Consider the following 72,089-nt stretch of genomic DNA (forward strand, 5'->3'; position numbering starts at 1 on the left):
ATTAAAAAATACCACTCGGATAATTTGCCATTCACTCGTTCACTGTTCTGGATCCTTTCATAACTACATCCCAACCCTGATAAGAGCGTCGGTCGTCGGGTTGATCGCTCAAACTGACGTTTGTTTTCCCCAAAAAAGTTTCTGAAAAGGTGAGCTCTGTCAAGGGCCTGTCACATTCAGACCGAGAGATTCCAAAACCTTTTGTTGTGAGATTTCCTCCAGGACTTTCCTAATGGGGAAAAGGCTTCCCTGGGCTCTCTCCCTCTCATAACTAAGCAATGGAGGCAACTTCGAGTCTCTCTATGTACGGAGTTTTATGGAAAGTATTTTGAATCTCTTTATAAAAATGGAGAAATGGGGATACTTTTCGATGCTTGGGATTTTTCCACATAAAATGTTCTGTACCTGCTTCAACCCCTTAGGAGGGTAGTGCAGCCAGTGGACTTCATGCGGCGCACTGTAGGCATTACTTACAGTTCTTTACAGAGTCCTTTCGGCCCGTAGCTGCAACCCTTTTCATTCCCTTTACTGTAACTTCATTCGTATTCTCTTTTCCGTCTTACCTTCCACCCTCTAACAATTGTTTCATAGTGCAACTGATTACTGTTAATTTCTGTTTCAGAGCTGAGTGACCTTATGGGTCTCAGCACTTGGTGCTAGTCTAAATTCTATATTCCTGTCTCTCTTAAACTTCAGCTAGTGCAGGGTATATAGTGTAAAATCTCCGGATGGTGCCCCAGAGTGAGCTGAGGGCTTTGTGATTTAGGTTTGGTGTGAAAAGGGAACAGAATCGAAGAGAAGTTCAGCCACTGGACGGAAAGCAGATTATTGGAGGTTTAAAGGCAAGCCAGCAGTGAGTCAATAGAAAGGCGAGAGAGGAAAGAAGTAAAGCATCACACAAAAGAAGGGCAAAGTTGGAGAGAATTCAGGAAAGTAAGATTTCTTGTGAGAAATGAAATTGCAAAGTTGTTTTTATACACACACATACATTATATATATATATATATATATATATATATATATATATAATATATATATATATATATATATATATATATATATATATATATATACATATATATATATATATATATATATATATATATATATATACTATATATATATATATATATATATATATATATACATACATACTGTATATATATATATATTTATATATATATATATATATATATATATATATATATATATATATATATATATATATATATATATATATATATATATATATATATATATATATATATATATATATATATATATATATATATTCATGATGTTGCCTTGCAATACGTATATCCTCTATAATTTGGCCTCTTTACTTTTTCATGTGTTATGTTTAATGATAATGATCATTAGTGTCACATTTAGTTTTGGCATCAGATCTCAAAGAACTTAATGATTACTTGATAGTAATTTAGAATTGTTAATACAATTTTAATAAATAGCGTAATTTAGAACGAATATCTTTCTTGGTAAAAGCGTAGTATGTGAACACGTGTGTGTGTCCACCAGGGCTTGTTTCATTTCAGTTGTCATCAGTTGAGATAAGAGGGAACGCTTTGTTTTGGGTTAGCGATGACAGGTTTGCAAAACAAAGGCCGATTCGTCCCATACGGGCTCAAGACGAGTGATTTCATGTTGTTACATGCGTTGTTCGAGTCACGTATGCCGCGGAAGAAGAATACATGTCTGATCAGTACGTCATGTTTTGTAGATTGCATTCAAAGCGTTTTGTTGGATGACGTAACTTTCCTTCTAGAAGCTTCTCCATTGTATCTCGCACCCAAAACGCTTTAATGACGTCACCTCCCTGCTTCTAGAACTTTTGTATCTCGTACCCAAAATGCTTTAATGACATCATGTAATTGTTTCACGTATTACTGGAATCCTAAAATTTGTTTCATTCTGATTTCTGAGACCAGTCGATTTGGTTCCATCTCTCTCTCTCTCTCTCTCTCTCTCTCTCTCTCTCTCATTCCTAATTAGGAAAGTGCTACTTGTAATTTTTGTGGTCACTTTTAACATTAACTTTTGAGATCTGAATTTGCAAAGTTATTTAGTTAATGCAGCACCTGGTAAAAAAGTGTGTATTGTATGTATAGCTGCAACAGAAGTGATTTACAGAAGATTTCACAAGTTGTGTAAGGTAACGTGAAATTTTGCTTATTGATACCATGGTATGATAAGTTAGAAGTTGTGGTATGATAAGTTAGGAAATTTTGAACAAGTGAAATCATTATTGATAAATCTTATGTGTATTTTTGTGTGTTTTTCTATTTACAATTTCTTTATATTTTCACATTTTTTATGTTTGTGATGTAACATTTATTTACATAGCATTGTAAATATTTCTTGGTAATTTAACATTGCATCACTTAATTTAACATTGCATACTTAATTTAACATGCATGCCAGTTTCATTTATTGAAGTTTTCTTTTTAAATCTTGAGTAATTCTTGATAGTTTAAATTTTTGTGATTAATTTAAATTCTTGATAAAATTTTTGTGAATTAGATTTGTTTCATAATTTAATTCAAAAGTTCGTGAAGTTTTGCGTATTTTCAACTAATAGTAAATTTTCAGATTGTGAATTCTAATTAATTGTAATTCTAATTATAAACTTTAGTTAAAAATAAATTTTGAGCTCGGCATTTTAGAAAGCAGTGTTTCATTTATTGACCATCAGTGAATAGGATTGATTGTGTGTGCATAAGGCAAAGTGATAAACATGTTTTGTTCTTTTAGTTTTGCTAAAGTGAATTAAGACCATGAAACAGTTAGAGTTTTTTGATGGAGTGATGCCCTTTTGCTCTAGAAGATTTCTAGTTGAATTTTTGACACCTCACACATAAGTTTTTTCTTAAGGGATCACTGTTACCTTTAGAGTACTCAGTCGTAATAATTAATGTTATGAGAGTTCAGGTATCTGGCTGAAGTGAGGTATATTTTTGAATCTTGAGATTAGTTGTATAGTAACCAGGTACTTGATACGCATCGTGACATTATATTGTTTGGTGCCCAAGACCCGTGGAACAAAAAAATATCACTCTAGTTTATGGTTTATACTGGTGGTGGTAGGGATATATTTTTGATAGGAGTGACCACATAGTTATTTTTGCTTTATATTGTGAATTATTTAGTTGAGTAACTTAGAGAATATGGCTCTGTTCAATGTTCAGAGGTTTTATATCCTTCTATCCAGAGTTATCTGAATCCAACCTAACTAAGGCACAGTGGATTGCTTTAGCTGTAGCATGTGGGGGTAATGTGTCTAGTGGTATGATTAAGGCACAAATCAAATATATTGCAATCCAAGCATTGATGGACTCTGGTAAAGTAGATGAAGAGTTAGGAGAGGTGCAATTGAATGCAAGCTGAGCAAATTTACAGATAAACATGAGCAAAAGAAGAAAAGTGATGCAGAAGCAGAGCTTAGACGTATAAAGCAGAAAATTTGATTAAGCTGAAGATACAGGCAGAAGAAAGAGAACATAGAGAGAAAAGAAAGAAAGGAAAGAGAAGAAGAAAAAGCAGCCCAGAAGAAGAAAGAGAAAGAGCAAGAGAGGAAGAGAAAGAGCAAAGAAACAAGAAGTATGAAAGAGAGATGAAATTGATAGAAGCCCGCTCCAAGTTACCTGTAACACCGTCTAACCCTACTCAAGGTAATTCAGACCCTGTATTTGATGTAGTAAGAGTGCAGAAATTAATTCCAAAATTTACAGAAGAAGCCCCAGATGAGTTTTTTGATCACTTTGAAAAAGTGGCTTCAGGTATGGGATGGCCAGAAGATAAATGGTCGGTCTTGTTACAGAGTGTTCTCATTGGTAAAGGAAGAAGTGCCTATTTAGCCTTATCAGCTGATCAGTGTAAAGAGTACAAGGTACGACAACACAATGTGCTACAAATTTGAATGACCCTGAATATTATAATGAAAGTTCAGATCTTTGAGAAGGGATGACAGATAACTTTCTTGGATTGTACTTACAAATGAGAAGATGTTTTAGACATTGGTTGGAGGCTGCTAAAGTTAAATCTATGGACGAACTTGAGGAGTTAGTAGTCCTTGAACAATATCTTAGAGGAATTCCTGAACACATAAGAGCCTATTTAAGAGAGAGAGAGGTTAAGAAACTTGACAAACCTGCTACATTGAGCGAAGATTTTAATATAATTTCTAGCAAAAGAAATTATAATATCAAGAAATCCAGAACCAACAACGCACAGGTTTCAGATCTCAAGCTCAAATTTCAGGAACATTACAACTGAAATCCTTCTAGTGGCTATGCCAATACAAAGTCATTTAACATCCCTCAGCAACTGAATTTAATCCTCATCATCGATCTGTTCTCAAGACAGATACAGAAGACTAATGTTATCTGCTACAAGTGTGGAAGAGTAGGACACTACAGTCGAGATTGTTATCATACACAACAGCAGACCAAAGCAGTTGGTCAAGTGGTTAAAGGTAACCAGGTGAAGCAAACTACGAAGAGCAGTGTGGGGAAGGCTGAGACTAAACAAGCATAGTGTTTAGCAACCAGTGGAAATGTAACTTCAAGCAGTGAGTGACTGAGCAGCTTGGAGGCTTTTAAGCCATATATCTATGAAGGTACGCTGACAACTCAAGGAGGAAGTGTGCAGGTACCAGTCAAGGTATTACGTGATACTGGGAGTAACCATAGTGTGGTAGTTCGTGGTGCTCACCCACATCTGGAGAAGAATCTCACCGGAGATTCAGTTATTTTGAAGGGTATAGGAGGAGGAAGAGTATCCTATATGCACATGCATTTGTCCTGTGGTGGTGACAGAAATGTTGATTTTGCTGTAAAGGACTCACTAGCTGTTGAAGGTGTACATGTTTACTGGGTAATGAAGTTGGTGGTGCCATTTGTTCCCTTGTCCTGTAATGACAGACAAACCTTAGTTAAGGAGTTGTCCTACAGTAGATTTAGAAAAGAAAACCCACCTGTTTCCAAGTTGTGTAACTACCAGAACATGAAGAGAACTATGTCTGCAAATTGAAGATACTGAGGATTTACCTGCACCAGAAGAATTAAGTGAGAAGGATCTTTAAGCTTAGAAGAACTGTTCAGAAAGTAAAGTTTCCCTAATTGGTACTAATGAAGATTTCCCAAGAAGAGGATCCTGTTGTTATTGAAGAGACTCCGAGAGTAGTCAAAGTGTTCCTGAAGATAGTAGTGAAACTACAGAGGCAGAATTGTAGATATGGAGAGTTCAGCCCTTGAAGTTGGTCAAGTGACTAGAGAAAAAGCTAATGAAACTGCAGAAGAGAGGGATCCACAACGTTGGCTGATCTGTTCTTCAGAGTTGTTGATCAAGAAGAGATTCTAACAAACCTCAACTGTTATTATCTAAGGAAGGATTACTAATGAGGAAGCATCGACCTGTAGATATACCAGGAAATGCTGAATGGGGTGGAATATCATCAAATTTTGATTCCATATCCATTGAGAAACAAGTTGTAGCAGTAGAGCATGAGTGCTGGACATATGGGAATCAGGAAGACTGTTGAGAAGATTATGAAATATTTTTTTCTGGCCTGGACTTCACAAGGATGTTGCAGATTTTACAGAGTGTGTCACACATGCCAGATAACCAGAAAACTGGAATGGAAACCATTCAGAAGCTTTTCATCCCATAGAAGTTGGGGAGAACCCTAGCAAGGTAAATTATAGATCTTGATAGGAGCCACTTCCGAAAACAAAGAAGAGATATCTATTAACATTAATGTGTCCAGTGACTACAGGTATCCTGAGGCAATTCCTGTAAAGTATAAGTGCAAGGTAATTGCTGAGAAGTTGGTGGAGTTTTTCTCCAAGTTTGGAATACCAGAAATTATTGCAAAGTAGAGGAACGAACTTTACTTCAAATTATTCCAGGATGCTTGATGAACTTGTTAGGAGTAAAACAACAGTTATCAACTGCTTATCATCCAGGGAACTCAAGAGCCTTGGAAGGTTCCATCGAACATTGAAAGTATGTTAACTAGTATTGTAATGAATCAGGAAGAGAATGGGATGCTGGTTTACCTTTAATGTTATTTGAAGTTAGGAATGCTTTATCAAGAAAGCATGGGATGTTCACCAAATGAAATGATTTTGGTCGAGACGATGAGAGTCCGTGAAGATTCTTGCAGAAATTGGGAAGAAAATCAAGAGGAAATCAAGGAGAATATATGAAGAACTTGAGAAAAGATTAAGAGAAATTAGAAAATTCTCTTTAGAAAATTTGAAAAATAAGTCAAGAGAAAATGAAAGAAAATATGATGCTAAGACTAAGCTAAGAAATTTTAATATTGGACCTTAAGTTCTAGTGTTCTTACCAGTGAAAAGATTTCCCATACCAATAAGTTTCAAGGTCCTTATAGGATAATAGAGAAGTTAAGTGATCGAACTTATGTGATTGAAACACCAGGAAGAAGAAAACGATAGAGGAAAGATACATGTGAATCTTTTGAAACCTTACTTCTCAGGAGAGACTAAAGCTGAAACAGTGTCAATAACACAGACAACTAAATCTGGGGACGATGTGATGGCTACAATTGGGAGCTGAAAACAAGATGAACAATTCTTCAATATTAGAAAAATTTGGAAGATAAACTAAAACTTCTGAGTGTTGAGCAAAGTAGTAAATTGAGTGAAGTGATTCTAAGTTTCCCTGAATTTTTTGCAGATGTACCTAGGCACACTGATCTGACAAAACGTGAGATAAAGATCAGAGAAGATGGAAAACCTTTTAAAATGAGCTTATCATATCACCTTTTCATCGAGATGTTTTGAAGAAGAAGTTGAATATTTGTTGCAGCATGGATTAGCAGAACCCAGTTCAAGTCATTATAGTTCTCCTTGTGTGTTAGTGAAGAAACCAGATGGCTCATTTAGGATATTGCTGATTATGGGAAACTGAATTCCATCAGTGTGGCGTTACCCTTTGCCTCTTATTAATCAATTACTTGATAATATTGGGCAAACCAAATTTGTTTCAAGATATAGACTTTTGAGAAAGGATATTATCAAATTCCTTAGATGAGAATCTTTAGAAGTTGCTATCGGTTTTCATTGCTCCTTTTGGACTTTATCAATGCACTGTTTTGCGTTTGGTCTGATGAATGCACCTGCAACATTCCAGCTTGAGTGATGGATCAACTACTAGGATCAATAGAAGGAGTAGGTGTATACCTTGATGACATTGTGATTTATTCTAATACATGGGAAGAACATCTGAAGATATTAAGGAAAGTGTTCAAGAAACTTCGGGAAGCAGGACTAACAATCAACTTACAAAAGAGTGTGTTTGGAAGAACAGCTGTACAGTATCTAGGATTTGAAGTTGGAAAGACCTTCTCGCTCTATTGATGCTAATGTAGAAAGGTATCCATTGAGCTACCCCTCCTGCTACCGAGAAACAGCTACAAAGATTTTGGGCATGGCTGGATTTATCGCGATTCTGTCCAAATTTCTCAGCCTGTAGTAGCTCCCTTAACTGACTTAACCAGTCCTAAAGAAAGTTTGATTGGACTCCAGAATGTCAAGAATCATTTGAGAAGGTTAAAGCCATATTAACTTCAAGACCAGTGCTTCAAGCTCCAGACTTCAATAAAAGTTCGTGATACAAGTTGATGCATCCGACTGTGGAATTGGGCTGTTCTACTTCAGAAGATGACAACAAAATCTTCCATCATTATGCTTTCATGTCTTCAAAGTTGAAAAAGCACCAGAAAACTTATCAACAATCAGAAAAGAAACATTAGCATTAATCACGAGTATTGAAAAAGTTTTGATTGTATGTGAACCGACCTAGGAATGAAAGAAATTTTGATGTTGTCAGATCACGACCCAATCTCATTCATCAATAAGATGAAGAAATAATAATATGGAACTGTGGTGATCTTTATGCCTACAACCATATAATGTAAGAGTTAAGCATATTTTCGGAAAGATAATGTCATAGCAGATTATTATTTATCCGTTGTGAATCGTTGATTCAAACCGGGATAAGTAATCTTCTGAGAGGAGAATTTCATGATGTTGCCTTATGTCTGATATATCCTCTATAATTTTGACATATTTTACTTTTTCATGTGTTATGTTTAATGATAATGATCGTGAAGTGTCATATTTAGTTTTGGCATCGAATCTCAAAAGAACTTAATGATTACTTGATAAGCGTAATTTAGAATTGTTAATACGATTTTGTAAATAGCGTAATTTAGAACGAATATCTTTCTTGGTAAGCGTAGTATGTGAACGTGTGTGTGTCCACCGGGGGCTTGTTTCATTTCAGTTGTCATCTGGTTGAGATAAGAGGAACGCTTTGTTTTGGGTTAGCGATGACAGGTTTGCGAAACAAAGGCAGTTCGTCCCCATGCGGGCTCAAGGCGAGTGATTTCATGTTGTTACATCGTTGTTAGTCACGTGGCCGCCGCGGAAGAAAAGAATACATGTCCTGATCAAGTACGTCATGTTTTGTAATATTGCATTCAAAACGTTTTGCTGGGATGGCGTAATGCAACTTTCCTTCTAGAAGCTTCTCCATTGTATCCTCGCACCCAAAGCGCTTTAATGGCGTCTCCCTGCTTCTAGAACTTTTGTATCGCACCCAAAATGCTTTAATGACATCATAATATAATTGTTCACGTATTACTGGAATTCTAAAATTTGTTTTGATTCTGATTTCTGAGACAGTCGATTTAGTTCCATCTCTCTCTCTCTCTCTCTCTCTCTCTCATTCCTAATTAGGATACATATATATATTGTCACGAAGTGATCACACCTGGTTATTACACAAATAATAAGACCAAAAATTTACTGAATACTCCATAGGTACAGTGATCCAATTAAAACTTATTTGTCACTTGAGAAAATCAATGTATCTTTATCAAGTTATGGTGAGGTAACAATTAATAGGTTATAAACAGACTAGTGGAAAATGGGTATCACTTCAACAAACACTATAACAGTTTCCCTAGTTCTATTTCACATAGATAAGTCTCAGGTGAACAAACAGATATATCACTTACCTTGTACACACCATTAATTTCTAATTACTAGTGGTCAAAATGAAACGTTGTGCTTTTAAAACTTTTAAACAGACAAATTTATTTCTAAGTTCAAAAGTTATATGCAGAGGTCACAATCTCAAAAAGATTTACCGTTATCTGACAACATGTAAGATTTAAGTATTTCTAATCAAGTTTAATTCACAAAACTTTAATTTATTTAGAAAAGCAATTTGGTTAAGTAAGATCTATACCATTAACTTTCAATTAACTTTAAACAAATACCTGATTAATTCAAACTTTACACAAGTGTTCACTCAAAATATATGTCTGGGAATCTCTATATATATATATTTGAAATCCCACAATAAGTATGCAATTCAACAAATGCTAAGTAATCACCAGTACAAAACTTGTAAAACACTAATTATAAAATTAGACATGGTGTAATGAAATATGCAAAAATGGAAATATACCAACAGCAATTTCACTAAGACAAAAATATGTTTAAAGATTATATCAAATTTCAAGCATTACCTTCACTTCTTAAAAATACAAACTCACGTTCAAGACTTTCTCAAAGACAACACTGCCAAGTCATAGAATGATACACACAATAATATATAATTAGTAAGCAAGACACATTAACTCACTATAAGAGATGCTATCCACCCTTATCAAAATAATAATTCTTTCCATCACAATAATAGCACAAAACATATCAAGTAAGAACCTTAATCTCTTCTTCAACAGAAAATAGTACAATACATTTTCACAATGCTTACACAATATATAAAAACTTAGATCACTCTTACAAAATGAATACAATTTGGGGTGAGTTTAACAAAACTTTTACAAATATGAGAGCAACCAGTATAACAACCTTATATATAAGGAATGGTATGACAGACAGAGAGAGAGACAGAAGCTTATATCCCAGGAACCCTTTTTCCTGACTCTATTTGTCTGGAAGTAGTACTGTTCTCTTTTATCTTCAAGCCCTCCCAGAATATATATGATTTATAAAGTGTACATACATTATACATACAGTATACATGTACAGTATACATACAAGGAATTCCTAAGGCCCAGAAAGAATATGCCAGAGTTTTATCAATGATTGACATTTTTTGTTCATCAAACCAACTGAGCAAATAAAAGGGAGGTATTTTGGACCCAATTTTTTGGTCAGCTGTCAGCATGTCAACTTTACTCTCTCACTTACCATTTCTCTTTCTGATTATGAAACATAACAGGTATAGCCACAGATGATAACCAGGATAGGCACACAGAACAAATGCGTATAGGCAATTTGCTAGATAGCCAGTCAATCATCAGATAAGACAAGAGGCCTCACCTTCAACACGACTTTTTCACCCCAAACAACTGTAAATACAGGATATACTAAGTTTTTCGATAAGAATCTTACCTCCTCTCTCTGCGCAATAAGCCAAGAATTCAAGTCCATAACACTAATATATCACCATTATATTAAACAAATGGGAAAACATATCAAAACATTTTAAGATTACATGATGCACAACTTATGTAAGAAAAGACATTTTAAAATTATCACACAACAAATGACGAATCTGCAAGCAAAACATCAAAATTTAGACAGAGATAGAATGATATTTATTAGAATGGTTTAATATATTATAACATCTTATATTATACTATATAATTGTATATATATGTATACATATGTATATATATATAAATATATATATATATATATATATATATTATATATATATATATATATATATATATATATATATTATATATATATATATATATATATATATATATATATATATATATATATATATATATACATATACATATACATATACATATACATATACATATACAAAATCAGTTTGAGAGCAAAACAAAAAGAAGGGAGGCCAAAGAGAAAAGAGGTGTTGGTTCAGCAAGGGGAAGTAAAACGTAAAAGATTAACGCAAACATACATTTAATGTAAAAATAATTCTGTCTGAGGAAGTATAGTCATTGAAATTTTCATATCAGTTTTAAAGTAATCAACTGTTTGTAGAAACTTTGCTCATTAAAACAATATTTCATTTCTGTGACTGTTATACATAATCGTTTTATTGTTAGATAATTGTATCGAAAATTGATTAAACACTTATAAAGGGGTATTTTTGTATTGTTCGCCGCTTTAATGTTACAGAATCTCCATGTTTCTTCAAGCCACTGAAATTGGTCTTTGCTGATAACAAGACCAGGTCCATGTGCTAAATACCGAATCAGTAAGGTTTTGAGAGCATCTCACAAACCAAATATAAAGTTGTAGTAATTAAATTTCTGGCAAACAAATGTATGTATCATATTATAAAGGTTAAGGATTATCTCTATGAATCAAGTATAAATAATGTACTTATCGCATTGTTGATATTAAGCAAGATGACCAAAATTATAATTTAGTACTAATTTATTGCTGATTTGAAACAGATTTTGTAATTTGTGGTTGCAAGTGCAGTTCTAGTAGCAAACAAAGCCTTCAGTTAAAGTTCTTCTCTTTAGTGCTGTAGGCCTTTATAAAAATGCTTCATTTTGTCCTTTAACCTAAAATCACTGTAGCCAAAGTGTAATAACACTGATTGAGTGGAGCATAAATGCTGGGTTCACACATTTGCAACTCAAGGACACGATGTTGCAATGGCTGGTTTTACATCATCGCCATCATTCAGCCATGCCTAGGGGCCGCCAGAAAAAAAAAAATTGTCAGCTGATTACAACACCATAGCGTAAATACACCATTAACCATAGCGACAACATGTGCAGTTCAAGATGAACCCATGTATATCCATAATCACATGCAGTTGCTGCAGGATGCATGAAAGAAGTAAACATGTCAAATTATGGCGATTTAATTGCTGCTGAAGTTACATCACATAGCATACATGCTACAACATCGAAATTGTGTTGTGCGTAAGTATGATCCCACCATATAAATTACAGGTGAATCAATCACCGATCATTCTCATTCCAGTTGCAGACAGAGCAAGATCTACCTGTTCCAACCACATTACTAACTCCCGTGTTTGGCTGCCGCCTTTTATGCTTGGTGATGCGTAAAAGGCAGTGTTGCCATCACGCAACCCACGCAGCACACCGAGTGCATGGCACATAACCATGGCGATTCATGGCGTCTTTATTAACAGCGCCATTAATGCCCTTCAACTCTTCGACGCTGCGCTTTTTTGGATATGCTTGTAACTACAAAGCCGAAATGTATCCAAACGAAAGAAATTGAAGAGCCAGTGAACGCCGGTCGCGGAAGTAAACCCGAGTTCCATATTCACAGGGAGGGCCTGCCGACCTGGAAGGCATGAGAAGGATAAAAAGTCTATCACCTCGCATACATATACCTGTCGTTTTCAGATATATTTTAGAGCTGAAATAGACCCATCCTCACCATCGTAGCTGGGCAATCGTTTTTATTGTTTTTTAGGCTGAAATATATGTGTAGAATCTACTGGTCACTTGTACCAGACACACATGTAATTCAATAGCCAATGCCCTCTTAACTAACTCGAATTCTTCTATGCTTTTTTTTTGTATGGGAGTATATTTCAGAGAGATTTGATACATATTTCCCTCCATGAAATAATTCTTCCTTTGAATTACTTCTCTTAAATTTTGCAGATATTTGTTATATAGAGGTTTTTACAAATAATTTCTAATAATACAGTTAGTTTTGTAAACTTTTCTTTTTAATATCGGTAATGTTTTATTTATTTTACTGAACTTCTATTGGGTTACCTAATCCAAAAGGAAGAATCTGAGAAGTAGAGGCATTGTGGCTATTAGAATTACATATGTGTCTGGTAAAAGTGACCAGTAGATTCTACATATAGTATTTCAGCCTAAAAAGCAATAAAACGATTGCCCACTGGCTGCGAGATGGTGAGGATGGGTCTATTGAGCCCCAATAAATATATCTGAAACGACAGGTATATGTATGTACGAGAGGTGATAGACTTTTATCCTCAGCCAGGTCGGCAAGGTGACCTCCTGTGAATATGGAATCTGGTTCGCTTTCCGCGACCGGCGTTACTGGCCTTTCAATTTTTTCATGTTGATACATTCACGTAGAAGTTACAAGTATATCCAAAAAGCGCGAAGAATCTGAGAAGGTTAAGAGGGCATTGTGGCTATTAGAATTACATATGTGTCTGAAAAGACCAGTAGATTCTACATATATATTTCAGCCTAAAAAAGCAATAAAAACGATTGCCCACTTGGCTGCGATGGTGAGGATGGGTCTATTCCAGCTCTAATAAATATATCTGAAAACGACAGGTATATGTATGTACGAGAGGTGATAGACTTTATCCTTCTCGTAGCCAGGTCGGCAAGGTGACCTCCTGTGAATATGGAATTCGGATTCGCTTCCCGCGACCGGCGTTCACTGGCTCTTCAATTTTCTTTCGTTTGGATACATTGGCTTTGTAGTTACAAGCATATCCAAAAAGCGCGAGGAATTCGAGAAGTTAAGAGGGCATTGTGGCTATTAGAATTACATATGTGTCTGGTAAAAGTGACCAGTAGATTCTACACACACACACACACACACACATATACACATATATATATATATATATATATATATATATATATATATATATATATATATATATATATATATATATATATATATATATATCATAAGAGAACATAATTGGTCAATTTTTATATTGGGGCTGAGTAACAACAATTATTTTTCAAACAGTTTCTGTGTTTCAAGTGTCCAGGCCCAATGCTAGAAACATTTTGACATTACATGAACATTTTTAATCTTTTGACGATATAGTGTTTGGCACATACTCAACCATAAGAGCCAGAGATATCAAAAAAGAATATTGATGATTTGGTCGTTTTATGGCTACTTGCATTTTTGGTAATTCTGAACTTCTTCTAAAGCACCATTCTCACGGGATATGAAAATGTATTCAGTCTTGGGTTTTCTGTGTATTTGCTAAAAATTAAATGGTATTAGTCCGTACGATCCAGTAATTCTACATCTGCCATTTTTACTGATTTGTAATCTACTTTTTTCTCTTTCAGATACAGTGTTACCAGTCTCACGATGCAGTAGTTGGAGGAGCTAATCGCCGTTTACAAAAATTATACTCATGAAATGCTTGGTAATTTGACACAGAATGAGACCCATAGAGGCCCAGAATTAAAGCTAGATGGGGGGCTATCTGCTATTTTTCAGTGGATATAATCAAAATTTCAGAGGCCATGAATATTTATGCTGAAATATTTGTTTAAACGCAGCACTTCGTCGTCTATTACTTTACATGCTCTACAAAACAAACGTATTGGGCTTACACTATGACCATTTTACAGTACTTGTTGCTTCATCGCTATTAGTGCTCACAAGTATTTTATTATTTTTCCTAGTTATTCTTTTTATTATTTTGTTTGAAATTATGAATATATTTATTTTGAAAGTTCAAATTATAGGTGGGCTACCATTAAGTCAAACGCACACTTTTAAGCCTCGCTAGCGCTATTATGGCCATGCAGAGCAGACTGGCCCAAAAAATCGTAATAAAAGGAGGTCTCCAAGGGCTGTATGTTATTAGTTTTTCTAAATGTTTCGGCATAGGTCGGTTTATGTGTCCAACGGACGTCTGATGTTTTATTTTTAAGAATGGGAGAGACTTTACGGCCACAATAGAATTTTTGAATACGGAGCATGCTTGATGTGAGAAAAGGGTATACGGCGGTCTTTTGGCAGAATGTAGAAAATTTACAGAGACGGAACGAGACTGTCGAAATTTAAAGATTTAAAATAGCAAAAATGAATATAAGTCAAATTCAAGAATGAGAACCCAGGAGCACAAATGTAATAATAAAAGCATTTGTAAAAAAATACTCAAGTGTCTCGGGGTCAATAATAAAAATGTTATGGTACTGAATAAATCAGATAAATGAAAGAAACGAATAAGATATGAATAATACATGTATAGCCACTAACATTGTCTGTCTATCAGATTCATCGATTATATATGATTTATATAGATATATATAAAGAGTATATATATATATATATATATTATATATATATATTATATATATATATAATACATATATATATATATATATATATATAAGATAAAAAGGCCTATAAAAAGCTATGCACGTTGCAGCTACATATTTCTGAAAAACCAAAATTTCTGTATCCTGAACACTGATGAAATGTGACACTTGGTAAGTGACAAAGAGTTTATATGGCGTATGCAGATGTGGTAATAAGATGTTGGTGGATGTAGAAATCTGTTGAACTGGATGACAAGGGGTCAGTCAGTTCCTTGTGTTTTGGTCCTCGTTAGCTCCCGCCTGTGTCGAGTCTGCTGGGCGTATCCACTGGAACGCCTACTTGAGAATAGATCTTGAGATTGACTTGGTGAAATCCGATTTCCAGTTTCCTCCTGACAGGTTCACATTGTTAGTTTGACTGATTCTAGCGGATTCCAGAATGGGTGAGAATGTGGCTATAAATGTATCTAAAAGACAAGGAACATTTGTAAGAAGGAAGTATAATATGAAATGTATGAACTGTGGGCTGGCGGATGAAGAGTATGTAACATTTAGGGTGGGGTCATTCTACACGGTATGAAGGTTTAGGGAAGATAGGTAAAGGAAAGCAAACAATTAGTAGTCGAAGAGCATGACATGGTTTTCAGAATAAGAGATATATTGAGAATAACGCTGTTCTAGGTCGGTTCTATTAGCAGCCTATCTTGAGCTTGTTGAATTCAAAATATAAAAGAGGCAGAGCTGATGCAGGACTGAAAGGTTAGTGTTAGTTTGAAAAGTATATGAAAGTGATTGTTGAATATATAAAAGCAATTAAAACAAACGGTGGATAGATACCAGGAGTTGATGGGATTACAAGCAAGATTATAAAGTAATACAGTGTCACTTTGTGGCTTGTTAGGGATTGTGAGGTGTCTAGTGAGGGAAAAAGGCTTTAAAGGAATGGTGAGAGGAATTACTACTAGTATGGTAGGCTTTTAAAAGGAAAGCAACAGAAGATAGGTGGATTAATAGGGAAAGAGTAGGAGGCTTTAGATGAAGATCATATTATTTTTTGTTATTTATTTTTAGATGAAATTTTACTCATTTTTAATTTTATTTAGGGCCCATTAATTTTTATTTATTTTATTATTTATTTAATTTATTTTTTATTTTTATTTACTTATTTTTTATTTATTTTTATTTTATTTATTTATCTTTATTTATTTTCTTAAATTATTGAGATTTTCATTTTATTTATTTTTTTATTTATTTTTATTTTTTTTTATTTTTATTTATTTATAATATTTATTTAGTTTTTATTTATTTTTATTGAAAAATTATTTATTCATTTATTTTATTTTTTATATTTTATTTTTATTTATCTATTTTTACTTTTTATTTTTTATTTTTATTTATTTATTTATTTTTTTTAATTTATTTTTATTTTTATTTGTTTTATTTATTTTATTTTAAGAGTAAATTCATTTATTTTATGAAATTTATTCTTATTTATTTATTATTATTATTTATTTATTTTTTATTTTTATTTATTTTTTTATTCTATGTTATTTTTTTATTTATATTTTTTTATTTTTTTATTTTCATTAATTTTGTTAATTATTTTATTTTAGATATCTATTTATTTGTTGTTTATTTATTTGGATTTATTTTTTATTTATCTATAGTTTTTAAAGGTTTATTTTATTTTATTTATTTATTTGAAATTTATTAAATTTTTTTTTGTTATTTATTAATTTTTATTAATTCATTTTTTTTATTTATATAATTTTAATTTAATTATTTTTTATTTTTTATACAAATTTGTTTTTGTTATTTTTATTTATTTTATTTATTTATTTTTATTTTTTGATTTTCATTTTGAAATTTTTTTATTTATTTATTAATTTTATTTATTTATTTTTATTTATCTATTTTTATTTATTTTATTTAATTTGAAATTTTTATTTATTTAGGGCCTTTATTCATATTTTTATTTGTTTTGTTTATTTATTTATTTTTATTTATTTATTTTTTTATTTATTTTTTATTTGTTTTTTTATTTTTATTTATTTATTGTTCAAGTCATTTTTAGCAATTTAGGTTTATTATAATTTAGCAGTTTGTTTTGAAGATGTTTTAATTTTCTGTTATTTATATATCTCCTTGCCCTACTAATTTATTAAATTTTCTTTTTTATTAATTTTTTTTTATTTCTTATAATATTTTTATTTGTTTATATTTTTGTGTCTTTTGTTTATTTTTTAATTTTTTATTTATTTATTTTTTCATTTTTTTATTTTTTTAGTTCGATATATATTTATATATATTAAGTTTTATTTATTTATCAATTTTATTTTAATATTTATTTTTATTTATTTTTTCCATAGTGTTTTGCGTTGTTATTTATCCCATTTAATTATTGATTTATTTTATTTATTTATTTTTATATTACCTATGTGATATTTATGGTTTTAATTATCGCCATTTTTATATTTTATTTTTTAATATGTTTGTTTTTATTTATCATACCACACTATAATTTCTAATATATTTGCATTTATTTTATATTTTATTTATTTTTTTAATTATTTTTATCAATTATTGGGAAATACTTATCATTTTATATTTTAATCTCTAAATGAATTATTTTTTTACTTACAGCTCATTTTGTATAAAATCTGATTTTTTGATTCCTTTTATTTTTAAAAAAACAAGGAAAAAGAAGGGGAATTTTTCTTATTTGAGGTTTTATTTTAGGTATTTTAAGTGCACACATTAGGTAAGTTTAAAATTACATGTATTTACATGTTTTGAACTATCAGAAGAAGAAATGGACTAATCATTTTAGGCAAGGCCATATTGAGAGGTTATTTATAACTTTAAAACTTGAAGGTGTATCTGTTTTTGTTAATTGATTCATTGATTTACAATTTTTAGTCAAGAGAGATTTTTATGGCTAATTTAAAATTTTTGTAAAATGGATTTAGAATCACAAATTAAAAGCTAGTATGATCTATAAAATATTTAGGACATTTATATTATAGATTTTTAAAGCCTTGTTAACATTTTTTATTTAATTATTTAAATACAGGCACTTATGTAACACTATTTTTCAATTATTTTTGATATGGAAATTCTTTTTATTAGAAATGGATTTACAATTTTTATTTACAAGATTTGGAAACAGTGTGATTTTATTGGAAGATTTTTTCATGAGTTTTTCACTTTTTTGTCATTCAGAAAATTAGAATGCAAGGGTAATTTCGGATTTTTATTTTTAAGGGTTTCATTGTCTTTAATTTTTAAGGGTTTATGCAAGATAGGACCCATTACAAAGGGCATGGTTTCTTAAAGGGGAGGCATTCATCCAAGGGGAGATTTGTCTTTATGTTTTCAATGTAAAAATTGCTTTTTCCTGGTTACATTTTATTTAGTTAGGGGTCAGAGATTTAGGTAGATGGGGTTTATTTTCATTTCATGACAATCATGCGTTACTCAGGGGCATTTTCATTTTTTCCATCCGTAGTTTATCTTTTATTCTTGTTTCTAGCCATTTTTAATTATTTACAAGTTATTTATCTGTATTAAACAGATGCTTGGGAGATATAACAACTCCCCGTTCATAGTTGATGTCTATACTTTCAATTAACAATGTATATCAAACCAAATTCAGCAGACCTTGTATCTTCTAGATAGAATAATTTTTCATGTATATTTAGTAACCTATATCTCAACAAAGACCATTTATGAGATATTTGAAAATTTTTTGTTAAAAATTCAATATTTATTAATTACAGAGTAAAAAAAAATAAAAGTTTTAACCACAGATTACTGTTACTTTAAACAGGTCCATTTATTAATTGTTATAATTTGTTATCAAATATTAAAATACATTAACTTTAATTCTCTTTGTTTACACTCAAAAGAAATATGATTGAAATTATTTTTGTATTGTGAGGTAATGAATCATGTTACTGTTATTTGGAATTTTACAAATATATTTTCTTTTATCTGTAAATTTTATTTACAAGTTTGTATGGAGTGTTTTCTTTAATGTAAGTCTCCAAAATAATCTTTATTTATTTTTATTAGTTGTTTTATTCAAATTTATGCATTTAGTTTGCCTTAAGAGGCATTACAATGAAGTAATGTGATTTTATTTAGGTGTTATGTTCTTATTTCTTTCTTTGGCACCAGACGTGGCACTGTTATTCAATTTCCGCATTGATCTTTAAAGCTAGTGCAATTAAGGATGAGACAAATTTGTAAAACCACATTTATCTTTTCAAGTCCCATTACTTTACTGGGACTTAAAATTGCATGGGAATAACAAAGAAGGCAAATTATATTGTTAAAGAAAATGATGTTTAATATATTGAAATTGCTTTTTAGCTTTTGAAAATGGCTTAGGGTTTATTGTTTTCAATGGCTTCGATTTTGTAGGACTTACAAAATTGGGATGTCTGTCAATTGTGAGGCATAAAAAAATAATATGATTAATTGAACAAAATAATGAAAGGAAAAAATGTTAAAGGAAAAAGAATTAATTACAGTGTATTTATTTTATTTAGGGAGGGAATGTTGACACCCTCTTCTGGATTTATTTTTCTTTAGGTCCTTATAGGACAAAAAAATAGATTTTACTTCAAATTTGCATTTTTGCCAGGAGGGCTCACCTTTTTCTCTTTATTTATGAGCATTACTCTATTATATTGATTTCTGTTTTATTTATTTAGGTTGATGGTTTGCCTTGGTAGGGGAATTATGGTTATTTTTATCATTTTTATTGAGTGCCACTTAAAGATGTCGTATTTGGCAGGTTAGTTCGGGAATTCATTTCAGGCTCTATCTCAAGGTATGATAAGTTCTTTGAGTTCATCAGCCATTTGAGGCATTTTAAATCCTTATCATGGTCGTGTCTATTGGGGTTTTTAAAGAGGGAAGATTTTGACAGTGGGCGTGATTAGGCCTCGCAGGTCACAAGAATCCATCTCTTACCGGTGGTGGTAGCAGAGGCAGGCCGGGAGAAAGATTTATTGATTTGGGATCTCTTGGATGGAGATTTTTATTTAAATTTTGCTTTACTTAAGGCAGGGTCAGGCATTTATATTTAATTTAATTTGCTTTTCGTTCTGGACGATTCATTAATTTGTTTTTATTAGTTTTTGCAAGTGGCACTTTTCAGATTGTGATTTCAAGTTTAGAACCCGGGAAGGAAATTTATTTCTTGGCAATTTGGGGTGGGGTTATTGCATTTAAATGTTTTCTAGAATCAATTTTTGGACAGGCCACTAAACACATCGTATTCAGTGGCATGGTAGTGGAATGAATGCAAACTATTTGAGGCTTACTTGTGCCTATTTGAATATTTTGGGGTTTGGATCTGGATTTTCTGTAACTTAGATGGGATTTAAGTTCTGTCCCAGGAGGATATCACTGTAACCTCCAGGAATATACTTATTTAATACTTAATGTTTGCAGATTTTTCCGTATGAGGTCTTGTGACTCTCAACTGAACAGTAGGGAGTATCAATTTAAATTGATTGATTTGATATTTTCAATTGTGACGAATTTTTGGTCAATTTAACAGCTCATAGGGAACTTGTCTTTTTTTTATGAGGAAATACCCATAGCACCAGAATCATCAAATGCCTTGTAACCTGGCGTGGGGGGTAACTACTCGAGGAGGTGCCACATACATGGGACCCCTCACCTACTTTTTCCAAGGATTTGATTTGTAACTTCATTTTGATGGCAGGAGTTTTGATTTATTATTAGGGCATTTTGTTAATGGGAGAGTGGTACCGTTAAACTTTGTTTATGTGGAATAGCTCTGGCTGAATCTCTTTGTGGCACTGCCCCTTTAGGAGGGTGCAGGCTTGTTAGTTGGTGGATTCCAGAGAGGGTTTGAAAGGTTCATTTTTATTTTTATTTTTGGGGATTATTTCGGCACTGCTCAGTGGAATGCCTGGTTTTCTTGCCCAGAACCCACTACAATGGGTTTCTTTAGGGTATTTTATTCTTCTTGTGGAGGTTGCTACCGGAGGTGAAAGAAGCAGGGGCATATTTTTTGTCCCAATGAGCTTGCATTGGTGTGATGAGTGTCCTTTTATTGCCCCCTCACCAGCCTCTGCCAGAGTATTAGGCACTTTGTCACATTTATGAGTGGCTAGGGCAGAAGGGGCATTAATATAAAAGTTTTCAATCTTGATTTATTTTCAGGATTTCCTCAGTGGTGGATTGGCTTTAGGACCTAGCCATTTAGAGAGGTTTTTCTGACTGATAAAAATTAATCAGACCAGGTTTGTCCTATTTCCTTTCTGGCATTTCTCCAGCGTCGTCTCCGGCGTTTGGGGTGATCTCAAACGCCTTTGTGATATGCTCTGGACAATTTTACCCATTTCCTTGATCTCAGGTCAGGGAGGGCAACCAGAACTGGCACCTTTCCTTCAAGGTTTTTTATCAGGAGTAGGGAGACTTAGGGCAGGATATAGTGTATTTATTTATTTATTTTCATATTTATGAGTCCCCAAATTTCGGCTTTATTTCGGTCCTTTGGGCATGTAAAGGTATGAGCCTGAGTGAGGTGGATGGGTCAGGGGGCTGGAGCAGAGCGTAGGTGTGCCAATTTAGGGCCATCTGGAGCATGGCCCTTATTTTTTTCCTCCCTTTCAAGCCTAATTTTCGTTATTGGTCTATTCTATCTTGCTCTTCTTTCTTCTTTTTTTATTTAAAGAATCCTTCTTCTTTTTTTTGTTCTTCCTTCTCTCCTTTTCTGTTGTTCTTCCTTTCTCCCATTTATTTTTGTTCTTTTCTTTGTGATTTAATCTACCCTGTCTTTCTTAATTCTTCTCCTTTCTCTGTTTTATTCTTAATTCCCTTCTTTCTTTCTTTCAATCCTGCCATTTTTTTCTCTTTCCGCCTTGGCATCATCTACTTTCTTGGACCCAGTCCTCAGGGCTTGTCCTGACAGTTCATGTCCTTTCCAGCGGACATATAGAATTTTAGTCCTCCCTTTAGAAAACCAATATGTCTGAAAAGATTCATTTTTCAAGGTGTCTTAAAAGACCTTTTAGTTTGTCTGTGATGAACTGGTTTCAATATGTCTGAATAAGACTTAGTTTTTCTTGGTGAATTTAATTTTAATATGTCTGAAAAAGACATAAATTGTATTTATTTCACGCACAGACTCGGCTGGCTATACCGTGAATGTTGGGTTTTATTTCTAAAAGGATTCAGGATTTTTTGTCTGAGGGAAGGACTTGTTATTCTTGTCTTGTAGGACATTTTTTAGGGTTTAAAGACTTTTGTCTATATTGAATCTTAAGACCTGGTTCAGGGAGTGTTTGGCTTCCATATGTCTAGAATTTTCCTTTATTTATTTTTTTGCCCGTAGGATGGGTTTGTTTCAGGGAGCTGATTTTTTCATTTTGTCTCAGGACACGGCTTCAATTCATGCACGGATTTTGGGATTCAGGTAAATCTTGAGGTTTTGGTTCTAGGGAGCATTTGAATACAATCTAGAATTTATTTTCTTTTGATAAGAAAAAAAAAGGTTTTAGGGGAGTCCTAAATGCACTGTCACTAAAACTGAATTCAGTGAACGTTGTGGCATTTTATTTTGTAGAATAACAACCCCAACAATAAAAATAGAAAAATAAGAGGATGCATTTTAAAACTAAAAAAAATATAATTTTTGGAGAGACATATTGGGATACTGGCAGAGATTTGGGGTTATTTTTACTTACTGATGCAAATTTGGTTTAGAAACCAGCCGCTTTTAAGTACATTCTATTTATTTTTATATTTTTTAAGTGGGAAATGTATATTTAGATAATTTAATGATATTATTTGCAAGTAAATGGTTTGATAAATTTATTTTTGCCAACCCCTAATAAGAGCCTTTTCCTCCAAGCCTGATACAAGCACTAAAACGTAATTCTATTGTTCTTGGGTTTTTGTTTGCCTAAGTCATGGCAAATTCTTGGTTTTGCCTTTTCACTATTTTAGCCTTCCTTTACGTGCCTGAACAGGGTAGTATCTGGCTTGGGTTTGCACATTTTACTTAAGGTCCAAGGGCGTCATTTTGGGGGCTGAAATGTTTTGAGGCTGGTCAACTGCTTTCAAGACTATGTTGCCCCATAGCCCTCAACTTGGTTTTTTTCACACCCCTAGCCCCAAGAAGAAACGAATTTTTAGGGTTTTCCATCATTCCTACGGATGTAAATATGTCATTTATTAATTTATATCTATCTATTTATCTTTGTCTATCTATCTATCCATCTATCTATTTTATTTTTATCACACACAATGTTTGTTTGTCTGCCTATTTTTTGAAATATTTTTAGATGGTTCAAAGTTTTTAAAATCTCAAAATCAAAAAACCCCATCTGGTTGCCTGCGTTTGCTCGCCATACCATCTTTGCCCCCAACAAAAATCTGAAATTACTGCCCTTCAAGGTCGTCTGGTACACACCTAGTAATAAAGGGCAATTTTTATGTGGGAATTTTCGAGACCAACACCACTTATACAAACATATTTATTTTTGTCTTATTTTAGGGACCCAAAGATAAATTTTTTAGACTTTATAAAATTACCCTGGAACGACGCATTTTACCACAAACAACGGATTTTTATGAAAACAAGCATAACCAACAAATAACCAAAAAAAGGTTCCTTATGCTTATGAATGAAATAGCAGGCAGTTATTGAATAAAATGTTTTAAATGAAACAGAATTTATCTTTATGTATTTTACGATGGAACAAATGCAAGCAAATTTTTTATCATTGGCCTGAACAATTTTATTTTTCTGAGATTTTACTCTGCAATGAGGAATTTGCCTAACAGATTTCTAACCACGCCATATGAGAGAGAGTTATTTTAACTCTCTGAATTCCAGCGTCTGTTGGAATTTGCTGATTGACCCACGTGGGATCTAAAACATGTGCCTAGCTGTTCCAAGACGACACATTGTCTGGACAACACAAAGGAGGAAATACACACACTAATTTTTTTTTTTTTTCAACGCTTCATAATTCCCCTATCTTACCTTTTTGAAAAACATGCAAGCCCTCATGCAGGGGCTATCAAATCTTTATATTTGATACTTTCTCTCTTCTCGATGACTGGATTTTGCAGTGCCTAACATTTCCCTATTTCTATTTTCAGTCACAATTTCCTTACTATCCTAACATAAAATAAAAATACTCACTGTGTGGAACTCCTTGACTATGCACATGTAGAATTTACTAAAGGTTCATTTCTTTGTTTCTTAGCCCAGCCCAGCTTCACTGGTCGCTGATCGACAAGTTGCAAAGGTCAAGGATTCAATCTGCAACATGCTGATTGCGAGATCTAAGGCAAACAGTCGTCATTTTACGATTTAAACTGGGAAATGCTTATCATGAGCCAGTTATAGACTCTAAATGAATGATTTCGTTAATTACCTCTATTTTTTTATAAAATCTGACCATTGTTGATTCAGGAAATCGTAAACACAAAGGAAAGGGGAATTTACCTAAGCTGAGGGCTCTACTCATTTAAGGTATTTGTAAGTAAACACGTTAGGGTGAGTTTAAAATTACGTGTATTTAAATGAAATGAACTATCAGATTTTTTGAAATGGACTAATCAGGCAGGCAAGGCCTGGGAGAGGTTAATTATAACTGGGAAAACTTGAATTCATTTATCTGTCGATGTGACGATGCTGATGCAGAAAAAGTCAAGAGAGATTTCCACAGTTAACAAACCCTCTGTAAATGGAAGATTCACAAATTAAAAGCTAGTAAGGATGCAGTAAAATATGCATAGGACAAGGCAAGCACAGAGGGTACCAAAGAAGCCTTGAACTACACGATTTTATTTAATTACACTTAAACAAGGCAAGGTTGATATGGAAATACTGGCACTTAGAAATGGAAATAGGGAAGTTTAGTACGAGAATTGAAACAGTGTGACTGACTGAAAGAACCTTTAACAGATCACTTTACTTTGTAGAAGAGGTGGCTTCAGTGTAGGGTAATTTTGGTGGCGGGAGGGCCTAAGGGCTTCACTGGTAAAGAATACTAAGTGGTCCCTAAGATCGGACCACATGGTAGGGGCATGGCTCTCTGAAGGAGGTGGGAATGGAAGGGGACATGTGTGTCTCGCTTGCGTCCAGCAGTGTCTCAACTCGCTTTGTTCCTTTAGTGAGGCCCTTATATGCCATTGGTCATTTTGGGGAGATTACCCATTTAGATGGGGTCAGTGTCACTTCCTGTGCATCTTGAGCATCATTTATGACTCAAGGTCCAGGTGTTCACTCTAACCAAACTTTGTATTTTTATCTGCCAGCTCTATTCTGTCTCTTCACAACCTCGTGTCTCTATAAAAAAAAGTTTACAGCGTCACATGTTCAAGAGAAAGTTGAAAGGGATATACAGAGTGCAATTATTCAGATTAAGGAAGGGGCCAATTTTCCTTTCACCCTTCTTGTCAGGCAGTGCCAAAATGCACTGTTGTATTTTCAGCATTAAATTAAGCATTTTTTTGGCTGGGATGCTTGAAGCTATAAAAAAATATATATATATATATATATATATATATATATATATATATATATATATATATATATATATATATATATATATATATATATATATATAATATTTATATATTTTCATGATGTTATATATTTAATTATATTGGCCCTTGTAATGCATATATCCTCCTATAATTTTGACATATTTACTTTTTTCATGTGTTATGTATAATGATAATGATTGTTGAAGTATCATATTTAGTTTGGCATCAGATCTCAAAAGAACCAATGATTAAATAACTTAATAGCATAATTTAGAATTGATAATACAATTTTTATAGTAACGTAGTTTAGAATAATCTTTCTTGATAAAAATGTAGTATATGAACACGTGAGTGTCCAGCAAAGACTTGTTTCATTTCAATTGTCTTCAGTTGAGATAAGAGAGAACGCTTTGTTTTGGGTTGATGTGATGACAGGTTGGGATAACAAATTCCGATTCGTCCCATATGAGCTCAAGACGAGTGATTTCATGTTGTTACATGCATTGTTCGAGTCACGTACGCCACTTTGAGAGAAAAAATACGTGTCTTGATCAGTTTTGTAAGATTGCATTCAAAACGTTTTGCTGGGAGGACATAACTTTCGTTCAAGAAATTTCTCCATTTATCTCGCACCCAAAATGCTTTAATGACGTCAGCTCCCTGCTTCTAAAACTTCCCTTTTGGTATCTCCCAAAATGCTTTAATGACATCATGTAATTGTTTCACGTGTTGCTGGAATTCTAAAATCTGTTTCATTCTGATTTCTGAGACCAGTTAGTTTGGTTCCTCTCTCTCTCGTTCTTAGAAAGAATTACTTTTAACGTAGTGTTTTGTGGTCACGTATTAGCATTAACTTTTGAGATCTGAATTTAGTAAAGTTATTCAGTTTGTAATGGCGCCGGTAAAAAAGTGTGTTTTGTGGTAACGCAGCTGCAGCAAGTGATTTTACAGAGGTTTCCGCAAGTTTGTGTAAGGTAACGTGAATTTTACTTATTAATACTATGGTATGATAAGTTGAAAATGTGCCTGAGTGAAATCTTTATTGATAAGTCTTATATGTATTTTTATGTGTTTTTCTGTTTGCAATCTCTTCATATTTTCACATTTTTTTATGTTTTGTAATGTAACATTTATTTACTTAGTACTTTAAATATTTCTTGGTAATTTAACATTACATAGCCTACTTGATTTAATATTTCATTCATTAAGGTTTCTTTTCAAATCTTGAGTAATTCTTGATAGTTTAAATTTTGCTTGATTAATTTAAATTTCTGATAAAGTTTTTGTGAGTTAGTTTTGTTTCATAACTTATTGCAAGAATTAATTAAGTGTTGTGTTATTTTCAAGTAATAATAAATTTTTCAGATTGTGAATTCTAGTTATAAACTTTGAATTTGAAAATAAATTTTTGTATTTAAAATTTTTAGAAAAACAGTGTTTCATTTATTGATCACCAGTGAATAGGATTGATTGTGTGTGCATAAGGCAAAGTGATAAACATGTTTTGTTCTTTTAGTTTTGCTAAAGTGAATTAAGACCAGGAAACAGTTAGAGTTGTTTAATGGAGTGATGCTCTTTTACTCTAGAATATTTCTAGTTTAATTTTGATACCTCACACATATTCTAATAAACTTAGTTAGATTTTTAAAGTAATAAATAAGTTTTTTCTTAAGGGATCACTGTTGCCTTTAGAGTACTCAGTCGTAATAATTAATGTTATGAGAGTTCAGGTATCTGGCTGAAGTGAGATATATTTTGAATTTTTAAATTAGTTGTGTAATAACCAGGTACTTGATACGCATCGTGACAATATATATACGTTTGTCCATGATTAATTACATTAATTAATTAATTAATAGGATGAGCCTTGAATTGCACTCACCGTGGACGTGTGTAAATTGCAATTAATACGTGAAATGTACAAAATAAAATATAATAAAAATGGTAGGTCGCCAACTGAAAAACTGTGATCAGTACAAAAAATATTACTTTATTGAACACAGCATAAGATATTTAATCAAAGAATACTGATTTAGCTCTCAATAAAGAAAGTTACTGGTAGAATTAGCAGCACCTCAAAATACTGATGCTGTTTACAATAAATACATTACTGCTACAGCCGGTAACACAACGGAATCTGGGTCCCCTCTAAGGACTCCTTTGCAATTATTAATTTCTGGAATGTTGCACATTGAATAGCCTGCCGCAATAAGGCAGAAATTCTTCCAAACAAGATGGATGGCAGGGATGTGAGGTTGAACAGATGACATGTCTCTGGAAATAGATTTCCCAGATAAGAACTCGTATATAAAAGATTCTCTCACTTGCAATAACCTATCACAATGGAGGGCTGATTTACTCTATGTCAATGAGCAAAGAATTATTTCATCAATAAATTTAATTCATATGGGGAACACAAATGCTAGTTTATAACAAAGGATTTTATTTTGGGAGATGAAATCTTGAAAAGGAAATGAGAGACTTAGTGAGAGGAACAGAAACTGGCATTTAATTGCTAATCTCAGACTTACCAGCCACTCAAGAATTGCAATGTGCACAATTTTTCAAAACATTTAATTGCTCAACGGGTCTTCAAATTAACCATGCTGGGGGCGACTTGTAGCCTGGGTCTCTTCTGACCTAATTACAGTACAGCATTGTGTCAGGACGCAGAATACGGCCCAGACTTCGGGACGTAGTAGGCAAACCTAATGCCTGGATGGGAACTGAGTGGGAACTGCTCTGCTCTCGGCCTTCGCCCGGTTTGTTGTTCATGTATGGGCCTTCAGGGCCCGGAAGTGGCGAGGGTTAGAAAGGGGTGCCAGCATTCCTGAAAAGACAATTAAGACCAGCAGAAAGGAAACCACAGGAATGTAGTTCTTGGGACAAGGATATCTAAAGTGACTACTAGCATGTGTATTAACCCCATGACTAATTTAATGCCTTTTATCTGACCTGACCCTTCCCTCAAATTTCGATCCCCAATACCACTTCGCTCTCAATGTCCTAGATTGTGGGGTTCCCCCCACACCTTAGTGGATAGGACTTTTGTCCTTACTGCAAGAGTACATAGAGACGAGAGCAGCATACATTTGTTACAATATATATAAAATAAAATGTGTGCCGGTGGATCAAGTGGGTAGGTGCATGTGCACACATGCGAACGTGTGTATGTGTAAAAGAAGTGTGATTGTTTCATATTAAACGTATTCAGTAAAAGTCTACTAAGAGTTCGGCCATCTGCTGAATTCATATCAGTGTATTCGAAGGATGATTGAAAGTTTTAGATACGACATAAACTTTGGTCAGCTTTTTATTGATGAGGCACACAAATTCAAATGATAGGAATATCCTTCAATAAGTTAATTAAAATATACAGAGTTTCTATAAATCTCTCTCTGTCTCTCTCTCATACACAGCAATAAACACACGAAGACGTACACACAATGTAAGCTGGATTTTATTTAATTTTGCTGCATTAAATTTTTATTAACAGAATGTGGGCGTACGAACAGTGCTCTACGTATCGTGGGAGGAAATCAAGTAGAACCAAATGAGTACCCATGGCAAGTCGCTCTGTTCAGGAATAACGAAACTAGCCCGTTTTGCGGGGGCTCCATCATCTCCGATACCTGGGTTCTTACGGCTGCTCATTGCTTAGTCAGGTAAAATCACTGTTCCGATTGGATACTCTTAATTATCTTTGTCATTATCATTAACGTCAAGAGCACACACACACTCACACACACACATATATATATATATATATATATATATATATATATATATATATATATATATATATATATATATATATATATATATATATATATATACACAGTATATACACACATATACATGTACATTTGTATTTGCACATGTAATATATATATATATATATATATATATATATATATATATATATATATATATATATATATATATATATATATATATATGTATTCTGACTCACATCGGAATCGAAACCAGGTCTTTCAATTGTGTGGCTTAGTTATAGCGGCCTTGTCTTTCAATTGAAAGACCTGGGTTCAATCTGATGTGAGTCAGAAATTTATTTCTGTTCCACACGTGATCGTGTGTTGATTATTTCTATATATATACGGTATATATATATATATATATATATATATATATATGTGTGTGTGTGTGTGTGTATACAATGGGAGTTTGTAGAATAGACGGGGAGCTCCTTGCATTATTAATGGGAAGTGATAAATATCACTCTGAAATTTGTATGGGCGTTGTAAGTTCATTACATAACATTGAAGCATGCAGAGATAAAGGATATGAAGTGTAATTTTCATGTTTTATTCCAAATATAAAAACATTTCATTTAGCAAGGGTTTAGACAATCTGTAGATATGCGCCTAAACCAAATGTGTTAGCCAGAAGACTTTCTGTTGCATTTATGAGACGGTCTACGCACTGTTATCCAATCCGGGGAATCCTATGCATGAAATGAAATCTGTCCGTTCTCAATTTCTTGAAAATATTGAATTCGAGCCTTCCTGTCTTTTCTATATGTTTCTTGAGAGAGATTACACACAATTCATTGAAAGGAGATTCACTGTCTACTCGTAATCGTCTGGGTAGTATTGACTTTGGGATAACTTGTTCTTGTAAACAATTTTGAAGGAATTTCCGTCAAAGCCAAATACTGTGTACTTTCACCAATTTCCGCTGGAAGTTGAAAGAACATCTGCCAGAAAAGGGAACAGGAGTAGGAAGTTTCTCGTGGCATCCATATCCAATGCAGCACGAACACAGTTTCTAACGGATTTCTTTTCCGATCTCCTAGAGACCGTGTTCATTGAAGCTACTTCCACCGGGAATGTTAAACTCCCACCCTGGATTATCCATCGATCCTTTGTCCCTGTCTTTTTTTGTTTAAAGACCGTGCTGCCCAGATTAACAAACTGTAACCCCACCCCCACCTTCTGTTTTTGTATATAAATCTCTGTCAAATTCTTTTGTATTCAGTGTGAACTTGAAAATGTAGAATAAACTACGAAAGTACTTGTTCAAAGTCCCGGTATTCACTCACCTTCCGACGTGGATTTAGTGATATTCTCAAACACGCGTTCCTTTGTGCTGCTGCATTGGATATGGATGCCACGAGAAACTTCCTACTCCTGTTCCCTTTTCTGGCAGATGTTCTTTTCAACTTCCAGTGGACATTGGTGAAAGTACACGGTATTCGGCTTCGACGGAAATTCTTTCAAAATGTTCACAAGAACAAGTTATCCAAAAGTCATTACTACCCAGACGATTAAGAGTAGACAGTGAATCTCCTTTCAATGAATTGTGTGTACTCTCTCTCAAGAAACATATAGAAAATACAGAAAGGCTCGAATTCAATATTTTCAAGAAATTGAAAACGGATAGATATCATTTCATGAATAGGATTCCACCGGATTGGCTAGCAGTGCTACTGAACAACATTTATAATAGCCTTAGATTCAAGCTAAACAAACTAGTTCACCACCTGAATCATAAATTAAAAAGTCTCATCGAGATAAGTGATTGGAATAACAAACATAAAGACGATTGTGTAATAAAACTGCTCGAAAAAAGAACTAGACCAGAATCTTAAATGTGCTTTAGGCTATGGCTTATCATATTCATATTCTATTAGTGATGACATTTCGTGCACAAACATCATCTCAGAGATATACAAACTGGAAAAGAAAAACACAATTGCATCACCTTCAATGAATTTAGTTTTGGGCCTTTTCTTCGGCTTACTTCAAATGCCTAATAAAATAGTGAATTTCCGAAAAGGTTTATAGATGCAGTTCATGAAACGAAGAAAGATAAAAGTTTGCACATTACTAAAGCCGACAAATCTAATTGTTTTGTAATAATGGGTAAAATTAGCTATGTTGAAAAAATGGAAAATTTATTATCTGATTCTAGTAATTAAAAAAGTACGGAAAGACCCAATACCAGATGTCATAAAAAGTTTCAATTCTAAAATAAAAACTATACTCAAGGATTTTGGTTCAATAAAAGAGAAAGTGTCAACGATTGGCCCATCCTTACCGTACATGTACGGATTAATCAAAACCCATAAAAGAGATTTTCCTATTCGGCCCATTATCAGTTCGACCGGTTCTATCGCTTATCAACTTTCTAAATATCTATTTAAATTACTATCCCCTATTCTGGGTACTATTTCAAATTCCCACTGACAAGACTCTGTTGATTTCTGTGCTAGACTTTCCCATATTGAATTATCCAGTACTGACAAATTAACCAGTTTTGATGTGACATCTTTATTTACTAAAATTCCTATTGATGACTTACTTAAATATTTATCCCAACATTTGGACTTGTATATTCTAGAAATACCTACCAATGTTATTATTAATTTGATATCCCTTTGTATAAAAAAATGTAAATTCACTTCCAATGGTAATTTTTATAAGCAAATATTTGGTATGGCTGTGGGGAACCCTCTTTCGCCACTTTGTCTAATTTTTACATGGAATTCTTTGAGTCTAGACTTATTCCAAGAAATCTGTTCTCTAAGGTGTTTTGGGTTAGATATGTAGACGATTGTTTTTGTATTGTAAAAGAAAATGTAAATATTCCTGATTTGTTGCAAACAATAATAATCTTGTACCATCCATAAAATTCACAACAGAATATGAAGAAAAGAATTGTATACCATTTTTGGATGTCTTAGTTATTAGAAATAACACCAATTTTTGTTTTAAAGAATATAGGAAACCAACGAATAATTTGTCATATATTCATTTTTATTCTAACCATGCTAAACAAATTATGGTGTCCAGTATGTATCTTAGAGCTCTTAGAGTCTGTAGTCCTGAACTTTTGGAAGAGGAGTTTAAAATTATTGATAAAATAGGAGATTCATTATGTTACCCTTCATATTTTTCAGAACTTTTTGTAAAAATAAAGCAAAAGGATATATTACAGTCCAACTAGTGTTAACAAAGAACTTAAGAATATTCTCTGTTTACCATTTCATCCTAATTTCATTTCCGCAGTGCCAATTTTAAAAAAACTATTGATATTAACTTAGTATTTAAATATAATAATATTTTGAAAAATAAACTAATTAAGAAGAGCCCGCCTAATTCAAATAGTAGGCTACTGTATACAGTATTCCTTGCAAAGAATGTAGTAAGATTTATATTGGTCAAACATCAAAATGACTAAAAGTAAGAAGCTCCCAACACAAATATGCCATTTCAAGAGGCTTATCAAATAATGGCATTGTGGATCATTGGCTTAAGACAGGCCATACGATGAACTGGGATAAGTCAACGGTAATCTACAAGGTCAATGACTATCGGAAAAGAAATCTGCTAGAGACTGTGTCCATTGAAGCTACTTCCACCAAGAATGTTAATCTCCACCATGGATTATCCCTTGATCCTTTGTCCCTGTCTTCTTTGTTTAAAGAACATGCTGTCCTGATTAACACACTGCAACCCAGCCCCCTTCTGTTTTTGTATATAAATCTCAGTCAACCTCTTTTGTATTCAGTGTGAACTTGAAAATGTAGAATAAACTACGAAAGTACTTGTTCAAAGTTCTGGTTTTCACACACCTTCCAATGGATTTAGTACATATTCCCAAGCACACGTTCCTTTGTGCTGCATTAAAAAAAATATATATATATATATATATATATATATATATATATATATATATATATATATATATATATGTATATGTATATACATATACATATATATATATATATATATATATATGTATATATATATATATATATATCGTTATATATATACACACACACAATAGAAGTCGGAAAGTTCATACAGGGTGACAAGACATGAACAACGAACTTATCGCATTTCTTAAAGATGCCCTCCCATTGTTTTTCAAAGGAAAACATTGATTTTTTATTCGTATTTCTGTGAAAATGCTTCCTATCTATAATGTTTTGAACACTCAATATTGGCGTTAACCTTGGCACGAAAGCTGCGATATTTTGCCAAATGATCGCCTACTTTATTTTTCACAGAGACATCCTGGAGATCGTCTGGATACGTTCTTCTTTCACTTTGCAAGCTTTATATAAGGAGGCTCGTTTTCCAAGGCCACGCTCTGTTTTGCGAGAAGCTCTCAGAAATTCTCCTGGGACTGGTTAAACCTAGGAAGAGCTGTTGGAATACTTGACTCCCCATTTTCAAGGTATCTCACCAACCACCTCTGGACTACTCTTTGCTTTAATTTAAGCTTTCGGTTTTGAGCCAGATATTAGCCCCTCTTTGTAAAGGGTTATGATAGCAACAAACGTATCTCTTTCCAGTTGTTTGCCTGGAGCCATGGGACTCGAGAAAAATAGCACTGAATGTCAGAAAATCACGCTCAAATACGTCGGAATTTGTAAACAAAAGATCGCTCACTGAAGCCCGTTCAGTTTTATCGGAGTGTTAGTAATAAATACCAGTTAGTCATTTTGTCTTAGGAAACACCAGTTAAGATGCCAAGCAGTCAAAAAAATTTTTTTCACTTTGAAAACAATGGGAGGGCATCTTTAAGAAATTCAGCGATAAGCGCTGCATGTCTCGTCACCCCATACGAACTTTCCACGTTTATATATATATATATATATATATATATTCTATTATATATATATTATATATATTATATATATATATATATAAATTATATGTATATATATTATTATATGTATATATATATATATATATATATATATATATATATATATATATATATAGTGGTTTTTATTCTATTTTATGTCCAAGTGATACTTGGATGAATGCAGGAGTTCCTTACAGTATCAAGAAATCTACTGTTTTACTTCACATCTGACTTAATATTAGGACAACTTCGTAGACAAGCATGGGAAAATCTGGCTTGGGACCTTCTTCATGTGAGGGAAAATTAATTAACTGAAGGGTTCTCTTAACTAATTATATTTACATGATTGAGCAGATTAGAAGAATGACGAATAACTGGGCAGGTAATAATACCTACAAAGGATAAATATTCTGGGAAGATGTCTTCATAACAGGAACATTGCAGAGGGGTTAGAAGGGATTTGCTCATAGGATAAGCCGAGTGATTCCACAGTCAAGGCCTATCTGCAATATATGCAAGACGGTTACTTGCAAGAATAATAAGACACTCAAAGGAATTGAGGGAATGCAAAGATGGTGCCAAATAACTCAGTTCAACACTAAATGCATAATTACATTAGCACTGGATGCTGACAACACAAATTACTGGAGGTGATTGCACAATGGAAAATAAATGAAAATCAGACAGAGAAATAACAGGAATCTTGACTGATAAGAAACCTTATTCCGGTACATTACCTTCGTCAAGATGATGGTGTCCTCGTTCGATAGGGCACTGGCGATGGAGGAGGAATTAAAGGAAAAGCCACTACAAAAGTATACTGGTTCGAACCTCGGGGTCAAACATGTGGAAAGTTCAAGGGTCAAGCAAATAAGGACATCTGTCCTCGGTGGCATTCTCTCTCTCTCTCTCTCTCTCTCGATTGCCGTTGCATCATCTAAAGATAACTTTGGAGATTACGATCTGCGTCTTGGTAGGTGGTGCAGAGGACAATCTTCATCATGTTTTCTATATAGACCACATGGCATCAGTTAACCTCATGTATGGTTCAACATGGCGGAGGTGCCAACTTTCTTTTTATTTTTGTGGCTCCTCCTTTGCCCGCTGCTTGATGCCAAGAACATACGAAGATCACCTGGAAACAAGGCCTTAGGTAGTCATTCAAACAGAGAGAAGGGTTAGGCTTAACCATTTTGGGGAATGAAGGAGAGAGTTTATGAAGGGCAAGTGGAAATTTCTTTCTCAGTTATGTTACGGATGCCATTTAAAAACGGGTGAGGTGCTTGGAAAGAGGTTCCATCCTTGCAATATATATGTATGTATATATATAATATATATATATATATATATATATATATATATATATATATATATATATATATATATATATATATATATATATATATATATATATATATATATATATATATATATATATATATTAATATATATATATGTTAATGTCGCATACATATATAACAATATACAATATATGTAATATATATATATATATATATATATATATATATATATATATATATATATATATATATTATATTTATATATTTACATATATTTACATATATATATATATATAAATATATAATCATGAAGCTACATGTAAATATAATATATACACATATATATATAGCTTAATGATAAATAATATTGCCAAGACCAGGAAGAACATTCTTTATTGTACAAGCTTTGAGGTATAAAACCTCATCATCAGGCTGAAAAAGGGGACAAGGATGAGAATCAATAAAATTACAATAAAATGAATTGTCATAATAAATCTTCAGCAAAAATACTAACGAAATATATAAAATGAACAAGTAAATACAAACTAAAAGGGTGAGACAAAAAAATAACGAAAAATTAAAAACACAAACATAAAAATATGAAAATAAAACTAAAGTGAAATGTAAACAAACTACCACTCACAAAGTAAAATATTTAACGACCTAATTGAGTACCTACTATGGTGATAGCTAGTTGAATACCAGACGAGTTGTTGTTCAATTCCGGCTTCATCTTTTAATAGTTTAGCGACTCTGAAATTAAAAGGTCCAGTGTATTTGAACAAAAGACAGTACCCTTCGGTGATAATTCCCCATCGGGGATATTCCTGAGGCAGCGTGGATTTGATATTAAGCGACATTTGTAGCTTCATGATTGTATATAAATCACGGTGTGATAAAAAAATGTCATATATATATAATATATATATATATATATATATATATATATATATATATATATATATATATATATATGTTATAGACCTGATTTTCGAGGCCTATATTTTATTCAATTCTCTGTTTTAAGAACAGAGGTTGGTATCTCGCTTTTCCCAAGATATTTATGGTATATAGAGCTGATATGTGTCAGCTGATTCTCATCTTCACATCAAAAGTTATTCATTGCCCTAACTAAATTCTAAGGTCTACTGGAATGAGATACTAAGTTACAAAACTAAAACCTTTATTGACAAAGAAAATAACGAAATTAACTTCAAATAAGCTGGAAAGAATGAAATCGAATGATTCAACATAACTGAAAATCTTTTCTGATTAATGTCCAAAACATGGACACTCAATTATTTAAGGAGGAAATACAGAAATAACTCATCTGTCATCCAAATCATAAAAGGTCACTCAATACATTTTAAAGGTCATTTCATATATGATTCAAGGTCACACCACTCCTTCCTTGAAGAAGAACGTGGAGAAAAAGAAGGAAGGAAGGAAGGAAGAAATACCTGTAAGAGAAAAAGCGTTATATTAAAAACCATAAAATGTGAAAAAATGCAGAAACACAAGATTTCACTGCGACAGGGATAAAGTCTTTCTCCAGAGTCTGTAAGAAAAGTCTAAAATGTTTTATGAGTTGTACTCACTTCACGAAAGTCCTCTGGAACACAGACTCCATCTGTGTGCTTCCCTTTGGCACAGTTCACATGTTAATGATACCCAGAACGGATCGTATTGCCCACTCATTCTATGAAACGCTCCCATTATATGGGTTTGGCAATGCACATATGAACACACTCTCATGACATCCCCAATCAAGTTCAATGTACGACAAGACACGCCTTCTGTAAAACAAGGCGTCACGAGGTAGTTGGTCCCACACGTACCTACACACTCGACGAGGGGGGAAAAAACGCAGTGATATTCTCTTCGAATCCGGATCTGTAACCGGATCACCTTCTAGAATGTTCTAAGCTGAAATCGCATTTCCACTCCACGTGTTTTGCCAGCAAGAGTTTTCTGCAAACATTGACTTCTTGTGGTATCGAACGATATAACTCAGCTGATACATTCTTTTCAAGGTCACCTTATGACCAGTTACATATATATATATATATATATTTTTATATGTTTCCTGGTGCAGGTGGATCTTATGACTCACAATTATTACTTTACTCGAAAATGGCCTTGTAAGATACCCAGGACATATAAAAACACAAACAAAAAAAGAAGTACACGGAGTGGAGGGCTCTTCACTAGGGGAAGTGCGTGAAATACGTGGATATAAAAATAGTTATATTTGATAGCACACAAAGGTCAAAGGGAAAATTAACTGAAAACACGGTGAATTACTGCCGTAGAAGTCCTCTCGAAGGGGGGGGAGCTTGGGAATGCCAGGAACACGGACCAAGGATAATTCTGCTACAGGCGTCTTTCTGAAACGATATTTGGAACCACGTTACACATCTAATGCTGGAATTTGGGGATTGAATTACTCGGGGGTGCACTGAAGGCGCCAAGGACTCCCCGAGGCGTTACTTGTGACTCAGAGGAAAGAAGCTGTGAACACGTGGGCCTGGCTTGAACCAAGGAATATCAGGGAACACAAAGTTATAGGCCCAGAGATTAATAAATGCAAAAGGGCTAAGTAATCGTGACTAGCAACTCGTTTTGGGTACATTACCACATTTGTAGGGGCGTAGGGATGCCGACGTCTTCTGCCGAGAACCACGTGTGGGAGCGTGGACAAATGGTAGCCTCCCTCTCCAAAGTATTTCTTCAAGTCGTAGATTGGGGCGGAAAAGGGCGCCCTTGGGATGATGAAAAGGCCGCCGTTTAATGTCAGCTCGCGTTTGGAAGACTTGCAATCCCCCTTGCAGTCTTCTAAGGCCACGTGGAATGGAACACGGGGCACACAGGGCGGCGATGGGATCCACGTGGCGGCGAGCGGAAGAGGAGGGCAGGGGCAACGGCCTGCAGAGGCGTGACTGCTTGGCTTAAACTAGCGACCGCGTGTGAGAGAGAGCTGTCCTGGCCCTGACCTTTTATTGCTTCTGGACAGGGGTAGGGGGGGGGCGATGTCCTGACCCAGGTCGACGACACGACTATATCATAGAAAACGATTTTCTTTCCCTGTACCAAAGAAAACAGTGCAAAGCCAGATTACTGTCCCCAAACTATTATATTCTCTGAGCCCCTATACCCCGACCTTCAAAGGTTCAAACCAACCCAAAGCAGGAAAGGAGAACAGTTTCCTAGCGTATTTTGGCGCTACTCTTTACAGCTCCCCTGGCAAGATAATATTCACACCTATAAACGGGTGCGAATATTGACAACAGCAAAAATGAGCGAAGAAAACGTTCGACTTTATTCTATCTTTTGCTTTGCTACAACCTTTACTTTACTTTATTTGTAAAACTCTGATGCCACACTAATCAATAACAAACTGAAGGTTTACTTTAGGAGCAGAGTGCAATTTAGAATATACAATAAAAGGGTGAACTTGTTTGCAAATTAATTATTGCTCAAATACTTCCTAAGTACTGTTTCTACCCATTCTTTATTCGATTTACTTTACTGGGGTAATAAGGCGCTCAAAAGAAAATAAACAAAGAACACTTCAAAATTTCAAAATAACAACAACAAAATAAAACATACAAGGCAGAATTTAAAAGGAAACAAATGTAAACCCACTGATTCCTTAATGCTATCCTGGAATTACAGGCATGCTATTAGTTGTGCCTTGAAGAGGCGGCATTCGTGACAATACATTGTAGGTATTAAATAATATCCCCTTTACCAAAATCGTAATAATAGAATTCAATTCTTCTTTTCAATCGACCTCCCACGGTTCATAAGCTCGACGAGCCTAACTAATATTTCCCACGAACGCTAATCTGAAGGGACAAGAACTTGACAGCTGTGAGGCAAAGAGATTATTCGCGGGTTTTAACTCGCCAACTTAAACGACGCTAAATTTTTACGTCTGCAGCTTACAACTCGGGTGTAAGCTATAAATAGACTACTCGACTTATAAATGGGAGGATAAACAAATGAAGGGGAAAATGGACAGGGCTAACATTCTCCACAGGAATAACTAAAAAAAAAAAAAAATGTAAATAAAAAAAAAGGAAACTACACAGAACAACAACGAAGGATATTACTTCATACTAAAGGGCGGGCCGCACCGTGGTGATTAAAAAGGCAACGTTAAAATTCGTAAGGGCAGGAGTCTTGTGACTCAAGATTCGTAAAAAAAAAAAGAAAAGATTAAATGCAAAAGTAAATAATATACGTAGAAAATAAAGGATAACAGAGTGAGGTATTTATGATTTACTTCTTTATCTAACTTCCGTCGCCAACAGACGACGGTCAGAGCTAACTCTCAGCCCAAGGGCGGGGAAAAGAAACCCAAAGGGCGCGACCCCTTCAGGAAGAGTTGACACGCCTGCCTTGTGCCAAAGGACGGGCGTAAGGGCGTGCCACCTCCCACTCTGTCTCTCTTACTGCTTCAAAATAAAATGATTTATACATTTCAAAAGGGGATGATATCCCATATATTAACTGCCGCTTGCGGTGGTAAGTAAGGGAAAGTGTGAAGGAAAGATCGATAGAGAAGGATGAGGGATAGAGATTCCAAAGGAAAGGAAGAAGATAGCGGAAGGCCTTGACATCCTCTCCTGGATGAAAGGTGCCAAGACGTTCAAGAGATGAAGATGGGGGCCCTATGCCAAGTTTGCACAGGGGCCAGAAGAGCTCGGGGCTCCTTGTGGACTACCTGCGATCGCCCACACCCGTGGTAACTCCGCCGCGAACCTCTCCTCCTTGGACCGTTGTCCTTGGCCGGGGAATCGGAGGGCCCGAGGCCAAAGGGCGGCAAGGGGTGCCATCTGGGTCAGCTGCTGCGACAACTGACCCAGGAATTTTGTTCGCCATCTCGGACATTAACCGGCGCAGATCGCAGAGTTCATCGGCCCAGGAAGGCGGGGCAGAATCATGACTCATGGAGGAATCTGCGGCGGGCAGAGAGAGGGACGGCCGGAGGGGGCGGGGTCGACTTGCTTGCAGGGGTGACCAGCTCAGGCACTGACATTGGCACTGGCGCTGGTGGCGATGTGGTGGTGGTCTCGTTTGTCTGGACGGACGGAGACTGGCACTGCTCAGTGCGCCGAAGGGGCACTGGCAGAGGAGTGGAAGGCCGAGATTCTCCTGAAGGGAGATCTGGCTGAGGCCTCGGCACTGGCACTGATGCCGTGCCGGGCACTGGACTCGGATTTGGATGATTTATTGGGGATGGGGACCCCGTAATGGTTGTGGCTTGAAAGGGGACGTAAAGTCTTGGCCCAGGAGGACGTCATAGTCTCCTGGAATGTGTTTCGCTACGGGCGAGACGAAGGGTCCTGGCTCTGTGGGGTCGGGTGACCCTCAGTTGGACCGTAGGGAGGATCATTTAAAATCGTTAATGCCCTCAATGGTGACGAGCTTGCGTCGGTCTATTATAGCTCCATAGGGAACTTTGTCCCTCCTTATGAGGGAAATTTGCGCGCCAGAGTCGTCAAATGCCTTGACCTGGCGTGCTGAGTATTTACCTCGAGGAGGTGCCACATAGATGGGACCCTCAGCAGGAGGGCCTAAGGACTCGGGATTCGTTACTGCCAGGGCGACGGCGGGAGTTCCTGCCTTATTATTTCTAGGGCATTTTGCCCATGAGGAAGAGTGGCCATAAACCTTGCACGCCGTGCAAAGGTTTAGCTGAAATCTCTTCGCACTGCCCGGCAGAGGCGCAGGCGACTTATTAGGGGCTGTCCGGGAGAGAGAGACGCGGGTGGTTTACTGCGGCATTGCTCCTTGGCATGCCCGATCTTTTACAGAACCCGCACACAACGGGCTTCTGCGATTGCCCATTCTTCGGCGGAGGGGCACCTGATAGGTAGGCGGGTGGCGTAATTTTGCGCTGCAGCGAAGCTCTCCTGGGGGTGATGGGTGTCCCATAGATCCGCTATTCGGCAGCAATCAGCTAAGGTGGGGGCTCCTTCTCGGCGATGTGCATGGCGAGGGCGGCGGGGTGTAGAGTAGGAAGTTCTCTATCTGTATTTGTTCGATGGCATCGTGGAGGGTCGTAACCCCACGGCCTCGAACCATTTGGCACGGGCACGCTCGGACTGGTAGGCCCAGTCTGCCCAGGTTTGATTGGCCTCCTTCACTAGCCTGCGCCAGCACCTCCTCCAGCGTTCAGGGGTTATCTCGTACGCCTTGGCAATAGTCTGGTGTACGACCTCCCAATTTTCCTGCTCCTCGGCGGGAGGGCCCTGTAGGCAATCAGGGCCTTCCTCCCAGGAACTTGCCCAACACCAGGGAGAGTTCGGCGGCACTCAGGGGGCAGGCCTTTAACACTGTCTCGGCGCTGTCGAGCCACACCTCGGGCTCGGCCTCCGTCCACTTTGGCATGCAGGCGATAGCCTGGCTGAAGGCACTCATTCCCTGGGGGGCAGGTGGAGGCGAAGGGCCACTCTGTTGCAGCATTGCGAGTTCATGGGCACGCTGCTTGTCCCTTTCTTCCCTCTCGGCTTCTTCTCGTTTCTCCTGGGCTAGTCTCTCTGCTGCGTCTCGTTTCTCCTGGGCTAGTCTCTCCGCCTCCCGTTCCTGTCTCTCTGCGTCTTCCCGTCTCTCCTGAGCCAGCCTCTCTGCCTCCCGTTCCTGTCTCTCTGCTTCTCGTTCCTGCCGTGCGGCTTCTTCTCGTCTCTCCTGAGCCTGTCTTTCTGCTTCTACTTGTCTCTCCTGAGCCTGTCTTTCTGCCTCTCGTTCCTGCCTTGCGGCTTCTTCTCGTCTCTCCTGAGCCTGTCGTTCTGCCTGTATGGCGTCCATCCTCTCCTGTACCCAGTCTCTTAGTTCTCTCCCGGAAAGGCCGAGTTCCTTCCCTGAGGACATGAAGAACTTGAAATCCTCGCTCTGCTGAGACCGTGTCGACATTTTGCAGGCGGGAGAGGACGCTAGTAACACACAGAATTAATTTCCCAGAGCTGTGGGAATCTTGGACACTTTTTCAAAGGACGTATGATTGGTCTCCCGATTTACCGACGGAGCGGGCTGATTGGGGACGATGGATTAGCAATGATTGGTCTCCCGATTTACCGACGAAGCGGGCTGATTGGGGACGATGAATTAGCAATGATTGGTCTCCCGATTTACCGACGGAGCGGGCTGATTGGGGATGATGAATTAGCAATGATTGGTCTCCCTATTTACCGACGGAGCGGGCTGATTGGGGACGATGAATTAGCGATGATTGGTCTCCCGATTTACCGACGAAGCGGGCTGATTGGGGACGATAAATTAGCAATGATTGGTCTCCCGATTTACCGACGAAGCGGCCTGATTGGGGACGATGAATTAGCAATGATTGGTCTCCCGATTTACCGACGGAGCGGGCTGATTGGGGACGATGAATTAGCAATGATAGGTCTCCCGGTTTACCGACGAAGCGGGCTGATTGGGGACGATAAATTAGCGATGATTGGTCTCCCGATTTACCGACGAAGCGGGCTGACTGGGGACGATGAATTTAGCAACGATTGGTCTCCCGATTTACCGACAAAACGGGCTGATTGGGGACGATAAATTAGCAATGATTGGTCTCCCGATTTACCGACGAAGCGGGCTGATTGGGGACGATGAATTAGCAATGATTGGTCTCCCAATTTACCGACGAAGCGGGCTGATTGGGGACGATGAATTAGCGATGATTGGTCTCCCGATTTACCGACAAAACGGGCTGATTGGGGACGATAAATTAGCGATGATTGGTCTCCCGATTTACCGACGAAGCGGGCTGACTGGGGACGATGAATTTGGCAACGATTGGTCTCCCGATTTACCGACAAAACGGGCTGATTGGGGACGATAAATTAGCAATGATTGGTCTCCCGATTTACCGACGAAGCGGGCTGATTGGGGACGATGAATTAGCAATGATTGGTCTCCCAATTTACCGACGAAGCGGGCTGATTGGGGACGATGAATTAGCGATGATTGGTCTCCCGATTTACCGACGGAGCGGGCTGATTGGGGACGATGAATTAGCAATGATTGGTCTCCCTATTTACCGACGAAGCGGGCTGATTGGGGACGATAAATTAGCAATGATTGGTCTCCCAAGGTAACGACAAACGGGCTTACTTGGGGACTAGATTGGGATATATATTTAAGTCTCCCGAATTACCGACGAAACGGGCTCATTTGGGGACTGAATGGAAAATGAATTGGTCTCACCAACGGACCGACGACATGGATTTATTGGGGACAAGAATAGAATATATAGGCGCTCTAGAATTTCCGCACAGACGACGTCTGATCAGCGAGGGCGCTAGTTTTACTGACTTATGGGAGAAGTGTAATTCTCAAGGGCAATTAGGTGGGTGGCCATCCCACATTCACAACAGATAGGCAACACACGCAGCCGTAGTAACAGCACAAAACAAACACACAAAAAAACAGAACAATACAGAACATATAATGCCAGACCCCCAATAATGCAAAACAATTTGGTATAGCGAAGCAAATCAAACAAACAAATGTTTTCCTAACTGGGCCACGGAATGGACGGTCAAGGCCGTCTGCGCCAAATGAATGAACGACGTAAACACCCGGGGACTTCCCCGAACTGAGAGACAACGGTTGTTGACCCTTTTCGTCCCGGGCGTATAATATACGCTTTCGCTCCTATTTCTAAAACGAGAGAGAGAGAGGGTAAAAATGCGTCAGCAATGCTAATCTGACTTTCGAACACGTGGTTGACGTCGAGGTCTCGCGCCTATATCTAATGATTCGGTTTCGAAATCACTCGTTTCTACAGGAGGAATATGCGCACTATTCCTTTAATGATTTATCACCTGTATAACCTAATTGAATGGCATGCAAGCCGCGTGCAAAGGCTTCCAAAGCTAAGTTTCGGCGATTTCTCTCTCGTTTTCCTCGGACATGCGCCCTACTATAAAAAAATTCCTAGGACTAGTCACGTTTTCTAAAGCGTCCTACGCTAAATAAACACAGTTTACTTACGCAGAATTTCCTTGGCCTGTTGCGCTGGCTTTTCAAAGGTTCGTAATCTGTCTCGTATCCAGCTTAGCTGAGCTAATTGCTGATTTCACAAATTGCAACACAAACAACAAAGGGAAGAGGGGGATGCAATCATTACGAGAATCACTGGTCAGGTCGCCATTTTTATATGTTTCCTGGTGTAGGTGGATCTTATGACTCCACAATTATTACTTTACTCGAAAATGGCCTTGTAAGATACCCAGGACATATAAAACACAAACAAAAAGAAGTACACGGAGCGGAGGGCTCTTCACTAGGGAAGTGCGTGAAACACGTGGATATAAAAATAGTTATATTTGATAGCACACAAGGTCAAAGGGAAAATTAACTGAAAACACGGTGAATTACTGCCGTAGAAGTCCTCCCGAAGGGGGAGCTTAGGAATGCCAGGAACACGGACCAAGGATAATTCTGCTACAGGCGTCTTTCTGAAACGATATTTGGAACCACGTTACACATCTAATGCTGGAATTTGGGGATTGAATTACTCGGGGTGCACTGAAGGCGCCAAGGACTCCCCGAGGCGTTACTTGTGACTCAGAGGAAAGAAGCTGTGAACACGTGGGCCTGGCTTGAACCAAGGAATATCAGGGAACACAAAGTTATAGGCCCAGAGATTAATAAATGCAAAAGGCTAAGTAATCGTGACTAGCAACTCGTTTTGGGTACATTACCACATTTGTAGGGGCGTAGGGATGCCGACGTCTTCTGCCGAGAACCACGTGTGGGAGCGTGGACAAATGGTAGCCTCCTCTCCAAAGTATTTCTTCAAGTCGTAGATTGGGGCGGAAAAGGGCGCCCTTGGGATGATGAAAAGGCCGCCGTTTAATGTCAGCTCGCGTTTGGAAGACTTGCAATCCCCCTTGCAGTCTTCTAAGGCCACGTGGAATGGAACACGGGGCACACAGGGCGGCGATGGGATCCACGTGGCGGCGAGCGGAAGAGGAGGGCAGGGGCAACGGCCTGCCGAGGCGTGACTGCTTGGCTTAAACTAGCGACCGCGTGTGAGAGAGAGCTGTCCTGGCCCTGACCTTTTATTGCTTCTGGACAGGGGTAGGGGGCGATGTCCTGACCCAGGTCGACGACACGACTATATCATAGAAAACGATTTTCTTTCCCTGTACCAAAGAAAACAGTGCAAAGCCAGATTACTGTCCCCAAACTATTATATTCTCTGAGCCCCTATACCCCGACCTTCAAAGGTTCAAACCAACCCAAAGCAGGAAAGGAGAACAGTTTCCTAGCGTATTTTGGCGCTACTCTTTACAATATATATATATATATATATATATATATATATATATATATATATATATATATATATATGTGTGTGTGTGTGTGTGTGTGTATGTATGTACATATACATGCATTTGGTCACAAATGCTTGGAACCAGTGACAGTATGTGATTCTTTTCTCCTTATTAGTCTCTTTGAGCTCCTGAACTAGTGACACAATAAGCATGCAATGTTGCCCTTTTACAGCTCATTGACACTTGAAAGAGGCCGTGAATGTTGTGTTGTAAATCCTGCTAGGCTGAAGCATTTGAACCAAAAACATGTGTTATGTACCTTGACATATATGTACTGTAGTCAATTGCATCACATGCAGTGCTGGAAGTGATTACCATTTTCTGCCAGACACATTTGGATGCTGCGTTCCATGTTCCTAAACATCTGGGCAAACACCGGGGATGTATGGGGATAGCAGCAATGTCAGGTTCGATGTTTTGCTTTAAATCTTCCATAGTGCGAGGCTTGTTACGATGCCATGCTCCTTGCTGATGTGTGACACGTTGCTCCATCTTGCTGGAAGTAACCTTCCATTAACTCATGATTATCCAGTTGATTCACGAATTGTTGAAAAATGTCCATGTACATTGGTGTTCAACGTGTTGTAAAAGAAAATGGGGCTTATGATATGCAAGCGAGAAATCACGGCCACACACCAACTTTTTTATCATGGAGTGGTTGTTGTTGGTGAGTGTTTTGAGAGTTAATGTATCCTGACAAATGGAACCATTCCTCATCCAAGAGCCATGTGATATACAACATTTGTTGGTTGTCGGTCACAAATGCCTGGAACCAGGAACCAGTGATAATATGTGATTCTTTTCTCCTTGTCAGTAACTTGGAGCTCCTGAACCACAGTGGCATGATATGCATGCAATTTTGCCCTTTTTGCAGCTCATTGACATGTTGAATACGATCTGCCACTGTCCTGTGCTAGGCATCTCAGAGGTTTTGTAGGTGATGTCTGCAGGCAATGTTGCATGTTCGCTATGGTGTCCTCCAACATTTTTGGACGGCGATATTTCTTCCTAAATTCACTCCGACATTGTCTAAACGAACTGGTGACCCAATAGATTCGCACCATGAAAACTTGCTGTTCAGTACTGTACACTGCCATCGTTATGAGAATTTGTGTGACTGACTGAAGAGTAAGAGGATATGCTCTTGGAGTCAGCAAATGGCTGTCTGGCACCTACCTTATCGCTCCGACGCACTCCCTTTCTGCTTTCCTTAAATATCCATATACTGCCGAAGACATTGCACATTTTTGGTTCACATTGCTTCACCTTAACAGGAATTACAACACAATATTCAGGGCCTCTTTGTAGTGAATCTCCTGTATCTACAATATATATATATATATATATATATATATATATATATATATATATATATATATATATATATATATATATATATATATATATATATATATATTTTAGTGCGTGTGTGAGCATGTGTACAGGAATTGGTGTACATGCTCATGACACACGGTCTCTTGCAGTGTTTAACAAGCCTTGCAAGGCAAATGAGTATATGTGTTTGTTAATTCAGTGCCCAGCGTACAGTCACCTGTGGGGGTCAGCAACTGATCATCGGTCGGTGACCTAAACATTGTCCGAGAGCTCCCAGAGACAGTAACGCGTGTCCAAACATGGAAGTTTCCATGGAACTTTTTGGTCCAGTTCTAATTGGATTTTTGGGTGTGTTATGAAAACACTCAGTGCAAATAGGTTTCTGAAAGATTGCTCACTCTTGTGTGACACCCCAGTCTAAAAGGACGTGTTGGACACACTGGGAATTGGAATTCCCATGATTCCATTCGCTGAAAGTGAGTAGAAGACTTAGAAAAATTATTAATTTTTACAGATCTGTTTTTGGTGATTATTCTTGTACCATTATTCAACATTCATCTCATGTGGTGCTGTGTGTTGGTATCTGGGTGATATTCAATTTCTTTTAACAGAGATGGTTCCTTCTCCTTTGTACAGAATGTTTCAATGGAACCATGGGTAATTGGGGTGGACACGCATCTGCACGGATGTGTGTAATATAACCAAAGTGGAAAATGGTGATGAAGTGGATGGATAGCCATAAATCAATCTTGGCACATAATAGGAACTAAAGACAATGACTTAAAATTACTTAGAAAGAGACTTGGTGTTATTATGGAACTTTCAGGAGAAATTGATGGGGGAATGGGAATTAGTTCCGCTTATTATGTTCTTTTGGTGACTGTGAGATTTTTGCTTTTGAGGGTTACATTTTGATGGGGTTTCCTAACTAACGTGCTTATTTTCATTTTACATTGATAAATTGTTGGGCTTATTAATAAATGTCTATTTTGATATTCTGGGGTTTGATTTATACACATCAGTTTAGATGAAGATTTTCTTAGAATTCGTGAGAGCACGAGAGAAGTGAGTGTGTGTAAGATTGGGAAAGATGTGACGCTCAGCAAGGTGGGATGCAGGACAGAGCTACCAAGATTTTTGCATCTTCAAGGTAGGTAAAGTCTAAAACGCCTTTAATAGGGCGTTTAACACACACACACACACACATATATATATATATATATATATATATATATATATATATATATATATGTGTGTGTGTGTGTGTGTGTGTGTGTGTGTGTATGTGTATGTATATATATATATATATATATATATATATATATATATATATATATATATATATATATATATATATATATATATATATATATATATACAGTTTGTGTGTGTGCTTGTATATATGATTATAATCCCAGTGACACGTGAAGTGTTTATGCAAATGTACCACAGGGAAAATGTAAATTTCTACTACATAGTAGTAGAAATTTACAAGGGAAATGAAAGGGGAGGAGTAGTAATTTCGTTGGCGTCTGATCATGCTCATTTTGATACAGAATTCTCACAACCATATTTCATATCATATACTGCCGAACTTCATAACAGTTGAATTCCATTCCTAAAAGAAATATAACACGTGCTGTCATTTACTTCAAAATGTAAAAGCTAGCAGCACTTTTAACACAAGATGCATATAAAATTTCTCTTCATGTTCAGGATGTCTGATTGTCTGTTCTAAACAGAATTGGCCTTATTAGGCCACCAGCAAGAAATGCAGATTTTTTTGGGCAAGTTACTTAAGTGCCATCTGTATTCAAGCATTATTCAGTATAAACGAATGTTGTCATTTTGTGTGACCATCATTAATTGCCTTACAGTGTCCGCCCTGAGAACCTAGAAGTTGTCATAGGAGAGCACGACTGGTCGACGTCAGAGGAGACGAACATCACTCGAAGAATAAAAGCAAAATACGTAAATATTTATGTTTTTCCAAAGTCCACTTGCGACTGTCGCTGGGCTTCTAATATCCGTGTTCGTCCATTAGCGTTGTTGCCACAAGTTCCTTGCTTCAGAAGAAGTACAGCTTCTTTTTGTAAATGTTCCTCTTATTGTGCTGTAGTAGGTTCACAAAATTCCTTATCCCTTTACTGTCCTTTTACATTCTTTGTTTTCTTAAGGTATATTTATTTTGCTTTCTTTGGTAATACTGAGGTTTTCTTCTTTTTATTTATTTTTCCCTCTATGGCAGCACGCTTTTGTATTATTTGTATTTTTTCTCATTTCTTCAATTCTTTCTTGTCTTTTTCCTTTGTCATAATTTATTTTGAATACTGCATCCTCTGGTATGGCTAATTTTTGCTGTTGTGACCTTTCAAATAGTATATCCAGTTTACCTTATTTAAAATATTTTATCCTCATTATTATTTTCGGTACGTTCTCTGTTGACAGATAGTATAACTACGCTCGATTTAATAGTTCTGCAATGTGTAAATGTGTTCATGACTTTCCTCTCCAAGACAGTAAAGTCAGTAATTTGCGTTTAATTATTATTCTTCCGCTTTTGTGGGTCAGAAAATGTTTGAACATTATTATGTTTACAGTTTTTCGTCCATTAATTATTTTTTCATCCATTTTTCCTAATTTCCTTCTCAGATAGTGTGGCATGAAGGCTTTTCCTCAAGAAAACCTCTACAACATGATATCGGTCTCGTGGAACTGGACGAATCTCTCGATTTCCCAGAAGACAATTCCGTGGCCCCAGTGTGTCTTCCTAGGCCGCATCTCGGTTATCCTAAGGCGAATGCTTTGGTTGTTGGGTGGGGAGCCACAGAGGATAAGTGTAAGCATAAATAAATATACAATGTTAGGGGGAAAGAAACAGAAAGACAATTTAGAAAGATAACAGTTTTGTAATTTAATCATCTATAATCCAAAGTTTCTCTATCTCAACAATTCCTTTCCTTGAAGGAAAAATTATAGAAATCCTGTGTATTGGATAGAATTTTATCACATTACCAGAAATAGTAACTAAATTCAAGGGAAATAAAAAATTATAAACCAATATACGGCATTCAAATGAACTAGAACAAGAATTAGTTACAGCATAATAAACAGAACCGAATCCATGTTTCCAACAGTTGGCGGCCCTTCGAAAGTCTTGCGCTTTGCCAACGTCAAGACGATGACCAACGAGGCTTGTCAAGCACTTGTCGCCTTGTTAGGCGGTGTCACTCCCAACACGATTTGTGCTGGCCATCTTTTCAGTGGGGAGACCGCCTGCCATGTAAGTAAGAAGCACTTAAATCGCAAATAACTCAGAACTAGTATCCCAGAAAAATTGTGATTAGCTATGCATATGTAAGTAGCAAGTGATATAATTACAGCAGACGAAACACGTCCTGCAAGTACAAGTAGTATGAAAGTAGCAAATAGTATGCTAGTGACAAATGCTTGTAGTCGAGCGGCTTCATGACAATTTTGGGATGAATTGTGCATTTTTTACTACAAGCATGAAGTTTTGCACAAAGGTGCCTCTTGACACCCTAAAGAAATGTAGATATGGAAACATTTGAAAAAATAGGTATAAACCATTTTTTTCGGCCATTTTCCAGAATCGCCGCCATAATTGCTAACTTCGTCTATCTTTGCTTCTAAGATAGCTGAAATAACAGTTTTGGTATCGTAACATGTTTTTCGGGTCAAGGAATTCATTAAAACATACTAAAACACTCTAGGCCTTATAGTTTTAATAATAATAATAATGATTCGTTATTGTTGGTATCAGAATTAATAGAAACAATAATTCTTGAGACCACCATGCGTTTCAGCGCTATTCTTTCATCAAAATTAGCATCAAGGATTAAGGCCCCCTTCAGGCTATGCGTCCATATACAAACACTTTTCATTCTATAGTCTCCTTCCTTAAGTCCCTGAGGCCGTCATCACTACCAACTACATGTTTCAATACTATTCTTCCGGCGACCTTAGCGGGAACTTCACCATTAACACATATAACATAAAAACCACAAAAACAAAAATAATAGTATATATATATATATATATATATATATATATATATATATATATATATATATTGCTAATTCTGTAGATACTCGACAGATGGCTTGACTGGGTTAAGACCTCACACGAGAATGAAGCCATCTGTGATGTATCATGCAGCACACCAAGTTTCACCCGCTCTTGATTTGCCAGCAATTTCGTCCTTACTTCCATTGTTCCACGAGCAAGCTATGAATGTTATCAAGTTAAGTTAGGTTAAGTATATCTTAGTTTAACCAGACCACTGAGCTGATTAACAGCTCTCCTAGGGCTAGCCTGAAGGATTAGATCTATTTTACGTGGCTAAGAACCAATTGGTTACCTAGCAACGGCGCCTACAGCTTATTGTGGAATCCGAACCACATTATTGCGAGAAATGAATTTCTATCACCAGAAATAAATTCCTCTTATTCTTCATTGGCCGGTCGGAGATTCGAACTTGCGGCCAACAGGGTGGTAGCTGAGAACGGAAGCCGCTCGCCCAACAAAGAACTGTTATCAAGCAGACAGTACAGCTTCTGAATGCAGGACAAGCCTCTGCCATTGCTGTTCATCTGCCCCTTTATTCTCTTGCAAAAAATATTCAATGGCAGTACCCTGTAACGGATGGTTAAGACAAATTTGTTATCATGTTTGGGGGCATTCCTTAAGGTTATTGGAGACTGGCTCAGGGATAGTGGCTGGACAGAGGCCTAGACAGATTCCCATTTAGCATCATTTGGTGTTGCCAACTTATTTTTGAAGGCCAGCAGGGCGCACCAGGTTATGGCTTGCACCTTGCATATCCTTATACATAAAGCGTATCCACATTACGACAACACACTACCCGAAGGTAGTGAACCACTATCCTTTGAATATTGGGAGTCCAAAAAAACTTCCTGTCCAACATTTCACTTCTGGTGGATTGTCTTGTCTTTGGAAATTTTGCTATTATTGTATGTAAAGTCTCTCCATGAAGGCAATTTTCAGCTATACACCCAGGTCCTGAACAAAATAACACCATGGTTCTTTGCACTGGACCACCAAAACTATTCTAGATGCTTACCTGTCCACATCACGGACATGACAGCAATACACGCGACACACTATGGGATTGCATTAGAGTTTAAAAAGGATATTTCGTTGTGAACAAAACAGGCTGGCCCTTCTACAGGATTCCAACAGACCAAGCACATGAGCAAAATAACACCTCAGTGAAAAGTGAAGGTGGTGCAGTGGGACTGACACAAAATCCAGCAGTTCTTAGAAGGTGGACAGTAGGCGGACCTGAGGTTGCAAGACTAGTAAATGAATTTAAGACAGTATTGGAAAATGAGCACCAGGTATCCCACACACACAGTGAAATCTTAAAACACCATGTACAGAAGAAAAGTCAACAACCTGCTTTTATGAAAGATGTCCATTCGTTACTGGAAGTTATTGAAGAATATGATCAACCATTCCTGGAAGACACTAATGATCTTGTTATAATGCACAGCAAAAATATTGCAGGTGCCTCGGTTATGAATGCTATTGAAAAAATTGAAAGCATTAGGGAGGATCAGTATCAAGCCTATATTAAAGAAAAACAAGACGCCCCTGATGTCCTGCCAGTTCAGAAAGCAAACACCTTCATCTAAAACACAAGTTGCTAGTTTACTAAGTGACTGTAATTTGTTTTCAAGACTTTACATTTCATGGCAGACAAGAGATGGAAATCTTGAGGATTTCTTCAGTTATGAAAATCAACCTTACCCTCCATCTATATCACATTTGGGGAAACCCCGGCCTTGTATAAAATCAAATCATCTTCAGTGTTTAGAGAAGTATATAGCGCCAACTGATATTCGTCCACCTGTAGATGTCACCGTTGTAGATGGAGCTGCAGTAGTGAATATACTACAGCCTGGCACTTCTGAAACATTTGCAGCACATACTAAAGATGTCTTTTTGCCGCATCTCCAGAAACACTTAGACCAAAGTACCAGTAGAACAGACCTCTTGTGGGATCAGTACCTTAAGGATTCGTTGAAAACATCCGCAAGAGAACGTCGTGGAAGAGGTTAAGAAGACCAGTACAAGCGGACACAATTCCAACATACTGGCAAGAGTTTCTCCACATTGATGAAAACAAGACTGAACTGTTTGAATATTTATCAGAGCAATCAGTGTCAATTGAGAGTGATAAGGTTATCATTGCAGCATCTGGAGAGAGAGTCCTTTGCAACACAGAATATGAAACAGCCAGATTACAGCCATGTAAGCATGAAGAGGCTGACCCCAGAATGATATTACATCTGATGGATGCAGCAAGAAGTGGATGCAAGAGGGCACTTTTGAGAACATTCGATACAGATGTAGTAGTTTTGGCAATAGCTTTTGTTAACCAACTCACTCTTGATGAAGTGTGGAAAGCATCTGGAGTGGGAAAGAACTTTCATTACCTTCCAGCACATGATATAGCTTCATATCTTGGGTCATTAAAATCCAGCTGCCTACCAATGTCCATAGCATAACTGGTTGTGATACTGTGTCCTCCTTTGGTGTAATTGGGAAGAAAACAGCTTGGCCTTCTTGGAAGGCATTTGATGAGGTCACAGCAATATTCATTACACTATCACGTGCTCCTTTTGACATTACTGAGAGTGATTTTAATGTAATGGAACGATTTGTTATACTCCTGTATGATATAACTAGTGACCAAACAGGTAAATGGAACTAGACAAATAAAGATTTGTGTAGGGAGGATGACTTGTATGGGGACAGGCTTGTGAACCATCACCACTACTTCCAGACCTAAGCCACTGGGGATGGACTAGAAATGCCATTGACAAGTGGGAACCAAAGTGGACAACCCTGGCACAGGAATCCAAGTCTTGCCGAGGATTGTTACCATGCAGCTGCACATAGGTTGCAAGGGGAGATGCAAGTGTTACAGGGCGTCACTAAAGTGTACTGCCCTATGTAAATGTACTGTAGCATGTGAAAATGATTGAATTTAAGAGTACAGTTTAAGATTTTAAGGAATTTCAAAGAACACTTAATTCGCCTTAGTTGACAGAATTCTGGTATAATGTATTTAAATTTAAATATGGATTTCAATTTCTTTTCTCCATAATTATTATAACACTATGGAAACTTTTTTTTTCTTCACAATGAAGATATTTTAGTGCCTAGGGTTTTTTTTTTTTTATTTCGTAACATTGGTTTATTGATTACATTTCCATTTAACCTATCTTAGAAACAGAATTTTCAATATGCCAATACAATATTATGTATCCATTTGTTGTAATTTAATTTGATAAACCTGATTTCAAGTAATTTTGAAACTAAGAGGCCCAGAGTGTTTTCACGTTTTAATGAATTCATTGGCCCCAAAAACATATGTTACGACACCAAAATTATTTCAGCTGTCTTAGGAGCAAAAATAGAAGAAATTAACAATTATGGCGGCGATTTTGAAAAGTGGCCGAAAAAAAATGGTTTACACCTATTTTTTCAAATGTCTCCATATCTATATCTCTTTAGGGTACCAAAAGGCACCTTTGTGCAAACTTTCATGCTTGTAGCAAAAAATGCACAATTTCATCACTAAGCCGCTGGCCTGTTAGCTAAGAAAAATGTTAGGTCAAATGAGATGCTAATTCAGTAGCAGACCTGTTTGATATAGTAGCAAGAAAGTAAATAACAAATTTTGTTTTGAAAATAACAAATGCCAATAATTAAAATGAAGTTAGAATTTTCAGAGAATTATCAAGGTATTTACAGGCAAATCTAATAAGTCTTCTGCCCTTAACAAGTATTACGTATCGTTATATCCTTTCTAATATCTGTGCTATTTTTATTATTATTATTATTATTATTATTGTTGTTGTTGCTGTTGTTGTTGGACAGAATTCCTCTCGGAAAAAAAATAAATTTTATTGTAATAAAAATAAGCCGACGCTAATTTCATAAGAAACACGCAGAAACAATCAAAGATATATGAATTCATTTCTGGAGATTATGACACCCTGATGTGTTATTAGGCTAGCCAATACGTGTCATAAAATATGAATTTAACAAGTTAAGTTTATATCCTCCATGTTTTTTTTTTTTTTTTTTTACGTAGGGAGCGCTAACTTTGATAGTTTTAGTTATCTAAATTCTTCTCCTTCCTTGTGCTTTTCTTCTATGTTCCCTAATAATGGAGAGATCATTACGACCCACAGGGAGACTCCGGCGGCCCTCTGTTAGCCGAAGGCGAAGGATGTGGTGGGAAATGTCTGACGAATATTGGAATTGTGTCTTGGGGGGCCTTCTGTAAAATTGGTGCTCTCCCGACAGTCTATACAAGAACTAATCGTGAGTGTAAATCTTGGTGTGATTGTGTTTAGAATATGCTTTTAATATATCTTTAATAAGAAGAGCAAAAATAAACCTTATGTTTTGTTCCAAGTATAAAAAGCATTTGCTAAAAAATGAAAAAATACTCATTTCAGCATGTAAACACCAGACATGCCTGTTTACGATACACTTCAGCCTGTTGTTAAAGGCAAGGATAAAGCGCAGTTATCAAGAATAATGTGCCTTTTATTTTTCTTTTGTTTCTATTAAAATCCCCAACCACAAATACAATTACTTGATAACAAAACCATAGTAACAAAGAAAGGTGTTGCGCATAGGACGTAAATCATGAATGTACAGGTTCAACTAACAATATAATTATTCCTCAGGCTATCTTGGCTGGATCAACATGTTCATCAAGAGATCAAATACCTGCCAAGTTTAGGGTAGAAGAAGCTGACTTGTTCAGGAATCAGCGGGGAGAACAAGGATTAATTGACGGATTGATCTAGTATTAACAAAGCCGCCAAAAGAGAATAGGTGTTTAAGTCTACCTGAATGAAACAGCTCCAATAATCATTGTTGGTCTGATAGCAGCCTATGAAAAGCAATCGCTCAATCGTAAAATAAAATAAAGAAAATCAATCTGCGCAGAGGGGAAAATGACGCTATAAACTGAACACAATAACTATAATGATCTCATGACCCCATAAATCATCAAACAGAATGAGTGGTAGTTATATATATATATATATATATATATATATATATATATATATATATATATATATATATATATATATATATATATATATATATATATATATATATATATTAAGTTAAGATCCTCCAGGGCCTCTCTAGGCTCATAGGGCAAGCGCTGATCTCTTGTTTCTTAGGCCGACAGCCAGTAGGGGACAGGTCCCAATGCCTATGACACTTGGCCAGTGTGCCACTAGGCCCACTATTATATTTATATATATATATATATATATATATATATATATATATATATATATATATATATATATATATATATAAATTATACATAAATATATATATATGATTATAATCACTTTTGTATGTGATTCATTTATCATACATACCACAAGTGAAAAATGACCGGTTTCGACTTTATTTCCAAGCTATTGACGAAGGACTGATACAAAGTATTAGAAGTCAAATATATATACTACAGGAACAGTACTGACGAACATACACAACCGTTAGACTACATATCCACCCACAGGCCGGTGTCACGGTAGGAATGGCCTTCAAAACTCATTTGGCTAAAAATCACAATATACTCTCAAGGGACAATACTGATAAACATACCGACCATAGGCAACATCAGATCCACACCTGACAGGTGTCAGGGAGGCAGAGTTTGGAAAACTCATTAGCGCTGCTACCCCCATACTGTGTTTACAAATATGATCATCTTATTTCATACATCTCTACTGCTACCTTAAAATTTAAACAATTTACAAATTTCTATTGATATTAAAGGATCAAGTTTATACATCCCTTGACTGATATTCATATTTTGGCTGTAACTTTCTTTTATAAAGCTAGATTAAATTATATTCCTTTCCCGTGCATTATTAGAATATACAATCCTTTTTGCCCCTTCCCAGTTGACAGCATGATTGTTCTCACGAACATGTACAAAAATACCATTGTTCCCCAGTGCTTATCTCACATTTTTTATGCTGTTCTATTCTCTTTTCTAGTACTTTACCCGTTTGGCCAATATAAAAGTTGTCACAAGACTTACATGGAATTTTATATACACACCCTTGAGTATTGTCAGGGGAGTTCTTGATAAGTACATGTTTCATTGTGTTATTGTTCTTAAATGTGACATTAACACCAAAATTATATATATATATATATATATATATATATATATATATATATATATATATATATATATATATATATATATATATATGTATATATATATACATATGTATATATATGGTCTGTGCGTTTCTATGAATTTTAGTGTGCTTTTTACTCTTGCTCTGAAAGGTTGATGTTTGTCCCGCAAGTGTGTCTGTGATTTTACTTATTGGTTTTGTTATTCCCTCTTTTATTGTGTTATTTTAAATTCTCTTCTTGTATGTTTAGTGTATGTGTAATTTATTGCATAGCTTTAAGTGTGTCTGTGATTTTACTTAGTGCCTAATTCATTGTTATATAATTTTAATTTCGTGGTTTTTTTATGTGTAATTTTTAAGTGTATTTCAGTGCATATATTTTCATACATTTGCTTAATGTTTTGAAAGCACTATAATGTTTGATTTTTCATTTATATATGTCCCTAATGATGTGACAAAAGGTCACGAAACATAGGATTAAATTACTGCACATGGAATTGCTTGTTTTCCTACACCCACTCCTTCTAATGTGTGTGTGTGTGTGTATATATATATATATATATATATATATATATATATATATATATATATATATATATATATATATATATATATATATATATTTATTTGTGTGTGTGTGTATATATATATATATATGTATGTATATATATATATATATATATATATATATATATATATATATATATATATATATATATATATATATATATATATATATAAATGTATATATAATATATATATATATATATATATATATATATAAGTATATATATATGTATATATATATGTATGTATATATATATGCATATATATGTATATGTATATATATGAATATATATATATATATATGTATATATTTGTACATATATGTATGTATATATATATGTACATGTATATATATGTATATATACAGTATATGTATAAGCAAATCCCACAGGAAAAAGACAGGCAGAAGCTCCTGTGGGATTTGCTTATACACTGAAGTCACGTGCATCTACTGTGATTTTTTAAACAGTATATGTATATATATTTATATATATATATAATATAAATATATATACATATATTGTACATATATATATATATATATATATTATTATAATACAAGAAGTCGTTCCACAGACGACCCTTAATTTGCACTTAGTTTATTGAAAGTAGAACCTAGATATCAAAACAAAGTTATCAACAGTTCGATCTGTCCCTCTCTTTACCTGAAACAGACATTTAGATGGCACGGTCAAAAGGGGCAAAGATGAGAGGCTAGGTGCCACTCCCTTAAGTAGCTTAGCCCAACTAAGCTGCTTAAAACAACCTTCTAAAGGCAGATTAAGCTACTGAATTGTCTTTCCTTTTGCAGGATACCTGGGAAGAGGCAACCAGATGGCTGAACACCTGGGCAAATGACACATCTTTTGCACACGATCACCAATCTTTGCACTCGGTCAGGACACTCGACCAAGGCCTTAAAAAGAGAAGGACAGGAGACATCTCGGGTAGTCGTTGAGTAGTCGTTGGGCAGTCAGTCACGATGCAGTTGGGCCATTAGCAGTTGCAGTTAGCCATACACGTGGGCGAGTGATACAAGACGCTGAGAGGTCACCTTCCACCCAGATGTCCACACCAGACTCCTGACGTGAACCCAGTACTACCATTCATCCTCGAAAGGACCTACCCAGGAACCTGAGTATGATGTCACGTGTGTGATTGTCCCTTGTCATCCTTCGCCAGAGACCCGCTTCCCCTAAGGTAAAGACATTTCAGTCATGACTGTTTGCTCTTTTGAAGTGTTACCGAGTGCCAGTATTGTTTCTCATCCTTGTGTCATTTGTTCAGTGCCTTTTGCAGTGTTTCTTGTTCCAGTGTAAAGTGTTCAGTTATTCCTTGAGTCCTTGGCACCCTCAGTGCAGACTCGAGTCATATTCTGTGTTACATTTTCCTCTACTGGCGTGCAATGTGTACATCTCTCTTGCAGAGGGACCTATTCGCAGTGGACTCATCTTGGACTGTGCCTTGCCCTTAGTCAAGACTCCAGTAGGAGGATCTTCAGGCGTTGTAAGCTCTTTAACAATTCAGTTACCCATTTTCCCTTCTAATGCTTTCTTTTGTAAATATAATTCCTTAATTTATCCCAAGTGTTAAAGTAACATTTCCTTATGAAGTAGAGCCTTCAGCTCCTAAAATCATCCCTTGTTCTTGTTTTTTACAATTTCCCTTTATGTAAGTCAGAACTCCAAGGCCAATTAAGTAAAGTTTCCATTGCCGGCCTATAAATATCTCTAAAAATCACATAACCCCAGGAAAATTCGTAAAAATGGCGACCTTCCTATAGATCTCGTTTAGCAGTTGCATTTTCCCTCTCTTGTTGCTGCATTGCATTTGCAACTCGCCAGATCAGCTATTAGCAAAACTAAGCTGGGTGCGAGACAAATTCCGAACCTGGTACCAAGAGCACAGACCAAGAGAGTTCCACGTAAGTAATGTGTTTATCTTAGCAAAAATTTTTTTTTTACAATCGTGACTGTTCCTAGTAATTAGGAATAGGGACGCATGTATTCACTAAGAGAAGAGAACTGCCTTATTAGATTTGTTAATGCATGCCTTTCAAGATAGGTAGTTAGGAAATAACCAGTGCTAACCATTCTTTGCTTCGAGCAATGGTGCGAAATTCCTCTGTGTTAAAATCTTTGCCATATTTTTTGCTTCGAGGAATAGTACGAAAGAAATTCCTCTGTGTTAAATTTTACTTCTCGTTTCAGAATAGCAAGATTATTTAGGTGCGGACGAACTCCCCCATGGGATAAGATCAGCTTGCATTGCTGAAATACTCTCTCTCAGATTAGCTAAAACTCGAACCAGGTGTTAGGAAAGTGAAATCTGAACTCTGCTTCTAGGGAAAATTACGAGGTTATTTTTACTGTTATCTGCTCATCCCGGGAAATTCCCCGGAGTTCCAGACGGTCTATAAATAGACGGGTTCATTCACATAGATTCTAAAAATAACTCCGGTGAACGTCAGACGACCTTCACCCCCCCCCTCCTGTGTGCCTACATTCTCAGCAAAAAAATTTTTGGGGGGGTTTTATCCCGTTAGTAACTTCCAAGTCCTACGGGACAAATCCTATTTTCGAGTCTTATGAGACCAACCCAATTTCTCAGTCCTAAGGGACGGATCCCAATTCAAGTCTTAAGAGACTCCACTAAAAATTTTACGTCTTACAAGGCGAGAATTCCCAAGTCCTACGGGCAAACCAGATTCCAAGTCTTATGAGACTCTACTAAATTCTACGCCTTACGAGGCGAGAATTTCTAATTCCTACGGGAAAACCAAAATCCAAGTCCTTTTGAGACCTTATATTAGTGTATTTCACACACACCCAAGCCCTTACGGGACTGATCATTCCATTTCATTAGAACAGCGCCTCAATTTCATGCATATTAAAATTCGTTCGCCAAGAACAACCACGTCTTACTCAGACATTAAATTTTAACAAAGTCTCCTCAGACTTACTGATCAATTGCCTTATTCAGACAGATCCATTCTCATTCAGTCTGAACAATTGAGTGTTTCAGATTCTTGCAATTGAGTCTTTTCAGACTACCTGAGTCTTCTCAGACATATTTGATTCGCTAGCGGGTCCAGTACATATAACCATTATTTCAAGATGGCTACTGCCAGAGCCCAACAAAATGAGGACTTCAAATTCTACATGTCCGCTGGAAAGGACATGGGACTATCAGGTCAAGCACTGAGGGAATGGGTTCAAGAGAGAATGGACAATGCCAAGGCAGAAAGAGAAGCCGAGAGGCAAGAGAAGGAGATAGAACGGCAAGAGAGAGCGAAGAGCGACGAGTTAGAACGGCAAGAGAGGGAGAAAGAGAGAATCACCCACGAGAAAAGAGAGGAGTTAGAACAGCAAGAGAGGGAGAAAGAAAGAATCGCCCAGGAGAAAAGAGAGGAGTTACAACGGCAAGAGAGAGAGAGAAAGAGATAATCGCCCAGGAGAAAGAGAGGGAGGAGCGAGAGCGGCAGTGCGCCCATGACCTCCAGATGTTAGAACGACAGAACACCACCCCACCTCCTGCAGCAGGAATGAGTGCCCTCAGCCAATCTCACTCGTTCATGCCAAAATGGACAAAGGCAGAACCTGAAGTATAAATTGAGAGGGCCAAAAGAGTCCTGGAGTACTGCACCCTCTCCCCCGCGGAACTCTCCCTTGTTCTCACTAAATTCCTGGGAGGGAAGGCACTCATTGCCTATCACGCCCTTTCAGCAGAGAATAGGGGAAACTGGGAAGCCGTACGTCACGCGGTTACCAAGGCGTACGAGATTACCCCCGAGTGGTGGAGGAGGCGTTGGAGAGAGCAACCAAGAGAAGCAGGCCAGACTTGGTCCGATTGGGTGTACCATTCTGAGCGGGCGTTAGCAAAATGGCTCGAGTCCAAAGGAGCCACTAGCGCTGCCGAGGTACTCAAGAAATTTAAATTTGAGCATTTCCTGCGCTACGCGCCTCCTGCCTGGCCACTCATGTAGTAGAAAAAGCCCCGGATAGCAGACATGTGGGAGACTCACCACCCTCAGGAAGGATCCCTGGGGCGGAAGATAAATTCCCCACCCCTCTTCGGAGGATCAAATTCCCATAAGAATGGAAACTCGGGCAAGCCCCTAACTTGCCATTATTGCAAAAAGATGGGGCATTCCTCTGATCAGTGCCAGAACAAGCAAACAGCGCCTCTTTCTCCTGGAAAACCGCCCAATAACTCACCTGCGCCCTCCACAGGGGCATTGCAAAGAGATTTTAGCAAAACCTTTTGCACGGCGTGCAAGGTTTATGGCCACTCTCCCTCATGGGTGAAATGCCCTAACAATAATAAATCAAATACTCCCGCCGTCACCTTGGCCATCACAAATTCCAAGACCTTGGGCCCTCCCGCCGAAGGTCTCATACATGTGGCCCCTCCCCGAGGCAGCTACCCTGCGCGCCGAGTCAAGGCATTCGATGACTCTGGCATGCAAATCTCCCTCATATGAAGGGATAGAGTTCCCTATGGAGCTATTGTCAATAGACGAAAACTCGTCACGATCAAGGGAGTAAATCAATTTAAAATGATACTCTCTGCGGTCCAACTGAGAATCACAAGACCTCATCAATCAAAAATTTGCAATCTTGCAGTAGCAAGCTATCTTCCCGGGGGCAATGACGTCATCCTGGGACAGGACTTTCAGTCCCGACAGAAACCACGACAATCCAGGGGTCTGCATTCCCCAACTCATTCCCCGGGCACGAGAAATCCTCCCCTGCTTTTCCCCAAGTCAAGACTGGCACCCCCTGGGTACCATGAGGATGTGCAGTTCCTACCAGTGCCACCTGAGTACGATGTACAGTGGCCCCCTCGATCAATTCCCAATCCAATTCCAGTGCCCGGCCCTGCCTCAGTACCAGTGCCAGGGTCCCAATCAGATCTCCCTCCAGGAGATGCCAAATCCCTGCCAGTGCCACTTGCATGCACCGAGCAGTGCCAAGCTCCATCCGTCCTGACCGACGAGCACAAGAAACCACTGATAGTGCCTGACCCTGCCTTAGTGCCAGCGCCAGAGCATGCTCCCAATCTCCATTCAAGGGATCCAACTCAGGACCCCCTTTCTTCTCCCGGCCTGGCACCGCTACCAGTGTCGGTAAGAGAGATGGTTCCTCCTAACCACAGCAGAAGCTCACCTAAAGGTGCGGCCTCGCAACCCATGCCTGAGCTGGTCACCACTGCCTACGAGTCAACCACGCTCCTGCCGACCGTCACCGCTCTCTCACCGCCCGCCACAGATACTCTCGCGAGTCATGATTCTGCCCCGTCTCGCTGGGCCGATGAACTCTGCGAGCTGCAAAATTTAATAGACAAGCTAGTGAACAAAAATTCATGTCAGCTGTTGCAGCAACTGACCCAGGTGGCACTCCATGCCGCCCTCAGGCCCTGTGATTCCCCGGCCAAGGACGACTGTCCAGGCAGGAGAGGTTCGCGGCAGAATTACCACGGGCGTCAGAAATTCCACGTAGTCTACAAAGAGCTCTAGAGCTCTCCTGGCACCTGTGCCACCCCTTCATCTTTCGAAGGTCTTGACACCTCTAATCCAGAAGAGGATGTCAAGGCCCTCCACTATCTTCATCCGTTCCTCTGGAATTTCTATCCCTTATCTTTCTCTGTTGATCTTTCCTTTAAGCTTTTCTTAAATTACCCCCACATGAGGTAATTAAAATACGGGATACTATTCCCCTCTAAATACATAAAGCAGTAAGAATAACATAGTGGGAAGTGGCACGCCCTTGCACCCATACTTTGGCATGGGGCATGCATGTCAGCTCTTCCTGAAGGAGTCGTGCCCTTTGGGTTCCCTTTTCCAGCCCTTAGGCTGAGAGATAGTACAGGCTGTGGTTTATATGCGACGGACGATAAAGTCCTCCATAAGTACTAAATACCTCACTCTATTTTCATTGGCTCTTCTGTGCATATCATTTACTCTTTCATTCATTTATTTATGTTTCTGTGTATCTACTCTTAAAGAATCGCAAGTCATAGACTCCTGCCCTTGTGATTTTAATGCCACCATTGTAAACCAAGAGACGTGTCCCGCCTTTTAGCACACGTCGTCGCCCCTCACTTGCATCATTCTGTTCATTTTTCCTTTTGTTTTTATTTTTTTCTAAGAATTCTACTTTTGTCCCAGACCCCTCATCATTTGTCTGCTTATCCCGTCATAACAGTTAGTGAGTATCTATTTATAGTCTTTGCCCGAGTTGTGGGCTGTGGAAGCATAAAATTAACGTTGTTTAAAGTTAGTGAATTACAACTCGTGAATACTCTCACTCGCCCACAGCTGTCAAAATCCCCCGTGTAAGTTGTCAACCGTCAACTGTCGAGTTGGTGATGCTTTGAACTATTAGCTAAGCAATTACCAATGCGAATTGTGTATCGTCATTACAATATCACGTAAAGGGGATGTCATTTATAAAATAAACGCTGTGTGTATCATTTACACCGCCTCTTCAAAGCATACTAACCACATGTCTCTGTTTATTTAGAATTAAGGAACTTATATGTAAATTAATTCTTAAATTTTGTCACCTGCCTCAAAATTATCTGTTCCTTGTATTCTTGAAGTAACGTATACCGTAAACTTGAAGAAATTAACGTGCCATATTAAAGTAGTTACTATTAATGTGTGTTGGAAGTAAAGTAAAGCTTCTTTCCATTTTTTGTGGGAGATAAGGTAAAGAACAGCTTTTCCATTTTTTGTGCTGAGAAGAGTAACGTAAAGCATCTGTGCCAACTTCTTGAATATCAACGTGCGCACCCGAAGGAGGTGCGGATGTTTTCTTCGGTGGGGAGCTATTATTATACAAGAAGTTGCTGCACAGACAACCCTTAATTTGCACTTAGTTTATTGAAAGTAGAACCTAGATATCAAAACAAAGTTATCAACAGTTCGATCTGTCCCTTTCTTTACCTGAAACAGACATTTAGATTGGAAGGTCGAAAGGGGCAAAGGTGAGAAGCTGGGTGCCACTCCCTTAAGTAGCTTAGCCCAACTAAGCTGCTTAAAACAACCTTCCAAAGACAGATTAAGCTGCTGAATTGTCTTTCCTTTTGCAGGATACCTGGGAAGAGGCAACCAGATGGCTGAACACCTGGGCAAATAACACATCTTTTGCACATGGTCACCAATCTTTGCACTCAGTCAGGACACTTGGCCAAGGCCTTAAAAAGAGGACAGGAGACATCTCAGGTAAACACATCCATACTGCTAAAAACCTTGAAAGGTAGCAGAAACTGCCCACTCAAGAGAGAAATCAAGAAAAACATTGAGCTTCATGAGGAATTAGACCCCCCCAAGACATATGCTGACGACCTCCTAGCAGCCTTAAGGAGAGTAGGGATGCAAAATCAAGCAGCCGCAATCAAGGAAGACTGTACAGAGAACGAGCACCCTGGGAGCCTGAACTGTTCAAGATAAACTTACAGTCCTCCTGCAAGCAAAGAAGCATGCACTGCTCAACAGCTAAGGCTTGCAGCCCAAGAGGCAATCAGGAAAACTGCAGCCACAAATGAATATTTTACAGATGGATCAGTAGATCTCAGCATCCCAGCAGCAGCAGCAGGAGTCCACTCAACAACCCTCAAAGGATGCTGGAGGCTCTCTGACAATGCCTCCACTCTACAAACTGAACTGATTGCCATTGCAAAAAGCTCTAGAAGACTCTCAGCATAGGCAAGGAAACACAACAATTCATACTGACTCAAAAGGAGCACTACAAGCTATAACAAAAGGAAAAGCAAGAAAACATCAGACTTCTATCAAGCATATGGGCAATTGCAAGCCTCCACCAAAACAGGAACAGGGAAATAACATTAAACTGGATTCCGAGCCATGTGGGAATCCAAGGAAACGAAGAAGCAGATTCTCTAGCAAAAAGTGGGTTTGCTACACCAACGTTAGTATCAAAATCAGCCCCTCACTCACACAACTGAAAATCAAGGCAGCTGCACACTGCCAACTACAGGAAGAAAGCAAAGTCAGAAGAGCTGTTTTCGGTGGTTCAAAAACCGCCAAGTGGTACATAGACACTGTAAACCTAAAACCACACAATATAACCAAAGACATGTCACGGGCCTAGCAGTCATAATCCATCGGCTAAGGCTAGGATACCTGTGCACATGGCAAAGAATTAGACAATCCTCAACCATGCAAGTACTGTGAAACAATCCCAGAAGAACCCTGGAACACTCCCTTCTTGACTGTACAGAAACAGAACAGCTAAGAACAAGTTATGAAGGTAATGAAAGAACAGCTACCCAAATAACAAAGCACATACTGACAAACATCCATGAATTTGCAGGCTTCCTATGCTCCTACCCACCACCAAGATAACTCAAGAATCCATACCTTAAACCACCCACCCTCCTTCCCTATTCTTAAATCAGACTCAACAGACTCGACCCAGACAACAAATAAAAATCCATACCATTCATCTCTAAATACTGACTTTAGAAATCACCCCTCCCTATCATTCCATCCATCACAATCAACACCCAACAAATACACAAAACACATACCGACACAAGAATTAGGACCGGACAAGGAATATGGCTTTGGATCACCACCAACTAGCATACTAGCTACCTGTGCGTACTACTCAATTCTTCTTTTTTCCATCTGTTGGCCTCTCCCACTAGCCAACACTCACTGCTATCATACTTTTATCCTCATCTGATGGGTACCTTAGGGTTCAAAGAGGTTGCAACCTTGCCTGTTAAACCTTTTCATTTCAAATTTTCACCCCCACCAAAATCACTTTCATGTATCATAATAAAGTTTTCATTAACCTACCCATCTCACAGACTCATCATCAAAATATAGTTACGGGCTGCTCTAGAAGCAAGAGCCCGTGCTGGCACAAGGCCAGCTAAATCTAAAACAACAACAACAACATCTCAGGTAGTTGTTGAGTAGTCATTGGGCAGTCAGTCACGATGCAGTTGGGCCGTTAGTAGTTCCAGTTAGCCATACACGTGGGCGACAGATACAAGACGCCGAGAGGTCACCCTCCACCCTTCCACCCAGATGTTCACACCAGACTCCTGACGTAAACCCAGTACTACCGTCATCCTCGAAAGGACCTACCCAGGAACCTGAGTATGATGTCACGTGTGTGATTGTCCCTCGTCAATACCTTCGCCAGAGACCCGCTTCCCCTAAGGTAAAGTACAAGTGAAGACATTTCAGTCACGACCGTTTGCCCTTTTAAAGTGTTACCGACTGCCAGTATTGTTTCTCATCCTTGTGTAATTTGTTCAGTGCCTTTTGCAAAGTTTCTTGTTCCAGTGTAAAGTGTTCGTTACTCCTTGAGTCCTTGGCACCCTCAGTGCAGACTCGATTCATATTCTGTGTTATATTTTCATTTACTGGCATGTAATGTGTACATCTCTCTTGCAGAGGGTCCTATTTGCAGTGGACTCATCTTGGACTGTGCCTTGCCCTTATTCCAGACTCCATTTTCCCTTCTAATGCTTTCTTTTGTTAATATAATTCCTTGATTTATCCCAGGTGTTTACGTAACATTTCCTTATGAAGTAGAGCCTTCAGCTCCTAAAATCATCCCTTGTTCTTTGTTTTTTATGATTTCCCTTTACGTAAGTCAGAACTCCTAGGCCAATTAAATAAAGTTTTCGTTGCCGGCCTGCAAAAATCTCTAAAAGTCACATAACCTCAGGGAAATTGTAAAAAAATATATATATCATAATGTGTATATATATATATATATATATATATATATATATATATATATATATATATATATATATATATATATATATATATATATATATATATATATATATATATATAATTATTATGATTAGCAAGAATTTGCAATTGCCTCCCCCTTTTTGTTGTATTGTTGTTTCATTTACTGCCAGTCATGCGATCGATAGACCATCTGTCTATCGACTTAGCACGGTCAGAATACAAGGGTTTAAAAGATTAAAAGCCACTCCTTTTCGAAGATCCTTCTTCAAGGCAAAGTGATCTCTCTGGTGGGTTTTTCTTACAGGCATATTCCCCTGAGGACATCAGCTGGAAGATGATTAAAAAAAAAACCCACATGTTGGAAGTGCCCCCAGCTCCATAGGAGGAGATAAAAGGAGAGAACACAAGGCCTCTCTCTCACACACACGGGGTGGAAGTCAGGGAGAAGAAGGACCCAGCTGCCTGTCCTTGGCAGTGTCCTTAGCTAACCACGTGGCCCTTTTCCAAGTATACGTTCTCCTCGTGCCCTTCAACGGCAAGCCACGTGCGCGCTTTACCATTTACCTGCCGGATGCCCCCTCAAGAATCGCCCGGCCCTTCGTGAAATTCCCACGTGCCGCCCTTCTTCGAGAAGTCCCATCGCCGTGCCCTTGCACCCTAACACGTGGAAGAACTCGCCCTCGGAAATCGCAAGGCATCCACGGACCAAATTTCTACGTTGGAAACACACCTGTCTTACGGTAGTGTGCTCTGGAAAACCACCATTCAGTCACGCTTTGTCCTCGTAACATTTATTTGAAGTGAGCGCCATTAATCAAAGAATCCCTTGTCTAATGTCCGTGCGCCTCTTGCATCGGCAGTATTAAGTCTTTATTACTCCTTTGGCACCCTCAGTGCAGCTTCGAATTCATTATTCTTTTGTCTGTTTTCATTACTGGCGTATAATGTGCATATCTCTCATTTCAGAGGGACCCTATTTTGTGGAAGCTTCTCGGACTGTGTCTGGAATTCCCCAGTTTCATTCAGTCCCATAGGGATCCCCTTCAGGATGAGAAATCTACTTGAGTTCCTCTTTTCCGTACTGATGTCATTTATGCTCAATAAATAATTTGATAAAGCACCTTAACTGGGCCTCTTAACTTTGGAGTGAGAGAGTAGTTTTTCGCTGCTCAGCTAGATAGGAAATTCCCCTGCTATTGTGCCTATTGTCTACAACCCTTCAAGGCGCTCCCATAAAAATTCTTGCTTTTGTGATTCCTTACTGTGTCTCCGATCTGCTTTTCCGGCTGGTTCACTCCTTTTCAGATAGCACTGGCATGGACTGGAAAAAACTGGCCCCAAACCAGTTTACAGGTGGATGGATGAGGTCAAGGCTGCCCGGGAGATGAGACAAGGGTCAGAAGTTCCCAGAGAGCCGAGAGCACACCTTGTCAACTTAAAGATGCTTTTCCACTTTGGTGCAGCGAACCCCTTGTGTACCCAGGCACATTACTCTATTCCTACGACTGGAGGTCAACCTTGCTTCGTGCTACGAGGCCCATTATAAGTCTGATGTGTCTGATAGAAGGGTTCCGGCCAGCCTATTTAATTAATTAATTTATTTATTTTTCGTAATTCTCTCGATTCTCTTGCAGAAGTTCCCTTTGTCTTATAACTCCCTACGTCTGGCAAGTTTAGTGATTTACGCCTTTGTGCATTGAATTCCTTAAACAGTTATTCATGAATTAAAACCCTTCCTTAAGCCTTCAGCCTTATATATGTTATTGCATAAATAACTCAACGTCCATCAAATGTGTATACTCTTATAAGCTATTTATTATTAACAACTGTCAATGATAAACCATGAAATTGACGTGTTTTATTAAAAAGGAATGTTTCCACCAAAATTTTTATTTCTGATCCAGGTAAGAGCATTTTGGCTGGTACCTTGACATGAATTGGGATTTTCGATTTAAGAACTTGTTTCACTTACAATTACATATGAAACTGTTATCCTTAACTGCATCGTTTATTCCTGAAACGGATTTAATACGCATGGACTCACCAACACGAATAATATCCTCCGGAGCAGATGTTTCTGAATCTGAACATTCGAGTGTGAATACATAAAAACGTTACATTTAACTGTTACTTCCCGCTTTGCTGGTAACATAACAATGTCGTTAACAGACACCGATGGGTATTCCGATACAACAGGATACATACATAATAATTAGATGATAATGAAATCACCAGTAACGGCACTAAATTGCACTGTACTTAGAACTGATCATTTATTGCAACCATACCAACTAGCTGTAATTCAGGTTTGGTTTTGATAGGATCTCGAAGAAAATTAATGCTCCGAGGAATTCTACTGTCCAGAAAAAGTTTGAAACGGACTTAAAAGCATATTAATTTTCTTAAAAACAAACAGGCTTCTGAAGAATATTTAGGAAAATAAATGTCATCATTAAGAGAACAAATGTAAAAACCAAGAACAGCCGTGTCAGAAAACTGCTGACGCTTACTTCCATTCCATTGCGTTCATGAGAATGATCGCACAGCACTGAAACCATGTTCGTAACGACAAATGTGCATCAGCCAAGACAGATTTACCTTAAGGAAACTCATTTCGTTATAGTGTTTTTTTTTTTTTTTTTTTTTTTTAATAAAAATGTTATATCTATGATAAACTAATTGTTCTTGCTATTAACGTGTAGATCATTTTGATGAAAGTTCCGGTTATATTTCTTAAAATCCATCTTATACTGAAAATCATTATTAAACTTACAATGCTTTAATATAAAAATCCTCGTCACCACTCCCATTACTACGATTATTATAGAATGTATCTTAGGTGTTTCTTATCATTGCCAGAGTTATTACCTGTCTGCATGTTAGGCACGGATTCACAGTTGGAAAGACAATTGGTACATACTTATAAGCACTGTGATTTGACCTATAATAACTAATCTTGATTGTAACTCTATTCTTACTGGTAAAATAAACTTCACTAAATTAATGATTAATACCGATAGAAATACCTGCTGGTTGAATGCAAGAAAAGTCGAAACTGGATAAAAGCGATGGTCTAAAGACTGCACCTTAGAACAATGCTCCCGGCCTGCTGACCGGTAATAGTTATGATGATATGACATAAGAATCCATTTATCGTTTGGCAGTAAAACCTATCAGACTCTCAATATAACAACTTGTAACAGTCGGCACGTAGGCTATTCATAATTGTAAATATGATACTTTGTACCTAACATGAATGCACTATACTATGTATAAATCTAATTTAAACCGAAGCAGACATATCTATCACCGAATAACTCTTTCTATCTATTAACCAAAATATGCAACGTAATATTAAAGTCTCATCTACAACTAGCTTTGCCTCACAGCACTGTCTAATGATAGTACTAAAAATCTTCTCGTGTGTTACTAAACCTAAATTTATGTGTCCCTATTCCACAAATATTTCTTTATGTAATCTACAAAAGAATACGCCTATTGTAACCATCAAACAGGGCCTATTTTTCCATATTTAACTAAAAGATACTCTCTTGACCCCTAACACACCTTTGAAATGCCCCTAAGTAGAACCTGTGCCTAGCAGCAGTGAAAATATTCCGTCACCTCCTCCCTTTGCCTTTCTCTAACACTACTTTGTTAATAATAGGAAATTTGGTTAAAATTGTATGCGTACATTCTACCCGAACGTAATCACCTACGTCGTCAAAAAGGAAATCACTGAAATTAAAACACTTCAAATAAATATTTGAAAAGCTATGAACTATAACACTCTTCTACTTATCTTGTAGAAGGAGTAAAATGCGTTGAAGGACACGAGGCGGCGGAAGTTGCAGTGTCGTCAGCCAAACTTCGAAAACCTTGCGTTGTCTCGTCGGTCCAGGTGAAGACCATTAAATCAGCAACAGCTCTGCGCTGTAGGCGAAGGTCATCCAACATCTTCGCGATTTATTTTGTGCATAGGTAGAAACTCGGCAGACGTCTCCTCTTGGAGAGGAAATTCTATACCATGGCTGGTAGTTGAAGAAACCGTCGAAGAGAAGTAATCAGTTCAAATTTGCCCATCCGGATTTTCTTCTTCCTTCCTGTCTCTCGTGGCGTTGAAATGGGCTCAGACTCTATGTTTCTGAGTTCACAACAATGGGCAGGCTAACTGCTTGCATACCAGCGAGTTTTCCCCAACTTCCCGACTCAACAATGACCCAATAGACAACATTTCAT

The 72,089-nt window shown here is 37.2% G+C and overlaps 1 protein-coding gene across 1 annotated transcript; it reads left to right on the forward strand.

The window, feature by feature from the left end:
* The first annotated feature begins 5,413 nt into the window (after positions 1-5,413).
* LOC136829619 (trypsin 3A1-like) lies at positions 5,414-56,399 on the forward strand. The gene is made up of 8 exons (XM_067088467.1): positions 5,414-5,552; positions 14,087-14,167; positions 29,169-29,337; positions 49,166-49,259; positions 49,941-50,127; positions 50,426-50,571; positions 55,538-55,670; positions 56,042-56,399. Exons 1-8 carry the CDS (start codon positions 5,414-5,416, stop codon positions 56,095-56,097), a joined length of 1,005 nt encoding a protein of 334 aa, XP_066944568.1. The 3' UTR covers positions 56,098-56,399.
* The last annotated feature ends 15,690 nt before the right edge of the window (positions 56,400-72,089 follow it).

Source organism: Macrobrachium rosenbergii, chromosome 44 (assembly GCF_040412425.1).
Source record: "Macrobrachium rosenbergii isolate ZJJX-2024 chromosome 44, ASM4041242v1, whole genome shotgun sequence".
Lineage (NCBI taxonomy): Eukaryota > Metazoa > Arthropoda > Malacostraca > Decapoda > Palaemonidae > Macrobrachium > Macrobrachium rosenbergii.

What these genes read in the sequence shown, in the direction of transcription:
- LOC136829619 (XM_067088467.1), top strand. Translation starts at nt 5,414, where the DNA reads ATGAGGAAGCATCGACCTGTAGATATACCAGGAAATGCTGAATGGGGT. An exon ending in GAAGAATAAAAGCAAAATAC is followed by an intron (nt 49,260 to 49,940) that starts GTAAATATTTAT and finishes TTTCCTTCTCAG; the next exon opens with ATAGTGTGGCATGAAGGCTT. An exon ending in GTGGGGAGACCGCCTGCCAT is followed by an intron (nt 50,572 to 55,537) that starts GTAAGTAAGAAG and finishes TACGACCCACAG; the next exon opens with GGAGACTCCGGCGGCCCTCT.